Source organism: Salmo salar, chromosome 02 (genome assembly GCF_965601325.2).
Source record: "Salmo salar chromosome 02, fSalSal1, whole genome shotgun sequence".
Lineage (NCBI taxonomy): Eukaryota > Metazoa > Chordata > Actinopteri > Salmoniformes > Salmonidae > Salmo > Salmo salar.
In genome coordinates this window covers 70220359-70282723 of record NC_138292.1, presented here as the reverse complement: position 1 = coordinate 70282723, position 62365 = coordinate 70220359, and the positions used below count along the sequence as shown (strand labels likewise).

At 40.3% G+C, this 62365-nt stretch overlaps 3 protein-coding genes and 2 long non-coding RNA genes across 5 annotated transcripts in view; 2 read left to right on the top strand and 3 right to left on the bottom strand.

Annotated features, from left to right (window-relative positions):
* Window positions 1–3040: 3040 nt before the first annotated feature.
* On the bottom strand, window positions 3041–9136 carry LOC145862422 (uncharacterized). Its single transcript, XR_014381869.1, has 2 exons — window positions 8526–9136; window positions 3041–5311 (listed from the first exon to the last, which is right to left on the bottom strand). It is a non-coding gene; the product is annotated as an uncharacterized LOC145862422 (long non-coding RNA).
* A 550-nt stretch (window positions 9137–9686) lies between these two features.
* LOC123730799 (uncharacterized) lies at window positions 9687–19955 on the top strand. The gene is made up of 2 exons (XM_082966462.1): window positions 9687–10311; window positions 14796–19955. Exons 1-2 carry the CDS (start codon window positions 9909–9911, stop codon window positions 15752–15754), a joined length of 1362 nt encoding a protein of 453 aa, XP_082822588.1. The 5' UTR covers window positions 9687–9908; the 3' UTR covers window positions 15755–19955.
* An 11532-nt stretch (window positions 19956–31487) lies between these two features.
* On the top strand, window positions 31488–32318 carry LOC145862428 (uncharacterized). The gene is made up of 3 exons (XR_014381878.1): window positions 31488–31529; window positions 31641–31929; window positions 32061–32318. It is a non-coding gene; the product is annotated as an uncharacterized LOC145862428 (long non-coding RNA).
* A 16991-nt stretch (window positions 32319–49309) lies between these two features.
* LOC145862409 (uncharacterized) lies at window positions 49310–59334 on the bottom strand. Its single transcript, XM_082966415.1, has 2 exons — window positions 58744–59334; window positions 49310–53572 (listed from the first exon to the last, which is right to left on the bottom strand). Exons 1-2 carry the CDS (start codon window positions 59105–59107, stop codon window positions 53313–53315), a joined length of 624 nt encoding a protein of 207 aa, XP_082822541.1. The 5' UTR covers window positions 59108–59334; the 3' UTR covers window positions 49310–53312.
* A 2707-nt stretch (window positions 59335–62041) lies between these two features.
* LOC123730784 (uncharacterized) overlaps window positions 62042–62365 on the bottom strand; it is a 16549-nt gene continuing 16225 nt past the window's right edge. The window contains exon 2 of the mRNA XM_045708732.2: window positions 62042–62365. This exon is cut by the window's right edge and continues 1739 nt beyond it. The gene's annotated coding sequence lies outside the window, so the exon portion shown is untranslated.

Below are 62365 nucleotides of genomic sequence, written 5' to 3'. Positions count from 1 at the left end.
AAAACGTACCCGATTTAATCTGGTTACTACTCCTGCCCAGTAACTAGAATATGCATATAATTATTGGCTTTGGATAGAAAACACCCTAAAGTTTCTAAAACTGTTTGAATGGTGTCTGTGAGTATAACAGAACTCCTATGGCAGGCCAAAACCTGAGAAGATTTCAAGCAGGAAGTGGCCTGTCTGAGAAGTAGTGTTTCATCTTGGCTCTTTTTATTGAAGACTCAGGATCTGTGCAATAACGTGACACTTCCTACGTCTTCCATAGGGTCTCAGAGCCCGGGAAAAAGTTGAACGATATCGAGGCAGGCTCTGGCTGAAACACTTTATCGCTTTTGGCAAGTGGCCACTCAGAGTACTATGGGTTTAGGCGCGTGCCCGCTTCGACCGAATGCTTTCTTTTCCTTTGTCTGTTTATCTAAACGCAGATTCCCGGTCGGAATATTATCGCTTTTTTTATGAGAAAAATGGCATAAAAATGGATTTTAAACAGCGGTTGACATGCTTCGAAGTACGGTAATGGAATATTTAGAATTCTTTTGTCACGAATTGCGCCATGCTCGTCACCGTTATTTAGCCTTTAGGATAGTGTCTAGAACGCACGAACAAAACGCCGCTGTTTGGATATAACGATGGATTATTTTGGACCAAACCAAGATTTGTTATTGAAGTAGAAGTCCTGGGAGTGCATTCTGACGAAGACAACAAAGGTAATAACATTTTTCTTATAGTAAATCTGACTTTGATGAGTGCTAAACCTGCTGGGTGTCTAAATAGCTAGCCCTGTGATGCCGGGCTATCTACTGAGAATATTGCAAAATGTGCTTTCACCGAAAAGCTATTTTAAAATTGGACATATTGAGTGCATAGAGGAGTTCTGTATCTATAAATCTTAAAATAATTGTTATGCTTTTTGTGAACGTTTATCGTGAGTAATTTAGTAAATTCACCGGCAGTGTTTGGTGGGAATGCTAGTCACATGCTAGTCACATGCTAATGTAAAAAGCTGGTTTTTGATATAAATATGAACTTGATTGAACAAAACATGCATGTATTGTATAACATAATGTCCTAGGGTTGTCATCTGATGAAGATCATCAAAGGTTAGTGCTACATTTAGCTGTGGTTTGGGTTTATGTGACATTATATGCTAGCTTGAAAAATGGGTGTCTGATTATTTCTGGCTGGGTATTCTGCTGACATAATCTAATGTTTTGCTTTCGTTGTAAAGCCTTTTTGAAATCGGACAGTGTGGTTAGATTAACGAGAGTCTTATCTTTAAAATGGTGTAAAATAGTCATATTTTTTTAAAATTGAAGTAATAGCATATCTAAGGATTTGAATAACGCACCACAAGATTCAACTGGCTGTTGAGTAGCGTCCCACCTAGCCCATAGAGGTTAAATAATGTTGAATCATGTTTCACCAATAGTAGGTGTATATTCATGTGTGAGGGAAATGTTGTCTGAAGAGAGAGCTTTGAATTGTACATCTTGTCTCATACAATCATTGGTTCCTGTAGGTGCTGGGTAGAGATGTGAGGGGGAGACGGTCATGACCCCCTCAGACATTTTGACAGAACGTCCAGAATATGTTCTATAAGTTACATGCAGGAACCAAACGTTAATGATTAATGTTAATCACGCAAATATAACTTGTCTGTGTAAGCAGTATATAAGAGAACTAACGGGACTTCCCCGTCAGAGCTCCTGACGGACGTGTACTATGGTGCATTAAGTTTGTTGGAACCTTTCCAGCTTGCTGATAATAAGAAATGATTCATTTATGTTTGACTTTGAGTCCCTGGTGGTATTTTCCATGAAGTATTCAATACATAAATAAATGAAATCCATTATCTTATGTGAAGGAGATGTGTCGCACTGCATGAGGCAAATGGTGGTCACACCAGATACTGACTACCTTTTTTTTTAAGGTATCTGTGACCAACAGATGCATATCTGTATTCCCAGTCATGTGAAATCCATAGATTAGGGCCTAATTCATTTATAGCAATTGACTGATTTCTTTATATGAACTGTAACTCAGTAAAATTGTCACTTGTTCTGTTTATATTTTTGTTGAGTGCAATAATAATTGAAACAAATTGAATAAATGATTGGGCCTACTACTGTTTTAGGTGTTCTGGGTCAGAACTATTTCAACGTGATTTACACCCATCAGAGTATCTGTGCTGTGAAGGGCTCAACAGTGGAACTGCCCTGCACATATCAACATTCAAGTTATCATGTAGTCTCAGAACCAAACTGGTATCTCCAAGAGAAATATAATGAGGTGCCTAAAATCCTGAGCTCGGTCCAGATTATGCAGGTCGTGCTGAGTACCTTGCGACTAAAGAGAAGGACTCACCATGAGAATCACAGACCTGAGAGAGAGAGATTCAGCTGAGTACAAGTTCAGATTTAAAACACAGTATGCAGAATGGGTGTACAGCTTCCCTGGAACAACTCTGTCACAGGTAATATATAATATCTAATTATAATAATTCAGAGCTGCAGGTGAATGTGTCTTCTTCCAAAGAAGAAAAGAAGAGAACACTGACCTGTAGCACCACCTGACAACCCCAACCCCACCTACATCTGGTACAAGAGCGGACAACATCTCCATGACCCTCCTTCCCAACAATACTCTTGTAATACTCTAGTGGTCTGGTGTTACTCTGCAGACAGTTACTCCTGTGCCGTAAAAGACCATGAGGATTTTCTCACTCCTACACTGTGCGAGTCTGGACTCACCTATAATAATCATCTTAAGTATCAATCATTAAGGCCTGTGGACCAATAGTAGAACATGTGGGGAAAAACAGACAAATCTGTAACACTAGTAGAAATGATGCAGTATAATATAAAAGGTAGAAAATGGCCCCTTTTCAGACTTACAGGTGAAGGAGACTCCTGGCACAGAGGAAGGGACCTGTACCACCACCTGTACGCTAACTGACAACCCCAACCCCACCTACATCTGGTACAAGAACGGACAACTTCTGCTGTGGAATATTCTAATCAAGTGAGAAACTTAGTCATTTCTTCAAACAATCATCTTTATTCAATATCGATTAATTATTGCAATAATGAGGCTGGTCGACCCAACACCCTTGAGTGTTGGACCGAGTAACCCAACTGATAATGAGAAAACAGAAGTTATACAGGACTTCAATTCTTAGTCAGGCTGTTTCGACCCCTCCCCGGCTTAGTTTCCAGGATGCAGGCTCTCTCTATCTCATCTATAGAATGCAGGCTCAGTTAGACCAGAGACATATGTCTCACATGCACCACTAATGATAGAATGGAATGTGGCTGTTTTTTTTGTTGTTTTTTTTTAATCACCAAGACATCAATCAATTGTCTGATTCAAGCTATCTCTAGTAAAACCCATGTCCTCGACTAGCTGCAGGAAGAGTGGAGACCATAAATAACAGCATTAATAGGACAGAAATGTCTTACTATTGTTAGGTATATATTGTTAACTATTAATATCAAACAAATAAGGTAAATATGTAATTTTTATATCCCACTTCTCACCAACCCAATAACTACATACAATATGTTAGCCCTTGGCGCAGTCACAGCTCTCAGGCACCTGCGCGAGCACATGGAAACTCACTCAAACACTGTCCCAAGTACTCACAAGTTACAACAGGTACCCTAGTTAGCGAGCTTGGTGAAACTTGTTAACATAAATCTTTATATTGTCCACATTGTAACAAAACGTATGGTTGCATAACAGCACATTGTGTAACATTATCAAGGTTTTATATTGAACAATAGCAGAGCCAAGGACAACATACCTCGCTAAGCCGAAGGTCAGGCAACAGAGAACAATAAGGGGGTGTGGAAATACAGATAACCCGCTATGTTACATGAATTGTAAATATGAAATATCAAAAGCAAATGTACACCCCTTTGTTAATATGTATTGGCAATAATGAACTTAAGGGTGAGGCATTTCAATGATAAAAAATGTATATTTTGTCAGGCTGAATGTTTGAAATATGAGGTGAATTGAGACATGCTTCTTCCGTAGTGGAATAAAGCCAATTAGCACTTGGATGTTGTAAATAAATACTGGAGTGATGTAGGATTGTTAATCAAATTGATTATAGACCAATTTATTATACTGCATCCATGTGTATATGCTGCAAGTACGTTGAAATTAAGTTGTTTTCAAGTCATTGAAAAAAAACGACATCTTTTCAACTTTCACTTTCAACTAGAACGGAACATATATTGGACGTCGGGCATAGTCTTATTTTCAACGTCTTTTGAATTACATTTTGCTAAATGTCAATGTCAAAAAACAGTTCTAACGTGTTCAAATCAATATGCAGAAACAGTTTGGGATATATTGAAAACCTAAACATTTTTAGGTGTTGCGTTTTGATTCAAGTCGGTCACCAACGTGGTAAACAGCTAGCTACATTTTGAAGTGTTGCATTTTGATTCAAGTGGGTCACTAATGTGGAAAACAGTTAGCTACATTTTGAAGTGTTGCATTTTGATTCAAGTGGGTCACCAACGTGGTAAGTGTAACACAACTATTTTTGTGTTAGTCACTTTTTGTTAAATCTCATAAATAGTACTCTTTCAATTCAGAGCCTGGATTTTTCCCCAGAGGCTAATATCCATATCATGCTGAAATCAATTGAATGGGGCAAAACAATTAGGCTTCTACATTATGACATTATTAAAATACTCCTACTACAATGTTAAAACAGTCTATATTGTGACATTATTTCATTGATATCATGAAACAACTCCATGTATTTTCTGATGTTTAATCAGAGATCTTTTATCAGAGTATCTCTTCCCACATTGATTACAGCTAGGGGGTTTCTCTCCAGTGTGTATTCTCTGGTGTGATTTCAGAGTTTGTAGCCGAATAAAACTCTTCCCACAGTGATCACAGCCAAAAGGTTTCTGTCCTGTGTGAGTTCTCTGGTGTATAGTTTGATAGCTAGATGTAGTGAAACTCTTCCCACATTGATCACAGATATAAGGTTTCTCTCCTGGGTGTGCCCACTGGTGTACTATCAGGCTGCTTAGCTTAGTTAAACTCTTCCCACATTGATCACAGCTGTAAGGTTTCTCTCCAGTTTGAATTCTTTGATGTATTTTAAGGTCTGATGAAGTGTTGAATCTTTTCCAACAGTCAGAGCAGCAGTGAGATTCCTTCCCTGTGGGTATCTGCTGGTGTTTCTTGAGGAGTTCTGATCTGGAGAGACTTTTCTCTGCCTCATCAGCATCATGATGTTGTTGAGGCTCCCCAGAGGATCCACAATAGTCCTGTCTCTCTCCTGTGTGAACGACAAAGTCAGACAGGTGGTTAAAGGCCCAACACAGCAGAAATCCACTGTTTATTTGAGGTAAAAGGTGATGCCCAGAGCATACCCATGAAGTTGTACAGAAATTGACGTCTTAAATGTTACAATTAAGACAGTCAAGCTTGCAACAATAGTCATATTTTGTCTTGTTTTCACATTAGTAGTAACATCGATGATTGTAGGCTAGAAATAAGTTATTCAAGTTGTTGAAATCCTAAGCAGGGTGCCAGACGACTTTTGGTCTCCAATATAGGCCCCTTTCTGTGTTTGCTAAAATTGCAGCACGAGGGTGATGCACACGCAATTTGGTTGCAGAAACTCCTCCATGCTAATGAGGAAACCACTAGTTATGGATGTAGTTTATCTGCATTGAGCAAAAAATGGTGAGCGAAGATTTTAGTTTTTCACAATGTATTCTGAATATTACAGCTCAATATCAACGCAAGATCAGGAGTGCTACTCAAGGAAACTCACATTAAGCTCTGTGTTGCTATTCACTAATTCACCACCATGGGGGAAAATTCAGGGGAGTTCTCATAGGCTGACAGCAAAAATAGCCTCCATTTCCAGGTTGCTTATGAGTGCACTACTTTTGGATTATAATTGTAAGGCTCGTTTGAATGTCCTGTGTGTTATTGTGGCAAATAAACTGCTTTATACTTAAACAACACTTCAACCAGTAAAATGCTCTTTGGCTAGCTTTGCCATCAGCCTGACAATGAGTGTTTGAACACTAAGTGTTTACAAATTGGTCCATAACTTCACCTCACAATAACATAGACCTACTGTAGGACCCATAACTTCACCTAACAACAACATAGACCTAGGACTATAAATCATTTAATATTTCAGGTGAAACATGAAAACTAAAATGTCTTTGTCATGACATTTCATAACCTGATCACCAGATAATTTTGTGAATAATCCCACTAGGCTACTCTGTAATGTGTTGTCATTCGAAATGTCCTGAATAAAGGAAAATAGCTCTGTGTGTTGTACAATAGCCTATCCATCAAGGAACATTTCTCCACACTTTATGAGCTAAGTATCTCTGTGTGCAAACAGACTAACGAGACGCTACTGTAAATCAAGCAGATAACACATTATAAACATCAATTTGTTAGGGATGTTGGATCCAACGTGGAGCACGGCATAACTGTCTTTACCGGTGTAATGAATGAAGAAGCACTTTTGACTGGCATGCAGAAAATGATTTCCTGGATCAGCTGATGATAGTTGAACATGTGACGGTAACTAAACAGCTACAGTATTAAGTATTGTGTTATTATTATTGAAGAACCGCGTTAATGACAGTATCAATTTGGGTGTTGTGAATCAACTTAAGATGACTCTCAGTTAAAACCATTGGATTTAGCAAACTCTGAAATGATTTAGGATTTCTGTGCCCATGAAAACTGTTTTCCCAGCGTAACATAAGGAGACACTAAATGTTACGTAGTTAGAGAGCATTTCAGAGATCTGAATACAAAAAACTGTCCGACAGCAAGATCCAGTATTTAAGTTGAAGTTCATCATATGACAAGCGTGATGTTATGACAATAACTACTGTTCCCTGAAGGAGGGAAACTAGGCACAACATACTATTAAATCCACACGTTATGACTACAACTACTGTTCCCTGAAGGAGGGAAACAAGGTACAACATAGTATTAAATCCACACCCCGCCTTCCACAGGTGATGAGCGTGAGACTCGGATTTATTCCTTAAATTTAATACCGCACTTCACCGACCTAGGAAGTGGCGGGGCCAAACAGATGTTATACCTCAGTGGAAATGGTAAGATAAATTGGCACTCCAAATGGAAATGGAAAAAGTTTGCAGATTTTACCGGAATCTTCAGGAGCATAACGTCAGAATTTACAAAGGCCAGCAGCAGGTCGGGAATTGGTTATTTTCTTCTGGTTATATTGATTGCTGGCTTCCTTAAGTAATTTGTGTGTGTTAATTATTTAATCAAACGTTTGAAGCATCAGTTCAGTTCAAGTTCCGCACATACAGTTGATTTTATTAAACACATACCCCATGTGTTTAATAAAATCAACTGTATGTGCAGAACTTGTGTCTATATGAACAAATACACGTCATAACATTTCAACCAATCAATTGGTAGAAATACTGCTTTTAAAAAAAAATCTGGGACAGCCCTAGAACATAGTGCATTCAGACCCCTTCCCTTTTTATACATTTTGTCACGTTACAGCCTTATTCTGAAATGGATTACATTTTTTTTTAATGATCAATCTTCAGACAATACCTCATAATGACATCACAATAACCCATAATGATATCACAATACCCCATAAAAGTCAGAAAAAAGTTTAGAAATGCTTGCATACCAGTGGTTGTATCTCTGTAGGACATGCCAGTAGGCTACAGTAGGTTGTATCTCTCTAGGTCACGCCAGTAAGCTATAGTAGGTTGTAACTCTAGGTCATGCCAGTAGCCAGTAGGCTACAGTAAGTTGTATCCAAATGCAAACAATTATCAATGCAGTGTGGAAAATGTTGAATTTGGTCAACAACAAAATGAATGGCTTATTTGCTACGTGAGGTTTACTTGATCAAACTTAAGTTTCGTAATGATTAAGTTCTTATGTGGACACGTGACATACCGACAACTTTGATAAAAACACTATAGGAGTTGTCTCCAGATCGCTATGCATATTCATGCTAGTAGCTTAGCATCTCTCTCCATTGAATACAGGCGGTTGACGACAACAACCCGCATAGAATATAAACAACAGATTACAATAATACGATGAATCCACCAATCCAAAGACAGGATAGGCGGGAGCTAGACAACCCACAGTGCCGCTTTGTGGACAACGACTCCCCTTGTTAGGGCGGAGAGACATCTTGTCAGTATATCCATAATATTTGGTGTAACCAACCCAACTCTCACATGGCACTATTGGGGGGCACGGTGTGTAGTAAATCATCACTACATGCCGTGCCCCCCAGTCTGCGGTCAGCAGATAGACCCTTCTCAAATATATATGTTAAGTCACTTTTTGGAAACGGAACGGAGAAAACAAGGGTTAGCTTGCTTTCTACGTCGTCTGATTCTAGACATATCAGTCATCATCCTAGGGCCCTCCATTGAAGAGGTATTGACGAGCCAACTCCGGATATCCAAAATTAAAAACAAATTGAAGGCGGTACTTACTGGGATCTCCTATCTTCTCCTCTTCATCTTTCAATGTGACAGTAATCTCCCCTTCCTTTCTCACTCCAAAAACGGCATCCTCTTTTTCTTCCTGCTCTTCTTTCACGGTAACATACTCCTCCTATTTCACTCTGAACGTGTCTTCTTTCACTGTAACAGCCTCACCCCCAACTTATTTTTTTACTGTAACATCCTCCTCCTCTTTCACTCTGAACGAGTCTTCCTCTTCTTTCACTGAAACGTCTTTCTCTTCTTCTTTCACTGTAACAGCCTCACACTCTACTTCTTTTTTTTACTCTGATATCCTCCTCTTCCTTCTCCTCTTTCACAACAATGTTCAGCCCCAGACCTCTTATTTAACAGGAGGGGAGTAGTTTAGGGAGCTCATGTTCGGATATGTTAGCTAGTTAGCTATCATTAGCGACTAAGCTAGTGCTAACTTAACCAGCCAGCTACTACATGAAATAGGTTAACAAGTAGATACGATAGAAGTGTGTCTAAAACACAGTAGCTAATATACACCGAAAGCGTATAAACAGCTGGAATCGTTTGGCTATGTCGGCTAGCAAGCTACCGAGGTGGTTGACTTGCTGTTTTTGAACAACCGTCCACTAGATTATACGTCACGCTAGCAGCATCGCCTGAAAGACGCACGTCGCCGTCTGCTGACTGGAGTGGGAAACGCAGTTGAGGATCATATTTTATTTTCAGACAAAGATTATTTTAAATGGATTTAATTAAATAATACTATTATATTGAGACATACAAAGACAGGGATTTGTTGATTGATTATTGCGATTTTTTTTATTTATTACATCACATTTAAGGCAGTTTCATTGTCATACTACATCTAAATAAGTAGCTAGCTACTGTAGGTATATACTACTCCTACATGGTGTAACAATACATCATGTAGATGTCTATAATGAACAGACTAGGTCTATACTGCTCCTACATGGTGTAACAATACATCATGTAGATGTATATAATGAACAGACTAGGTCTATACTGCTCCTACATGGTGTAACAATACATTATGTAGATGTATATAATGAACAGACTAGGTCTGTACTGCTCCTACATGGTGTAACAATATATCATGTGGGGCTTTAAGGCAATGCTGCTAGTGTGACGTATAATCTAGTGGACGGAACGCTTCTTTCAACAGCAGTTAGTCAGCCACCTCGGTAGCTTGCTAGCCGAAATAGCCGAACCAATAAAGCTCTTTAGACGTTTTCGTTTATATTAGCCACTGTATTTTAACCCCACTTCTGTCGTCTAGTTAGTTATCTGTTTTCATTTCATATTTACGGTGTTGTTGTTATTAGTCAGGTAGCGGGCTGGTTAAGTTAGCATTAGCCAAGCTAGCTAACATACCCGACCATGAGCTCACTAAGCTACTCTCCTGCTAAAGAAGAGGAGGTATGCTGGACGGAGAAAGAGGGTCTGTGGCTGAACGTTGTCGTGAAAGAGGAGGAAGAGGATGTCACAATACAAAAAGAAGTAAAGGGTGAGGCTGTTACAGTGAAAGAAGAAGAGAAAGACGTTTCAGTTAAACAAGAGGAAGACGCGTTCAGAGTGAAAGAGGAGGAGGATCTTACTGTTAAAGAAGAGGAAGAGAAAGAGGAGGATGCTGTTTTGGGGGTGAAAGAGGAGGAGGGGGAGATGACTGTCACATTGGAAGAAGACGATGAAGAGGATGAAACTGGATATCTGGGCTCGGTTTCCCAAAGGCATGTTAAGGCATCCAATGGTTCTAACGATAAACGGGCCCAGAGTAACACTAGTAAGTACTGTCTTAAAAACAGAGGCACAAACTCTGCAGTTGTTGAACTGATGTGTGGTGTTAAAGGGGAAATATGCAATAGCTACATCCATATTTAGACTTTTTAAATGATTTATTTATAACCATTGATTCTTGAAGAATATAACACATGCCTCATGAGCTTAGTTCAACTATTTACCCCGTCAGAACCCCAAATAAGCTTTTTTACTCCAATTTTTAGAAATTATAAATGATAAACAAACACTCAAAACATGTTTAAAACTATATTGTTGATATCATGGATGGTCAGTCCTTGCATCCGTAGATCCGTCTATGAATTTGAGAGTAGTTACATTTCCAGCCCCATCATCATCTTATAACCAAACTAGTGGTGGAATGACAGCTTTGTTATTGTATGAACTGCAGATTGGTTGATAGATGTGCGGCTATTTTATAGGGGTAACCTAGGATTTAAATAGCAAAAAATTGTCAGCCCTGAGACTTGGTTTGGTAAACAGCTGAGGGATTGGGGCTGGAGAAATGTAACCACTCTCAAATTCATAGAGAAAGCTATTGTAGCAAACGTAACCCAAAACCTAGCGACCTCGTTAAGAAGTTCAGACTTCTTGACAGTTGCTGGACCCAGGTTTGAGGCCAGCTCAGGACTACCCACTGTTTTGACTACACTATAAATACAAGGACTGGCAATCCATAAGGTCAAAATTATAGTTTTAAACATGATTTCAAGGCATACTAACAGTGGCGTTATACAAGCTTATGTTTTGGTTTCTGGTGGGTTAATACAATTGAAACATTTGAGGCGTTTATATGTTATATTCTTCAAGAATCAATGGTTATATAGTAAATGGGTCTTTCTATAACTGCCAGTGAAGATTTCCTGTGGGGGTAAATTTTTTAGAGCTGTTGATAAGTAATTAGCTGTGTTCGAATACTCATACTAACCGTACTATTTGTGACAGGAATTGAGTATATAGTATGCTTATTGGTCATAGTATGATGTAGTTAAGTATGGCAAAAGTTTCCGGATGTCGTACTAAATTCGCCAAAATATGACGTATACATGCAGTACTTTAGGGCCCATAATGCAATTCTTCAGGAAATGGGCGTGTCTTCACAGTGTTTTCAGATTTGAAGAAAATGGCGGAAAATACGCAACCGAAGTCCAACGAGAACCGATACAAATTCATTGCTTTAACGGATTATGGCAAATGTTAAACTGTTGAACAATGTAATGACTTTTAAAATAAGTTACCGTACACAATATTTTGGCTGACAATTTGCTAGCATGTTATTACAGCAGTATGTACCAGTATGTGAACTAACGTACGTTGGCTACTTATACTTCAAACTTGCCAGTATATTAACTATATTCTATCTAACTAACTACCCAACGTTTATTGACTTGATTATTCCCGTCATTCTTAGTTTAGCTAAACGGTATAGTCGTTGTGCTTTCTCAATGGACATTCGGGTGCTTTCATAAATTCGCTCTGGCTATCTACTCCGATTTCAGAGCACTCTCGTCTGAGTGTCCCAGAGTGCAGAATAATGAATTTACTAGCGCTCAACACCCGTTGAATATGTCCAGGTGTCAGTAACGTAGGCAAAAAAAGCGTCATTTAAATGTTTTCCAGCAGCACAGTCACTCTGGATAACATGAAAACTGCCTAACCAGCTCTGCTAGGGCGAGTAAAATGGTCAGAGTGGTCTGGAAGTAGCTAGCAAGCTAAGGTCAGAACGGTCAAATCAACCCAACTCCTCGGCCGGAGCGTTCAGTGCGCTCCGAGAGCGAAACGGGCTAAATTTACAAATGGACAATCTTACAACGCTCTGAATTTATGAAACACTCTGGTATTCAAGATTGAATTTAAAACACACCTGAAGTCGTAAAATGTCTAACTAGTAATGTGTTATGCTAACTAGCTAGCTAGCAAGAGGTTGCATCGCAACAACAAAAACTTCCGGTAGATATTAGAAGAGCGCTCAACTGAATGGAAACGGTTCGGTTACAGTTTACTACAATCAACTAATAGTATGTTGTATATACTCATTAAGTATGTAGTTACAATATACTACAATTAACTAATAGTATGTAGTATATACTCATTAAGTACAGTGAGGGAAAAAAGTATTTGATCCCCTGCTGATTTTGTATGTTTGCCCACTGACAAAGAAATTATCAGTCTATAATTTTAATGGTAGGTTTATTTGGTTTAGTGAGAGACAGAATAACAACAAAAAAATCCAGAAAAACGCACGTCAAAAATTTTATAAATTGATTTGCATTTTAATGAGGGAAATAAGTATTTGACCCCCTCTCAATCAGAAAGATTTCTGGCTCCCAGGTGTCTTTTATACAGGTAACGAGCTGAGATTAGGAGCACACTCTTAAAGGGAGTGCTCCTAATCTCAGTTTGTTACCTGTATAAAAGACACCTGTCCATAGAAGCAATCAATCAGATTCCAAACTCTCCACCATGGCCAAGACCAAAGAGGTCTCCATTGATGTCAGGGACAAGATTGTAGACCTACACAAGGCTGGAATGGGTTACAAGACCATTGCCAAGCAGCTTGGTGAGAAGGTGACAACAGTTGGTGCGATTATTCGCAAATGGAAGAAACACAAAAGAACTGTCAATCTCCCTCGGCCTGGGGCTCCATGCAAGATCTCACCTCGTGGAGTTGCAATGATCATGAGAACGGGGAGGAATCAGCCCAGAACTACACGGGAGGATCTTGTCAATGATCTCAAGGCAGCTGGAACCATAGTCACCAAGAAAACAATTGGTAACACACTACGCTGTGAAGGACTGAAATCCTGCAGTGCCCGCAAGGTCCGCCTGCTCAAGAAAGCACATATACATGCCTGTCTGAAGTTTGCCAATGAACATCTGAATGATTCAGAGGACAACTGGGTGAAAGTGTTGTGGTCAGATGAGACCAAAATGGAGCTCTTTGGCTTCAACTCAACTCGCCGTGTTTGGAGGAGGAGGAATGCTGCCTATGACTCCAAGAACACCATCCCCACCATCAAACATGGAGGTGGAAACATTATGCTTTGGTAGTGTTTTTCTGCTAAGGGGACAGGACAACTTCACCGCATCAAAGGGACGATGGACGGGGCCATGTACCGTCAAATCTTGGGTGAGAACCTCCTTCCCTCAGCCAGGGCATTGAAAATGGGTTGTGGATGGGTATTCCAGCATGACAATGACCCAAAACACACGGCCAAGGCAACAAAGGAGTGGCTCAAGAAGCACATTAAGGTCCTGGAGTGGGCTAGCCAGTCTCCAGACCTTAATCCCATAGAAAATCTGTGGAGGGAGCTGAAGGTTCGAGATGCCAAACGTCAGCCTCGAAACCTTAATGACTTGGAGAAGATCTGCAAAGAGGAGTGGGACAAAATCCCTCCTGAGATTTGTGCAAACCTGGTGGCCAACTACAAGAAACATCTGACCTCTGATTGCCAACAAGGGTTTTGCCACCAAGTACTAAGTCATGTTTTGCAGTGGGGTCAAATACTTATTTCTCTCATTAAAATGCAAATCAATTTATAACATTTTTTAAATGCGTTTTTCTGGATTTTTTTGTTATTCTGTCTCTCACTGTTCAAATAAACCTACCATTAAAACTTTGGACTGATCATTTCTTTGTCAGTGGGCAAACGTACAAATTCAGCAGGGGATCAAATACTTTTTTCCCTCACTGTATGTAGTTATAGTATACTAAAATTAAATAATAAATAAAATGAACTAATAGTATATACTCATTAAGTATGTAGTTACAGTATACTAAAATTAACTGATAGTATGTAGTATGTACTCATTAAGTATGTAGTATACAGTATGTTAGTATAGGTATTGAAACACAACTATTCGCCTTTTTTTCCATTTATTTTCAATGCCATTACATTAAAGGCAAAACCTACCAACATTCAATAACATTTATGAATTGTTTGAAACCTTTGTTTTAAACCCTTCTTAAAGTTGGTGCCTTGACGGATTTGTGATTTAAAAAAAATCATAAAGCACTACTTAACTTTCCTTGTATTTATGGCAGTGTAGTTCCCTTAAGGGTCAGTCAGCTTTGGTACAACATACTATGGGGAGTCGCAACTTCGGTTCAAGGATTAGCAGGGAGGAGTTTCTGCAACCAAATTGTGTGTGCTTTACCCTCGTGCCACAATTTTAGCAAACACAGAAAGTGGCCTATATTGGAGACCAAAAGTCATCTGGCACAGTGCCTAGGATTTCAACAACTTGAATAATTTATTTCTAGCCTACAATTTTACTACTAATGTGAAAACAAGACAACATATGACTATTGTTGCTCACTTGACTGTCTTAATTGTCAAATTTAACAGAGGTCAATTGTTGTACAACTTCATGGGTATGCTCTGGGCATCACCTTTTACCTCAAATAAACAGCGGATTTCTGCTGTTGTGGGCCTTTAACCATCTGTCTAACTTTTGTCGTTCACACAGGAGAGAGACGGGACTATTGTGGATCCTCTGGGGAGCCTCAACAACATCATGATGCTAACGAGGCAGAGAAGAGTCTCTTCAGATCAGAACTCCTCAAGAAACACCAGCAGAGACCCACAGGGAAGAAATCTCACTGCTGCTCTGACTGTGGGAAAAGATTCAACTCTTCAGTAAAACTTAAAATACATCAAAGAATTCACACTGGAGAGAAACCATATAGCTGTATTCAATGTGGGAAGGGTTTTTCTACATCTCGCTATCTAACTATACACCAGAGAACACACACAGGAGAGAAACCATACAGCTGTAATCAATGTGGGAAGAGTTTTATTCGGCAACAAACCCTGAAATCACACCAGAGAATACACACTGGAGAGAAACCTTATAGCTGTAGTCAATGTGGAAAGAGTTTTTCTACATCTAGCTATGTAACTATTCACCAGAGAACACACACAGGAGAGAAACCTTATAGCTGTAATCAATGTGGGAAGAGTTTTACTTGGCCAGACAGCCTGATAGTACACCAGAGAACACACACAGGAGCGAATTCTTATAGCTGTAGTCAATGTGGGAAGAGTTTTACTCGGCCAGACAGCCTGATAGTACACCAGAGAACACACACAGGAGAGAAATCTTATAGCTGTAGTCAATGTGGGAAGAGTTTTACTCGGCCATACAACCTGATAGTACATCAGAGAACACACACAGGAGAGAAACCTTATAGCTGTGATCAATGTGGGAAGAGTTTTACTACATCTAGCCAGCTGACTTTGCACCAGAGAACACACACAGGAGAGAAATTGTATAGCTGTAATCAATGTGGGAAGAGTTTTACTAGATCTAGCTATCTAACTGTACACCAGAGAACACACACAGGAACGAATCCTTGCTGTGATCAATGTGGGAAGAGATACTCTGATAAAAGATCTCTGATCAAACATCAGAAAATACATACATGAAGGAGTTGTTTCCTGACATCAATGAAATGATGTCACAATGTAGAATGTTTAAACATTGTAGCAGCATTATTTTAGTGATGTCAGAATGTAGAACCCTAAACGTTTGCCCCCTGTTCTGTTGATATTAGCCTCTGGGGAAAGATCCAGGCTCTGAATTGAATTTAATGAAAAGTGACTAACAAAAGAAGAATTGTGTTACACTTACCACGTTGGTGACCCACTTGAATCAAAATGCAACACCTCAAAATGTAGCTAGCTGTTTTCTACAGATTGTCCTCTAACCAGTGATGTACACATTATTCCCAGATTCCGTGTGGTCTTTGAGCTGTACAGTCGTGGCCAAAAGTTTTGATAATGACACAAATATTAGTTTTCACAAAGTTTGCTGCTTCAGTGTCTTTAGATATTTTTGTCAGATGTTACTATCGAATACTGAAGTATAATTGCAAGCATTTCATAAGTGTCAAAGACTTTTATTGACAATTACATGAAGTTGATGCAAAGAGTCAATATTTGCAGTGTTGACCCTTCTTTTTCAAGACCTCTGCAATCCGCCCTGGTATGCTGTCAATTAACTTCTGGGCCACATCCTGACTGATGACAGCCCATTCTTGCATAATCAATGCTTGGAGTTTGTCAGAATTTGTGGGGTTTTGTTTGTCCACCCGCCTCTTGAGGATTGACCACAAGTTCTCAATGGGATTAAGGTCTGGGGAGTTTCCTGGTCCTGGACCCAAAATATCAATGTTTTGTTCCCCGAGCCACTTAGTTATCACTTTTGCCTTATGGCAAGGTGCTCCATCATGCTGGAAAAGGCATTGTTCGTCACCAAACTGTTCCTGGATGGTTGGGAGAAGTTGCTCTCGGAGGATGTGTTGGTACAGTTCTTTACTCATGGCTGTGTTCTTTAGGCATAATTGTGAGTGAGCCCACTCCCTTTTCTGAGAAGCAACCCCACACATGAATGGTCTCAGGATGCTTTACTGTTGGCATGACACAGGACTGATGGTAGCGCTCACCTTGTCTTCTCCGGACAAGCTTTTTTCCGGATGCCCCAAACAATCGGAAAGGGGATTCATCAGAGAAAATGACTTTACCCCAGTCCTCAGCAGTCCAATAACTGTACCTTTTGCAGAATATCAGTCTGTCCCTGATGTTTTTCCTGGAGAGAAGTGGCTTCTTTGTTGCCCTTCTTGACACCAGGCCATCCTCCAAAAGTCTTCGCCTCACTGTGCGTGCAGATGCACTCACACCTGCCTGCTGCCATTCCTGAGCAAGCTCTGTATTGGTGGTGCCCCGATCCCGCAGCTGAATCAACTTTAGTAGATGGTCCTGGCGCTTGCTGGACTTTCTTGGGCGCCCTGAAGCCTTCTTCACAACAATTGAACCGCTCTCCTTGAAGTTCTTGATGATTCGATAAATGGTTGATTTAGGTTCAATCTTACTGGCAGCAATATCCTTGCCTGTGAAGCCCTTTTTGTGCAAAGCAATGATGACGGCATGTGTTTCCTTGCAGGTAACCATGGTTGACAGAGGAAGAACTATGAGTTCGAATAACAGACTGGAAGCTTCAAAAGGAGGGTGGTGCTTGGAATCAATCAGCATGACAGAGTGATCTCCAGCCTTGTCCTCATCAACACTCACACCTGTGTTAACGAGAGAATCACTGACATGATGTCAGCTGGTCCTTTTGTGGCAGGGCTGAAATGCAGTGGAAATGTTTTTGGGGGATTCAGGTCATTTGCATGGCAAAGAGGGACTTTGCAATTTATCTGATCACTCTTCATAACATTCTGGAGTATATGCAATTTGCCATCATACAAACTGAGCCAGCAGACTTTGTGAAAATTAATATTTGTGTCATTCTCAAAACTTTTGGTCACGACTGTACACGTTATTCCAAGATTCCGTGTGGTTTTTGAGCTGTTAGTTTTAACAGGACGTGCAACCTCATCTCCCTCCTCTCGCACAATTGATTTCAACATGATATCGATGAGTGATGACAAATAAGTGTTCTGTTCCTTTGTTTTTGTTCCCCTAAATTTAAATGCATCACTCCAACCGACTGTCTTCTGCAGGTTGTCCTCTAACCAGTGAGGTAAAACATATCTTCCATTTCCATGTGTTTGTTTTAGTTGTGTTTGTTTTCAACAGCACGTACAACCTGATTTCCCCCCTAATCGATATCAGTGATTTATTGCTGCTTGTGCAGTTTACAAGGTGCTTGTTTAAAAAAATACAAGTAATATGATTATTTTGGCCGATATTTGTGTATATAGCACATTTTATGTTTAGGTTTTCAATATATCACAAACGGTTTCTGCATATTGGTTATTGATTTGGACACGTTAAAACTGTGTTTTGACATTGGGGCTAACCCACCCAGCAAAATGTAATTGAAAAGATGTTGAAAAGAAGACTATGCCCGACGTCCAATACACGTTCAATTACAATTCATGTAACATTTAGCAATCATAATTATTTATGCAACCATCTGACAATTTTATCACGTTTCAAACATCTAGCCTGACAAAAGATACATGTTTTATTATTCCATGCCTCACCATTGTGAATTGCCAATACATATTAACAAAGGGGTGTACATTTGCTTTTGATATTTCATATTTACAATTCATGTAACATTTAGTAATCATAATTATTTACTCAACCAGCTGACAATTTTTGGGTATAATTATATTGACATTGTTGCCCTTCTTTTAGAATATCAGGATTCATTCTAACATGTGCCAAACCAAATGTACATGACATTGGGGACTGGGCCCCGATCCAACAACATGCCTATCTAGTGAACCCTGAAAAGAGAGAGAAGCTCTGTAGTGAGGTGGAAAGTTACTACGGATATTGCAGGAGTTTCCTCTTGAAATCAGACATGTCTGTGGTAAGGACAACTTAGTTGCTGATTGTCTCAGGGGTGGGCAGTCAAAATGTTTTGCGTTTAGCCAGTGCGTTGCCATGGATCACAATTTGTATTGACTGCATGTTTTTCCGTATTGGAGATGAGTTGTGTTCGGCTCGTTCCAAGGGGACGAGAGTTCTAGAAGCGAGTGAGTTTTCAAAAAATAAGATTGTAGAAAAATAATATATTTACAAATGTTTTTTCCTGTTTTTAATTGTTGACAGCCAGTAAACCATATTTATATTGTAGAAGGTGAAGCATTGTAGTTGATTTATAATGTGAAATGGAAGTTTTCTCTTGGTGGTGAGCAAACTTATAGGATATATTTGTTGTCTTAACGGGGAAGGTGTTACAGGCTTTGGTGTTTCCATTTATGTTTTGAGGTTGGACTTTAGCACGTATAGCTTGTTAGCACGTAGGGCGCACTGATTGGTGTCACCTCGTTAGTCACCTGTGCTGGCTTGTCCATCTCATTAGTGGGAAGGTGTTTCACCTGAGCTGGCCCAGGTATCTATTTAAGTGTCTGGCCCAGTGCTCCAGTTGTTTTGATAGATGTGTAAAGCCAACACCTTTAGTTGCTCCACCTTTTGGTTTACTTCCTGTCTTTAAGTTTGGTGTGGGTTTTTCTTTTGTTTGCCTCTTCTTGGGCAGATTTAGTGGGTCTCATGGTGGGTGTCTTATGTCCCAGTTGTTGTTACTAGTTAACTTTCAGTGGACACCCCCATAGTGTCTATCAGAACCCCTCCTAAAACCCCACCTGTTTAGTTGTTGTCAGTGACTCTTTGTTAGTTCCATCTTCTATTTAAGGGACTTTTCAGATTTTCTTGCTGGGGAACGAAACAACAAACAATGGAGTTAAACAAGCTTATATTCTGGGTTGGATGATGCATCCAATTCTTAGTATTTTAATCAATGGATTTTCCTTAGAATGTTTTAGTCTTTCAGTTAATCTTTTTTATCTTATGTTTGTTGTGGTAAATATTTGTTTATTTTCATTGTTTTATTTGTTTTTTCCTGTGAAGCCATTGTGTTGCATCCATGTCTGAAATGTGCTGTATAAATAAAGCTTGATTTGATTTAAACATATTGCAAAACAAATGAACCCGATGACTGACCAATCAAGACTCTTGCAAAAGCAACACATATCTTGGTCCATCTTAGTATGAAAAACAGTATAAATTCAGTATATCTACTGTATGGTATGTATGTTTCATCTCACTTTTTTTTTAAATCAACAATACGTCGAAGGATTCAACTATTAAAAACAAACAAAATTATCAAACAGCTCTGCTTATGTCATGTTCTGTGGCCTTGTTCCATTTCTTGACTGTCCCTGCAACACAGAATGAAACACATTTAGTCATATTATGTAAAACACTCAAAGTAATGGATATGGAGCATCTATGGCCTCAGTTACACCTGGCACCTAAATGTGACTTCTGTCATCCGATTCCTCCAAGCTGCATTAGGTTCAGATCTACCAGGATGGGCCTTTGACATATTCTGGACGCAGTCAGGCCACCAAATATGCATCAGCAATGTAAAGAGATGAGGTGAATGAGTGGGGAAAAGTAAATTTGACACAAATGACCTTCATAATATCAAACAACAAATGTGTGTCTGAGGGGAAATTAACTTTCATACAGCCAAAAGGGGTGAGAAATTACACCAATATCAGTGGATAATTTGCACTAATGTAAATAAACATGGATGATGGAACATATTCCCGTTTGCTGACGTGATGAACCGCTAAGGGAACATAAATATTTACCATCTAAACCATGTGTGACCTCTCTGGCTGTAGAAGTGTTCTTCCTTACCAGTCCCTCAACAGCTCTCTGACTGAGCTCCACCCTCAATGGGTCTTCAGAGGAGAGGAAGGCTGAGGAGGGATGGAAGGATGAATGGATCAGTCAGTCAATAAAGTGTAGAGCTGCTGTCTATGCTGTCTGACAAAATCACTATTTTAGTAGTTCATTAAAGTAAATAAGGCTTTATGACTGCTGAATACTAACTATCAATCACTTAGATCATGTATTTTCAGGTAGAGATACATCCTTGAGACGTCCCTAGCCCGTTGAAGTTGACATTTAAAATGGTTAAGGTAGGGTTTAGGGTAGGGATGTCCCAAGGATCCCGGATAGCATTGACCATTGTGCATTCTTCTGTCTCTTTTACATAGCAGGTGATGAGTTCTGACTTATGTACTTTTAAATATGAAATTGAATGAAACAATAATGTATGTTGATGCTAATATGATGTACAATATTCCATGATGTTTCTATATGATAACAATAGAGTAAAATATTTAATATGCCATATACAATTTTTTTAACAGTTTCACTAATTAATTTTAATTAACTTAATCATTATGACACAGCCCTCACTATTGTCATTGGTTACACTAATTGCACTGTTTGTCTACGTAACCTAATTCAATTATTAATGACATTAACCTGAGGAAGGCACAGTGATGCCAAAACATTGGTAAATACCCATTAAATTGCTGGGAGTTTATACATGGAGAGTGCGACTTTCTTTATTTTGATAGTCTATAGTTTATTCGCCGTTAGTCAGCACCTCCACACAAACTATTTTTCTGGGTGTGCGCCAGCTCATGTTTTTAAGGGTAAGTAACAACACAACTGATCACCAACAACGAGGAGACAGCCTATAGGGAGGAGGTCAGAGACCTGGCTGTGTGGTGCCAGGAAAACAACCTCTCCCTCAACGTGATCAAGACAAAGGAGATGATTGTGGACTACAGGAAAAGAAGACCGAGCACACCCCCATTCTCATCGACGGGCTGTAGTGGAGCAGGTTGAGACCTTCAAGTTCCTTGGCGTCCACATCACTAACGAACCACCATGGTCTAAGCACACCAAGACAGTTGTGAAGAGTGCACAACAAAACCTATTCCCCCTCAGAAGACTGAAAATATTTAGTATGGGTCCTCAGATCCTCAAACGGTTCTACAGCTGCATAATCGAGAGCATCCTGACTGGTTGCATCCCTGCCTGGTATGGCAACTGCTCTGTCTCCGACCGCAAGGCACTACAGAGGGTAGTGCACACAGCCCAGTACATCACTGGGGCCAAGCTTCCTGCTATCCAGGACCTCTATACCAGGCGGTGTCAGAGGAAGCCCCCGCCCCACTTTCTGTTATCATCTATGTATAGTCACTTTAATAACTCTACCTACATGTACATACTACCTCAATTACCTCGACTAACCGGTGCCCCAGCACATTGACTCTATACCAATACCTCCTGTATATAGTCTAGCTATTGTTATTTAACTTCTGCTCTTTAATTACTAGTTCCTTTTATTTCTTATTCTTATTTGTACTTTCTAAAACTGTATTGTTGGTTAGGGGCTTGTAAGTAAGCATTTCACTTTAAGGTCTACACCTGTTGTATTCGGCGCATGTGACTAATACAATTTGATTTGATAGACTCATAGTACAGAATGAATGACTGACTGCCCGGTTCAACACCAGTTCACCATCTCACCTCATACTGTATTGGAGCAGCAGCAGCTGACTTGATCGTTGATGCTAATCAGCATTTTTTAATCTGAGAGTAAATAGAGCCGACTACACTCTAAAAATGAACGGTTCAACTGGAGTTGTTTTCAGATCCCCTAAGAACCGTAGGGTTGTTGGTCAATGAAAAACAGCACTAAAAGGTTCTTCAAAGAACTTGTTAGAAGGTGGGTTCATCGAGGAACCTCTGCTGTTGCTGGACTTCTTCCGGGAACTTCGCAATTACAATTGAAAACTCTGGTGAAGTTTGGATGCGACAACAGTTAAAAAGGTAAGTTTGGGTTGTTTGGCTCTGAATATGTATCGAAATAATTTATAGAATAATATAACATACTAATGAATAACAAAGACAATTATGGTTTTCTGTGAATAGCTTCCATAACGTTACTATAGCTAATTAACGTAAATATTAGAAAGCCGGGTTTGACCGTCGGCGTTGTATGAGCTACAGTACAGTACTGTTAGCTAGCTAGCTAACGTTATGTCCTAACTAGGTTTGGATTATTTCCTGAACTAAATTCTTTCCCATATATTGTATATAGTTTCCATAAAGCCAACATTGCTTTACACTCATTAACGCAAGTTTCCATACTAGAGCAGTTCTCACTTTTGTGAGAATGAACTAGCTAACGTTAGCTTCGTTAACTGACTAACTAACTAACTAACTAACTAACTAACTAACTAACTAACTAAGGACGGTGACCTGTCCAGATGAGATGTTACAACGACCTGAATCGTCAATGGAGGCTTCCTCTTTATATCGCCTGCTACAGCATGCAATACTATTAACTCACAAGGGGGCATAACGTTACATGTACAATACTATCCCATTTTGGAAACGTTACATGTACAATGCTATCCCATTTTTGGAAACGTTACATGTACAATGCTATCCCATTTTGGAAACGTTACATGTACAATACTATCCCATTTTGGAAACGTTACATGTACAATACTATCCCATTTTGGAAACGTTACATGTCAGCCCCCTTGTGGAGGGAAATTAATACCTTAGATGGTAGCTGTAGATGGGATTCAAATGCATAATGGTATTAATACAGTGTCTAGACTACCTCTTTTGTATAAATGCCCTTCAGAATCCAAACACAGTATTGCCACGCAGCAAAATGTTGCGTATAATCTTTCAAGTCAGCCTGATAAAATATTGAACAATTTGTGTACAAAGACATCTTGAAATGTGATATTAGGCCTGTATGGCAGTACTGTTACTGTATGGCAGTACTGTATTGGCTAGTGCTTTCTCCTATATGTTCTTCTATTTTGCATTCAATTGTATGTCGATGCCATTTATCTTTAAATATTTATTTAGTATATATGTTACGGATACAGGTAGTGTGTATCCTGTATTTGTATTTCTTTTCTCTCCTTCTCCCCTCACAGGTGACAATCATCATTCCCCCAATCAGTCATCAATCAGTCCCCAATCAGAAGACACCTGTTCCTTTTCCCTCAGCCAATCACAGCCCCTTTCCCTTGTTTTAAAAACCCCAGTCAGTTGCTCTCTCTCTAGCTGCTTCTCACTCTCTGTGTTCAATCTCTCTCTGTGAGCTCAAGCTCGCTGTAGCTGCTTCTCACTCTCTGTGGTCAATCTCTCTCTGTGAGATCAATCTCTCTGTAGCTCATTCTCACTCTCTGTGTTCATTCTCTCTCAAGCTCTCACTGTATCTATCTCTCTCTCTCTTTGTGTATTGATCTCTTTTGTTTTTGCAACTACATGTCACTTTGTCCATCCCACCTGTGAGTATTGTTTGTTTGTTTGGTGGGAAAAGGGGGTACCAAGACAAGTCGCCCATGGGCATACATTACCCGTAGGAATACTTTGTTTAAGTACCTTAGTTAGAACTAGGCGGACCACCCACTGTATTTTTGGTTAGTTAGCTAGCTGTTCTTGAGGTAGGCTTGTCACTATTCTAATTTGCATGATTTATGTTACGGGTCTCGTATCCATCCCCCCCCTAGACTGCAGGGCCAAAAAGGGATTCGTAACATAAGTGGGGGCTCGTCCGGGATCTGTCATTACTGACGCCCATACCGCTCATGCAGATTGTGATAGTGGTTAGTTCAGTGTTGAGCGTCAAAGCATTAGTGTTTGTGTTTGGTGTAGTAGTTTAAGATGGCTACTTTTGATGTGCAATCCTTTTGGATAACCTGTCGTGGGAGGTGTTTGATAAATGTCGTAAGATTGATTTAATGACCTTGGCAGACCATTATTCATTGTCTTTTTCGCACAGTTTCGTTAAGGCAGAGGTTAAGAAACTAGTGTTAAATATTTTGTTAAAAGAGCAGGTGCTTGTGTTACTGCTGCCTGAGCCTACTACCCCTGTTAGGGATGTTGTGGCTCCGGTAAGCCCCTCGGTGTCTGAGACTGAGGGTGAGGCTAAAGCTCCAGCAACTTTGCCCCGTTTTGATCCCCTCTCCCCACTGTCAACCAGTGATGCCAGGAGGGATGTCCGATCGATACAATTCCAACTGGAGGCGGAAGAGAGCCCAAATTAGGCGAGAGAATCTCCAGTTGGAGATGTGTAAAATAGAGGCAGAAAGAGAACAGCGGCAGATGGATTTCAAAATGCGCCAGATGGAACTGGAGGCAGAGACAGCGAGGCTAGCCTTCGTTCCTGCTGTGCCTGTTAGTGAGGCGTCCTCACCAGCTTCCAACACGTTTGACATTAGTAGGCAGATTGCCTTGGTACCTTTTGTTTAGAGAGTCAGAGGTTGACTCCTATTTTTTTGTGTTGAACGTGTAGCCTTGAAATGGCCTGAAGAGGTGTGGTGTTTATTACTTCAGTGTAAACTAACTGGTAAAGCCCAAGAGGTTTTGTCAGCGCTACCTTTGGAAGACAGTTTGAACTATGACGTGGTCAAAGATACTGTTCTTCGTGCTTATGAGCTTGTGCCTGAGGCATACCGACAGAGATTTAGGTCTCATAGAAAGTCTTCTAATAAGACTTATGTGGAATTTGCTAGAGACAAGGGAAATCTGTTTGATAAATGGCATGCTGCTAGTAAGGTAACTGATTTCAACTCTCTCCGGGAGTTAATCTTGTTGGAAGAGTTTAAAAATTGCTTACCCGAACGCATTGTAGTTTACCTAAATGAACAGAAGGTATCCTCCCTGTCAGAAGCATCTGTGTTGGCAGACGAGTTTGTGTTGACGCACGAGCGTGTTTTCGGCTCATACTGAGAGTAGAGCCACTGAGTTGCCTACTTTTAGTCCTAGTCGGCCAGCAGTATATCAAGCACGCCAGAAAAATGAGCGTCCCTGTTTCTATTGTCATAAAGTGGGACATATGATTAATGATTGCTTCCTACTAAAACGCAAACAGGGGATGCCTATTCGTGCCAAGCCGCCAACAGGTGTTGGGCTAATTCGTACGGTTGCGAGGTCTGAAACAAAACAGGTGCCTCAGGGTAAATGTAGTTTGAAAGTCTCAGTACCCGACCGCAGTTACGAACCGTTCATTTTCGAGGGGTTTGTGTCCATAACGAATGACGAAGCGTCTCAGCGCCCGGTTAAAATCCTTAGAGATACCGGGGCGGCGCAGTCATTTATATTGTCTGTGTTGCCCTTATCCGACAATACATACTGTGGTTCCAGTGTGTTAGCTCAGGGTATTGAAATGGGTTTTGTCCCAGTGCCATTGCACTTTGAATGTACACTCTGAGTTAATCAGTGGAATATTCAGAGTGGGGGTACGTCCTATGTTGCCAGTAAAAGGTGTGACCTTTATAATGGGTAACGATATTGCCAGAGGAAAGGTAGTTCCCGTATTGGAAGTGATGGATAAAAGTGACCACTCTCTCTCCAATGAGTTGGCACAGAGTTATCCCCATGTGTTCCCCGCTTGTGTTGTCACTCGTGCTCAGGCAAGACAAATGGGTGACGTGATAGATTTGTCGAACACTGTTCTGTTCAAAGAAGATGATCAAGAGGATGGGTTGTGTGCTACCTCTGAGAAGCTGATCACCTCTGACAAACAGCCAAGGGAAGAGTCGAAGTATGTTGAACTTATTGCTGAGGCAATACATTTACCAGTCACTCGTGAGCAGCTGATTGCTAACCAGAAGGTTGACAACAAGCTTGCTAAATGTTTTTCTAGTGTTGTCTCAGTGGAAGAGGTAAAGAAGAAGAACGTGGCTTACTTCCTTGATGGTAATCTCCTCATGCGTAAATGGACAGCCCATGTTGACGCAGACAGAGATTGGAATGCTGTTTACCAAATAATGATTCCTACAGCCTTTCGACACAATGTGTTATCCCTTGCTCATGATCACCAGTGGTCTGGTCATTTAGGAATCACAAAGACTTATGATCGGATCCTTCAACATTTCTTTTGGCCAGGTTTAAAACAAGATGTGGCTCAGTTCTGTCGGACATGCCACACATAACAGGAAAACCAAATCAGGTTATTCCTCCCGCTCCTCTTTGTCCTATACCTGTCATAGGTGAACCATTTCAACATGTGGTGGTTGATTGTGTTGGACCGTTACCGAAGACAAAATCGGGTAACCAGTTTCTGTTAACGATAATGTGTATGGCAACAAGATATCCGAAGCCATTCCTCTGAGAAGGATTACAGCTCCGGTGGTGAGTAAAGCCTTAATTAAGTTCTTCACGACATTCGGGTTACCTAAGGTGGTACAAACTGATCAAGGTACACATTTTCTGTCAAAGCTCTTCAAGCAGGTGTTAAAATCCTTGTCAGTTACGCACCGTGGGTCAAGCGCATATCACCCAGAGTCTCAGGGTGCACTTGAACGATGGCATCAGACACTGAAGTCTATGCTACGTAAATATTGTTTGGAATCTGAGAAAGATTGGGATGAGGGAGTTCCTCTAGTTTTGTTTGCTGCTCGTGAAACTGTACAGGAGTCCCTAGGGTTCAGCCCGGCTGAACTAGTGTTTGGTCACACCGTGAGAGGACCAATGAAAGTCCTTAAAGAACAATTGTTGTCCCAAGAGTTGTGTACAGGAGAAGAGAATGTGTTGGACTATGTTAGTCGCTTTCGTGAGTGCCTACACCAAGCCTGTGCACTCGCTAAGGAAGCTCTGTCTTCCTCACAGACGAGTATGAAAAGACACTATGATAAACAAGCTGCTTCTCGTCCACTACAGCCAGGTGACCAAGTACTGGTGTTATTGCCTGTTCCAAGATCTTCACTGTCAGCTCGTTTCTCTGGTCCTTATTTGATTGAAAAGAAGTTAAGTGAAACTGATTATGTGCTTCAAACTCCTGATGGGAAATGCCAATCTCGTGTGTGCCACATTAACATGTTGAAAGCATACCACACCCGACCCATTACCCAGGTAGATAGTTCAACCACAGCGGAAGATACTGCTGTCTCTTCTGCTTCTACTGCTATGATAGTGGACTGTCATATTGATGCTGTTGATGGAGATGGATTAGAGTTGCGCAATACTCAGCAGCAGTGTGTGAGATTGCCCAACTCAGAAATGCTGATGTCTCTCCAGTCAGGTCTGGTTCATTTAACGGACGGACAGGCCGAAGATATTGAGGCTACTCCACAGTTTTCCATGTCTCTTTAATGACATTCCTACTCGGCCTAATGTGTTGGAACATGACATTAATGTTGGAAATGCTGCCCCTATCAAGCAACACCCATATCGTGTCAATGCTTCTAAAAGGAAGATAATGAGGGATGAAGTGAAATATTTGTTGGAAAATGACCTGGCTACGCCAAGTTCAAGCCCTTGGAGTTCTCCTTGCATTCTGGTTCCTAAACCTGATGGTACGTCCAGGTTATGTACGGATTATCGAAAGGTAAATTCTGTCACACTGCCAGATTCGTTCCCGTTACCCAGACTGGACGACTGTATCGGCACTGTTGGCGCTGCTACTTATCTAACTAAGTTGGACCTCTTAAAAGGTTACTGGCAGGTTTCGTTAACCTCCCGTGCTTCTGAGATTTCTGCCTTTGTGACCCCAGACAACTTCCTACAATACTCTGTCATGGCTTTTGGGATGCGAAATGCACCAGCCACTTTTTAACGACTGGTTAAGACCGTATTAGCTGTCGTTCCCAATTGTAGTGCATATCTTGATGATCTAGTGATTTATTCATCTGCGTGGTCAGATCATGTTAGCTCTCTAAGGGTAGTATGTAAATGTTTGGCAGCTGCTTCTCTAACCCTGAACTTGGCAAAGTGCGAGTTTGGGAAGGCCACTGTTACCTATCTCGGCAAAGAGGTCAGCCATGGACAGGTGCGCCCTGTTGATGATAAGGTCTTGGCTATCACTGCATTCCCTGCACCTACCACCAGACGAGAGCTATGCTGCTTTTTGGGGATGGTTGGCTACTACCGTAGCTTCTGTAAACTTCTCTGCGGTAGTTGCTCCATTGACCGATTTGCTCAGTCCGGCTAGATCGTTTGTGGTCCCCGGATTGTAAGGTAGCTTTTGAGACTGCTAAAGCACTTATGTAATACCCCTGTACTTGCTGCTCCGGATTTAGAACAACCAGTTAAACTTGAAGTAGATGCTAGTGCCAGAGGTGCTGGTGCTGTTCTACTGCAGCAGGACAAGAGTGGACTGGATCATCCTGTGTGTTATTTTTCCAGAAAATGTAACAAATGCCCCCATCGAGCAAGAAGCCCTAGCGTTGTTGTTAGCTCTGCAATATTTTGAAGTGTATATTGGGTCTAGTGCCCTACCTGTGATTGTATATACGGACCATAACCCCTTAGTGTTTCTCCACTGTATGTACAACCAGCGCCTTATGCGTTGGGCCCTTATTGTGCAGAATTATAATTTGGAGATCTGCCACAAAAAGGGTTCAGATAATGTGTTCGCAGATGCTTTGTCTCGTGTGTAAAAATAATTGTTGTATGTTTTGCAAGGTTGCCTTTGTTTATTGACATTGTGGGTAAACTTTGTACATACTTTTGGTTGCAATCCCCCCTAGGGTTGCCCTTTTAAGGGTGGGAGTGTTACGGATACAGGTAGTGTGTATCCTGTATTTCTTTTCTCCCCTTCTCCCCTAACAGGTGACGATCATCATTCCCCCAATCAGTCATCAATCAGTCCCCAATCAGAAGACACCTGTTCCTTTTCCCTCAACCAATCACAGCCCCTTTCCCTTGTTTTAAAAACCCCAGTCAGTTGCTCTCTCTCTAGCTGATTCTCACTCTCTGTGTTCAATCTCTCTGTGAGATCAATCTCTCTGTAGCTCATTCTCACTCTGTGTTCATTCTCTCTCAAGCTCTCACTATATCTCTCTCTTTGTGTATTGATGTCGTTTGTTTTTGCAACTACATGTCACTTTGTCCATCCCACCTGTGAGTATTGTTTGACTGTTTGTTTGTTTGGTGGGAAAAGGGGGTACCAAAACTCATCGCCCATGGGCATACATTACCCGTAGGAATACTTTGTTTAAGTACCTTAGTTAGAACTGGGCGGACCACCCACTGTATTTTTGGTTAGTTAGCTGTTCTTGAGGTAGGCTAGTCTAGCTTAGGGGTGTTTTGGATTATTGTTTCTTTGCTTGGGTCCAGCTCAGCCCCTTTTCTCACACCCCATTACTGTGTGTTTAGCAATAAACCTTTATAGTTTGACGGTAGATTTCAGTTGTCTGTGGTTTTTGTTCTCACTGTTACTTGTCACTATTCTAATTTGCATGATTTAAGATACGGTCTCGTATCCATCCCCCCTAGACTGCAGGGCCAAAAAGGGATTCATAACATATATATTACTGCTCAAAGAAATAAAGGGAACACTTAAACAACACAATGTAACTCCAAGTCAATCACACTTCTGTGAAATCAAACTGTCCACTTAGGAAGCAACACTGATTGACAATAAATTTCACATGCTGTTGTGCAAATGGAATAGACAACAGGTGGAAATTATAGGCAATTAGCAAGACACCCCCAATAAAGGAGTGGTTCTGCAGGTGGAGACCACTTCTCAGTTCCTATGCTTCCTGGCTGATGTTTTGGTCACTTTTGAATGCTAGCGGTGCTTTCACTCTAGTGGTAGCATAAGACGGAGTCTACAACCCACACAAGTGGCTCAGGTAGTGCAGCTCATCCAGGATGGCACATCAATGCGAGCTGGTGGCAAGAAGGTTTGCTGTGTCTGTCAGCGTAGTGTCCAGAGCATGGAGGCGCTACCAGGAGACAGGCCAGTACATCAGGAGACGTGGAGGAGGCCGTAGGAGGGCAACAACCCAGCAGCAGGACCGCTACCTCCGCCTTTGTGCAAGGAGGAGCAGAAGGAGCACTGCCAGAGCCCTGCAAAATGACCTCCAGCAGGCCACAAATGTGCATGTGTCTGCTCAAACGGTCAAAAACAGACTCCATGAGGGCCCGACGTCCACAGGTGGGGGTTGTGCTTACAGCCCAACACCGTGCAGGACGTTTGGCATTTGCCAGAGAACACCAAGATTGGCAAATTCGCCACTGGCGCCCTGTGCTCTTCACAGATGAAAGCAGGTTCACACTGAGCACTTGTGACAGAGTCTGGAGACGCCGTGGAGAAAGTTCTGCTGCCTCCAACATCCTCCAGCATGATCGGTTTGGCGGTGGGTCAGTCATGGTGTGGGGTGGCATTTCTTTGGCCCTGGGTTCCTCCTAATGCAAGACAATGCTAGACCTCATGTGGCTGGAGTGTGTCAGCAGTTCCTGCAAGAGGAAGGCATTGATGGTATGGACTGGCCCGCCCGTTCCCCAGATCTGAATCCAATTGAGCACATCTGGGACATCATGTCTCGCTCCATCCACCAACACCACGTTGCACCACAGACTGTCCAGGAGTTGGCGGATGCTTTAGTCCAGGTCTGGGAGGAGATCCCTCAGGAGACCATCCGCCACCTCATCAGGAGCATGCCCAGGCGTTGTAGGGAGGTCATACAGGCACGTGGAGGCCACACACACTACTGAGCCTCATTTTGACTTGTTTTAAGGACATTACATCAAAGTTGGAACAGCCTGTAGTGTGGTTTTCCACTTTAATTTTGAGTGTGACTCCAAATCCAGACCTCTATGGGTTGATAAATTGGATTTCCATTGATTTATTTTTGTGTGATTTTGTTGTCAGCACATTCAACTATGTAAAGAGTATTTAATACGATTATTTCTTTCATTCAGATCTAGGATGTGTTGTTTGTGTTCCCTTTTTTTGAGCAGTGTGTGTGTGTATATGTATATATGTGTGTCTGTGTATATATGTATATGTATATGTGTGTGCTTGTAAGACTATTCTTTGACACATTTTCTCTTCCTTTGAAATTCTTATAGGACAGAACATGGACACAATGCTATTGGGATCAAGAAGAAGGTACAGATATGTTGTAGGACAGCTGCATTTGAAGTGTACATTTAACCTACATAGCAGTCAATACAAACTGAAAACTATTAGGATACAAATGTGTGCAAATGATCTTTTCAGAGCTTCTCAGAAATGAATCAAGTCCATGGAATGGATATAGACAAAGATAATTCAAGGACTAGCAGAGGTAGGGGGGTGAGGACATCATCCTGCTATTTTGACAGTCCCTGAAAGACAATACAGAAGATGTATTTGCTGTTATTCCTTCCCTTTCTCTAATGTATTTTGTAATAAAATTAGCAAGTGTAGTACGATGCTTTACTTTACTAGGACTGGAGACCACAGTAGCGATCCCGCTCTTGCCCTACCTCTTCAATGAGGACCCGAGTGGCCTTATGTCTGTGACAAGGTATGCCTTTACACAAATCATCTGTTTCTTCATAAACATAGGTGTGCATGCTTATATAAAACTACAGCTGAACATTTATGTTCTTTGTTAATGGTTTGTGTATTAATCTTGTCTTACTTTTGTTGACACAGATTTCACTGCTCTTTACTCCTTTACTGCACATCGGTGGAAATCCATTTCACCATGAGAGTGAAATCCCGCTGGCCTTTGATGGGGAGAACATCTACGCCCTCGAGGACGTCCCCATGGGACTTGGGGCTCTGCTACGGCTGTATTTTTTTTTTTATTTTCCCTTAAATTTCCCAAAAATGTCAGAAAAACACTTGTTCTTATGTTAGTGTTCTGGGGATAAGAGAAGTTGGGGTGAAGTTACCAGGGCCGGGCATAAAGATGGCAAACTTCCTAACATAACTAAGTGAATATGATATACACACTAAAGATGAAAAATCTGTATTTAGCATCAAGTCTACAATATTGCTAATTCATATTTGTGGTGTCAGTAAATAAACATTATTTAAATCAATATTGTCAATGTTGTTATTAAAATATTTTTTTATAATGCAGGGAGGGTGGACCGGGAGTTTAAAAAATGAACGCCAAAAGGTTCTTTGAGGAACGATGATAAGGGGTTCTTTGGAGAACTTATAGGGGTTCCCACAAAAGGTTTGTCAAATAACTTTTAGGGGTTCCCCCCACAGTTTAAATTTGAAAAACCCCTAAAGGATACTCCAGGAACCTTTAGTTTTTAGAGTGTATATTGATAAAAGTCACCTTGTCCTAGAGACATTTACATAGTTATACACAGCCCAATTTGGGATGACTATTTTTGGGTGACATAGCGGCCACAACAAACAGACCTGATATTGCCCATAATTCGATGTCACGTGCTGAGTGGGTATGACCAAAGTTATTCTATTTAGCTACACTTTGTAGTACATTTTTACACAAATATTTCTGATGCCACATCGCCCGTTTTCAAAGGGAGTCGTTGGTTGTTAGGGGCAGTCGCTTTTTGTTTGAAAGTATTTTCTCAACTGCGATACCAACTCCAGATGGCGATGTGCGTCTTTCAGGTGATTCTGCCACTGTGATGGCTAATCTAGTGGACGGGACACTTCTTCAACAGCTAGTCAGCCATCTAGGTTCACTCTAACTTGGTTCAAAAAGGTTTATTCAATAAATATAGCAACTCCTCTCATATTGGGAAGAACCCCCCCCCGAATTTTCAGGCCTTAAGGGCAGTTTTATTTCAAATGTAGTACCCGGACGGAGAAAATCCAATAAGCGTTTTACAGTTACATCGTTAGGGTAACTTACCCTAAAGTGGACACACTCCCACCAGTTTGAGACAACTGCCCAGACTTTGAGACTGTTTAATAATGCTTAAACCTCATCTTTATCAAATGATTCATTAAAGATACCAACTCAAAACCTACGTTCGTCTACATATGGGTTGTTTAAATTGTATCTAATTATATTCCCAGTATTACTTTATCAAATCTCTAGTAATCGATTATACACACACAATTTATCATATCAAAACGTAAGAAATTCACGACAAACATTCCATTTGCTTTTTCAAGGACTCTCCGCAGCTACGAAGCAGCTCTCCAAACATACTCCCAGCGAACCAAAAACATATGTTTGTTTCCCGGACAACGACCGGATTGTCAACGGTTCTCTAACCTTCCACTGCTTCCTAAACTATCATCCCGCTCTCAATACCACCCTGTGATGGGCAGTGAAGGAACGGAACCCCAAGATAACATTATAATAAAACTTATCCAAATGTCAATCATCTGATTAAGCATATTTCTATGTGAGGAACTATAGATCTCTGTTACTATCCAAACTTCATATTAAGACAGTCACACAACTCTCATATCACAGTCACACAATGCAATTCCCAAACATACCTAATCAATTAGTAGTTTTTCAACAATATTTTAACCTGCAGGAATATTTTCTAATTTCTATCTCATAGTTAGTTCCTAGGATAATGTAACTCATACATTTACATCTTTCAATACTTCTAAAATGGGGTCCAGGTTTAAAACAATTACAGGTGCACCTTACTAGCTTATACTATATAAATGGTCATAACTAGTTTGCACATATTCCAGATCTTTTAAAGTTAAATGGTCAAAACTAGTTCACCAAGATTCTAGATATTTAACGCTAAATGACCAAACCCAGGGCATACCTGGCCAGCACATTTAAAATAATTGGAATTCACCACTTCTGAGGGTAACACAGACACTTTTCAGAATGAGGTCCTTCTTCCAATAGGGTTTCACCAGGTACCGTGTTTCACACAGAACCCACAGTCACCCTGGCCCCTACAAACCGCATCAATCCCCACTGGATCAATTAGGTGTCAGGATGGCTCTAGGTTGCCCGCAACCGACCAATGATAGGTGTCTTTGAGTTGATTAACTCTCAGATCATCCTCCACTGACTCGGCCCTGTTTACACCTCCAAGGTGCCCCCCTCACACAGGAATACACTCAGAACCTACTGCCTCAGCCCTGTTTACATCTCCCAGGTGCCCTCCTCACACAGGAATACACACTCAGAGCCTACCAGGCTTTATAAAAACTCCACTTTGCGTGTTTCGCTCTCCTCTTTTAAAAAAAAATACGTTTCGAGATGTGGTATCCACTCGGCTCGCTGCCTCTCAGATCAAAGGTGGGTCCATCTTCTCCATTCCTAAAGTGTGGTTTCCCTGAGATTCCAAGTTTGAGGGATCCCTCGTGCACGATTTACCCTGGTCCTCAGGAGCGGTCACCAAGTCAAGATTCAGAACCCCATCGCCAAATGTGGTGGTTAAATTCTTTAATATCAAATGAGGAGAGACAAACTTATCACACAAGTCAGAGTTATTCTTAAACTAAATCTTTAATCACTTAATAATGGAGCAGGTCAAGACAACGCACAAATATAAAGTGAATTAATTGAGTCATCTACGATAATGATGGCTGGTCGACGAATCACCCCCAGATGATTTGTTGAGAGCCAAGATACAAAAGTACAAAGGTCTTTTACAGTCAAGATACACCCCTTTCAACCTACATGACGAACAACAGATGTATAGAACAGGTCACAAGGTTAAGATTTGTATGAAAGATAGTTATAATTCACAGCAGACAGTATCTGCTGTAAAAACAGTACTCTTTGTGTAGAGACCAGGGTCTGGCCCTGGGGTAATCTCTCCCTGGTATCATATAGAACAGAAACATTAACTCATGTTCTGGAATGCGGTCTCTTTAGGTTTTATCACCCAAAAGACATTGTAAATCTCCTGTCAGTGTTATCTCCCAGAGGCCCATCAGTAGAACACACAGACATAATAGTTCTAAGAACCCTCTATTCTGTTGCATAAAACAACCATTTGATGCAATAAAAGTATTATAACATAATGTTGCAATTTTTCTCTCAGACACTATGGGGGTGTTCACTGAAAGTTGACTAGTAACAACAACTGGGACATCAATGTCACCCACCATGAGACCCACTAACTCTGCCCAAGAAAAGGCAAACAAAACAAAAGAAAAACCCACACCAAACTTAAAGACAGGAAGCAAACCAAAAAGGTACCGCAACTAAAGGTGTTGACTCTCCACATCTATCAAGACAACTGGAGCACTGGGCCAGACACTCTTAAATAGAACCTGGACCAGCTCAGATGAAACACCTTCCCACTAATGAGATGGACAAGCCAGCACAGGTGTAACACATACTGACTAACGAGGTGACACCAATCAGTGCGCCCTACGTGCTAACGAGCTATATGTGCTAAAGTCCAACCTCAAAATATAAATGGGAAAACCAAAGACTGTAACACCTTAAGAGAATGCTTACCACCAACAGAAAACAACTTCCATTTCACATTATAATCAACTACAATGCTTCACCTTCACCAATATAAACATGGTGTCTACTGGCCGTCAACTATTAAAAACAAGAAAAAAAACATTTTTTCCCCACTAGCTTCTAGAACATTAGTCTTTCTAAAAGTCACAAGCTTCTAGAACTCTCATCCCCTTGGAACGAGCCCAAACAAAACTCATCTCCAATAGGAAAAACGTGCAGTCAAAATAGATTGTGATCCGTGGCAACTCACTGGCTAAACACAAAACACAAAACTTTTTGACTGCCCACCCTTGAGACAATCAGCAAACAAGTTGTCCTTACCACAGACATGTCTGATTTCAAGAGGAAACTCCTGCAATATTATCATTAAAATCGTTAAATCATTAAAATACACCTACAACAATGTTAACATTCTACATTGTGACATTAATTCATTGATATCACGAAACAACTTGTCAAAGGAATTATTCTATCCCAATGATAATAATTAACAATCAATAAGCCTTGACTAATTCCCAAGGTTTGTAAGACAATGGGTTAGTAATTAGGCAAGGACTCAGCTTTCTGCAAAAGGTTCGTACAGTTTATTCAGAGAACGTTCTGCCCAACATTAACCTGTTGGTACTAGGGGGCAATATTTGCACGGCCGGATAAAAAACGTACCCGATTTAAACTGGTTACTACTCTTGCCCAGAAACGAGAATATGCATATAATTAGTATATTTGGATAGAAAACCCTCTAAAGTTTATAAAACTGTTTGAATGGTGTCTGTGAGTATAACAGAACTCATATGGCAGGCCAAAACCTGAGAAGATTCCATACAGGAAGTGCCCTGTCTGACAATTTATTGTCCTTCTGTAGCCTCTCTATCGAAAATACAGCATCTGTGCTGTAACATGACATTTTCTAAGGCTTCCATTGGCTCTCAGAAGGCGCCAGAAAGTGTAATGAGATGTCTGCAGTCTCTGGGCTAAGTACAGCAGCTCTGTTTGTTACTGGCCTGCCTGGGGACAGTGACACTGGAGATGCGCGTTCATGTGAATTCTCCATTTTGTTCTTTCAGTCTTTGAATGAATACAATGTCACCCGGTTGGAATATTGTCGCTATATTACGAGAAAAATCGCATAAAAATTGATTTTAAACAGCGTTTGACATGCTTCGAAGTACGGTAATGGAATATTTTGAAATGTTTTGTCACGAAATGCGCTCGCGCGTCACCCTTCGGATAGTGACCTGAACGCACTAGCAAAACGGAGCTATTTCAATATAACTATGGATTATTTCGAACCAAAACAACATTTGTTGTTGAAGTAGAAGTCCTGGGAGTGCATTCTGACGAAGAACAGCAAAGGTAATCCAATTTTTCTTATAGTAAATCTGAGTTTGGTGAGGGCCAAACTTGGTGGGTGTCAAATTAGCTAGCCGTGATGGCCGGGCTATCTACTCAGAATATTGCAAAATGTGCTTTCGCCGAAAAGCTATTTTTAAATCTGACACCGCGATTGCATAAAGGAGTTCTGTATCTATAATTATTAAAATAATTGTTATGTATTTTGTGAACGTTTTATGCTGAGTAATTAAGTAAATTCACCGGAAGTTTGCGGTGTGTATGCTAGTTGCTAGTTCTGAACATCACATGCTAATGTAAAAAGCTGGTTTTTGATATAAATATGAACTTGATTGAACAAAACATGCATGTATTGTATAACATAATGTCCTAGGAGTGTCATCTGATGAAGATCATCAAAGGTTAGTGCTGCATTTAGCTGTGTTTTTGGTTTTTGTGACATATGCTTGCTTGAAAAATGGCTGTGTGGTTATTTCTGGCTATGTACTCTCCTAACATAATCTAATGTTTTGCTTTCACTGTAAAGCCTTTTTGAAATCGGACAATGTGGTTAGATTAACGAGAGTCTTGTCTTTCAAATGGTGTAAAATAGTCCTCTGTTTGAGAACTTTGAATTATGACATTTTGTGGTTTTAAATTTGGCGCTCTGATGTGTCACTGGCTGTTGAATAGTGCGGGACGATTTCGTCCCAGCTACCCTAGAGAAGTTAACCTCTTATGGACAGGCGTTCCGCTAGCGAAATACGAAAAACCTTAAAAATGCTATAATTTCAATTTCTCAAACATGACTATTTTACACCATTTCAAAGATAAGACTCTCCTTTATCTAACCACATTGTCCGATTTCAAAAAGGCTTTACAGCGAAAGCAAAACATTAGATTATGTCAGGAGAGTACCCAGACAGAAATAATCACACACCCATTTTTCAAGCAAGCATATATGTCACAAAAACCAAAACCACAGCTAAATGTACCACTAACCTTTGATGATCTTCATCAGATGACACTCCTAGGACATTATGTTATACAATACATGCATGTTTTGTTCAATCAAGTTCATATTTATATCAAAAAACAGCTTTTTACATTAGCATGTTTTGTTCAGAACTAGCATACCCACCGAAAACTTCCAGTGAATTTACTAAATTACTCACGATAAACGTTCACAAAAAACATAACAATTATTTTAAGAATTATAGATACAGAACTCCTTTATGCAATCGCGGTGTCCCATTTTAAAATAGCTTTTCGGTGAAAGCACATTTTGCAATATTCTGAGTACATAGCCCGGCCATCACGGCTAGCTATTTTGACACCCACCAAGTTTGGCACTCACCAAACTCAGATTTACTATAAGAAAAATTGGATTACCTTTGCTGTTCTTCGTCAGAATGCACTCCCAGGACTTCTACTTCAACAACCAATGTTGTTTTGGTTCGAAATAATCCATAGTTATATCCAAATAGCTCCATTTTGTTTGTGCGTTCAAGTCACTATCCGAAGGGTGACGCGCCGGCGCGTTTCGTGACAAAAAAATTCAAAATATTCCATTACCGTACTTCGAAGTATGTCAAACGCTGTTTAAAATCAATTTTCATGTGATTTTTCTCGTGAAATAGCGATAATATTCCAACCGGGAGACGTTGTATCTGTTCAAACACTGAAAGAAAAACATGGAGTCGTCACATGCATGCGCGCGCCAGTGTCATTGTCCTCAGAAGGACCACTCTCCAAAACCCCTGCTGTTTTTCGCCCAGAGACTGCAGAGATATCATTCCACATTCTGGCGCCTTCCTAGAGCCAATGAAAGCCTTAGAAAATGTCACGTTACAGTACAAAGGCTGTATTTTCAACAGAGAGGCTATAGAAGGACAAGAAATGGTCAGACAGGGCACTTCCCATATAGAATCTTCTCAGGTTTTGGCCTGCCATATGAGTTCTGTTATACTCACAGACACCATTCAAACAGTTTTAGAAACTTTAGGGTGTTTCTATCCAAATCTACTAATTATATGCATATTCTAGTTTCTGGGCAGGAGTAATAACCAGATGAAATCGGGTACGTTTTTTATCCGGCCGTGAAAATACTGCCCCCTATCCCAAACAGGTTAACAAAGAAGTTCATTTTATCCACTCTCTCCACTTACGCACACACCTCCACACCAAAAGTAGATAACCTACGCACACACATACACACACACATACACACAAACAGTAGGTGAACAGTATCTCTCCCTTGACTTCCCACCACTGTTAAATCACTATCCAGCGCTGCCTGTTCCTTTCCCCCGAGATTAGGAGAACCTTGAAGGCTACTCCCATATTTCCTCCAAAGCATCTCAAAGTTGCTAGGTCAGGTAGAACAAATGTCTACTGTTCTCTTAGGTCCTCTAATACACACACACATTTCTCTCCCTCTCCAGCCTCTACTAGACCTTTATGGGACTAACGTTCAGTACTTTAATTATTCATTATACATGCTACATCAACTACTAATTAGATACGTTTCAGAGTGGATTCTATATTCATTTACTTATAATCATTCATTTCACTTATCGCAACTCCATGTATTTTCTGATATTTGATCAGAGATCTTTTAACAGATTATCTCTGGTCACAGCTATGAGGTGTCTTTCCTGTGTGTGTTCTCTGGTGTACTGTCAGATTGCCAGATTGAACAAAACTCTTCCCACACTGATCACAGCTAAAGTGTTTCTCTCCTGTGTGTATTCTCCAGTGCACTGTCAGATCCCCAGATTGACCAAAACTCTTCCCACATTGATCACAGCTATACGGTTTCTCTCCTGTGTGTGTTCTCTGGTGTACTGTCAGACCACTAGATTAAACAAAACTCTTCCCACATTGATCACAGCTATACGGGTTCTCTCCTGTGTGTGTTCTCTGGTGTACTGTCAGACCGCTAGATGAAACAAAACTCTTCCCACATTGATCACAGCTAAAAGACTTCTCTCCTGTGTGTGTTCTCTGGTGTACTGTCAGATTGCCAGATTGAACAAAACTCTTCCCACATTGATCACAGCTATATGATTTCTCTCCTGTGTATCTTCAGATGGCTAGATGTATTAAAAATCTTCCCACATTCATCACAGCTATAAGGTGTCTCTCCTGTGTGTGTTCTCTGGTGTATCTTCAGATGGCTAGATGTAGTAAAAATCTTCCCACATTCATCACAGCTATACGATTTCTCTCCTGTGTGTGTTCTCTGGTGTGATATCAGGCTGGTTGAATGAGTAAAACTCTTCCCACATTGATCACAGCTAAAAGACTTCTCTCCTGTGTGTGTTCTCTGGTGTACTGTCAGATTGCCAGATTGAACAAAACTCTTCCCACATTGATCACAGCTATATGATTTCTCTCTGGTGTATCTTCAGATGGCTAGATGTCATAAAACTCTTCCCACATTCATCACAGCTATACAATTTCTCTCCTGTGTGTGTTCTCTGGTGTCTCTTCAGATGGCTAGATGTAGTAAAAATCTTCCCACATTCATCACAGCTATACGGTTTCTCTCCTGTGTGTGTTCTCTGGTGTGATATCAGGCTGGTTGAATGAGTAAAACTCTTCCCACATTGAGTACAGCTATAAGAATTCTCTCCTGTGTGTATTCTCTGGTGTACAGTCAGAAGGCCAGATGAATGTGGGAAGAGTTTTGTTTCATCACAGCTACAGGATTTCTCTCCTGTGTGTGTTCTCTGGTGTGATATTAATTGTCCTGAGAAAACAAAACTTTTTCCACAGTCAGAGCAGCTAAAAGATTTCTCTCCTGTGTGTGTTCTCTGGTGTGATAGCAGGCTGGTTGACCGAGTAAAACTCTTCCCACATTGAGTACAGCTAAAAGATTTCTCTCCTGTGTGGATTCTCTGATGAATTTTAATGCCTGCTGAGGAGGTGAATCTCTTCCCACAATCAGAGCAGCAGTGAGTTCTCTTCCCTGTGGATCTCCGTGGGTGTTTCTTGAGGTGTTCTAACGTGGAGAGACTCTTCTCTGCCTTGTCAGCATCATGTTGTTGTTGAGGCTCCCCAGGGGACCCATGGTAGTCACATCTCTCTCCTGTGTGAACAAGAAAGTCAGACAGATGGTTAAAGGCCCACAACAGCGGAAATACACTGTAAAAGGTAATGCCAACAGAGTAGCCATGATGTTGTACAACAATTGACGTCTGTAATGAATGTTAACCTGTTGAGAACAGATGTTCCGCCTGCGGAACCCCGTTCCGCCTGCGGAACCCCGTTCCGCCTGCGGAACCTCTACCCAACAGCCAATGGCATTGCACGGCGCGAAATACAAAACCAACTAAAATACCACAATTCAATTTTCTCAAACAATCAACTATTTTACACCATTTTAAAGACAAGACTCTCGTTAATCTAACCACATTGTCCGATTTCAAAAAGGCTTTACAGCGTAAGCAAAACATTAGATTATGTTAGGAGAGTACATAGACAAAAATAATCACACAGCTATTTTCCAAGCAAGCATATATGTCACATAAACCCAAACCACAGCTAAATGCAGCACTAACCTTTGATGATCTTCATCAGATGACACTCCTAAGACATTATGTTATACAATACATGCATGTTTTGTTCAATCAAGTTCATATTTATATCCAAAAACAGCTTTTTACATTGGCATGTGATGTTCAGAACATGCATTCCCACCCAAAACTTCCAGTGAATTTACTAAATTACTCATCATAAATGTTGACAAAATACATAATTATTTTAAGAATTCTAGATACAGAACTCTTTTATGCAATCGCGGTGTCAGATTTTAAAATAGCTTTTCGGCGAAAGCACATTTTGCAATATTCTGAGTACATAGCTTAGCCATCACGGCTAGCTATTTTGACACCCACCAAGTTTGGGACAACCTAAACTCAGAATTACTATTAGAAAATTGGATTACCTTTGCTGTTCTTCGTCAGAATGCACTCCCAGGACTTCTACTTCAACAACAAATGTTGTTTTGGTTCCAAATAATCCATAGTTATATTCAAATAGCTCCATTTTGTTTGTGCGTTCAGGTCACTATCTGAAGGGTGACACGCGAGCGCATTTCGTGACAAAAAAATTCAAAATATTCCATTACCGTACTTAGAAGCATGTCAAACGCTGTTTAAAATCAATGTTTATGCTATTTTGCTCGTAAAATAGCGATAATATTCCAACCGGGCAACGTTGTATTCATTCAAAGGTTGAAAGAAAAAAATGGAGTAGTCTCGTGACCGCGCATCTCCAGTGTCACTGTCCCCAGGCTGACCACTCACAAATTCTGCTGCTGTTCTTTGCCCAGAGACAGCAGACACCCCATTCCACTTTCTGGCGGCTTTAGAGAGCCAATGGAAGCCTTAGAAAATGTCACGTTACAGCACAGAGGCTGTATTTTCGATAGAGATGCAACAGAAGGACAACAAATTGTCAGAAAGGGCACTTCCTGTATGGAATCTTCTCAGGTTTTGGCCTGCCATATGAGTTCTGTTATACTCACAGACACCATTCAAACAGTTTTAGAAACTTTAGAGTGTTTTCTATCCAAATCTACTAATTATATGCATATTCTAGTTTCTGGGCAGGAGTAGTAACCAGATTAAATCGGGTACGTTTTTTATCCGGCCGTGAAAATACTGCCCCCTATCCCAAAGAAGTTAAAATTATTTGACAATTGTCTTAAAATGAGCAAGAAAAGTCATATTTTGTCTTGTTTTCACATTAGTATTAACATCGATGATTGTAGGCTAGAAATAAGTTATTCATGTTGTTGAAACTCTAAGCAGTGTGCCAGACTGGCTCCAGGTCATCTACAAGTCTCTGCTAGGTAAAGCCCGCCTTATCTCAGCTCGCTGGTCACCATAGCAGCACCCACAGATCACTGCACCTATACATAGCCCATCTGTAAATAGCCCATCCAACTACCTCATCCCCATACTGTATTTATTTATCTTGCTCCTTTGCACCCCAGTATCTCTACATCTTCTGCACATCTACCATTCCAGTGTTTAATTGCTATAATGTAATTACTTCGCCACCATAGCCTATTTATTGCCTTACCTCCCTTATCCTACCTCATTTGCACACACTGTATATAGACTTTTTCTACTGTATTATTGACTGTATGTTTGTTTATTCCATGTGTAACTCTGTGTTGTTGTATGTGTTGAACTGCTTTGCTTTATCTTGGCCAGGTCGCAGTTGTAAATGAGAACTTGTTCTCAACTAGCCTACCTGGTTAAATAAAAGTGAATTTTTTAAAATATATTTTCTGCCATTTTCTTCAAATCTGAAAACGATGTGAAGCCACGCCCAATTTCTGAAGAATATCGGTGATGTTGTACCCACGGCAACTATTAAAACCTTCCCCAACCAGAAACCGTGGATTGATGGCAGCATTCGCACAAAACTGAAAGCGCGGACCACTGCTTTTAATCAGGGCAAGGCGACCAGAAACATGACCGAATACAAACAGTATAGCTATTCCCTCCGCAAGGCAATCAAACAAGCTAAGCATCAGTATAGAGACAAAGTAGAGTCGCAATTTAACGGCTCAGACACCAGAGGTATGTGGCAGGGCCTACAGTGAATCATGGACTACAAAAAGAAAACCAGCCCCGTCGCGGACCACGATGTCTTGCTCCCAGACAAACTAAACAACTTCTTTGCTCACTTTGAGGACAATACAGTGCCACCGACACGGCCCGCTACCAAAACCTGCGGACTCTCCTTCACCGCAGCCAATGTGAGTAAAACATTTAAACGTGTTAACCCTCGCAAGGCTGCCGGCCCAGACGGCATCCCTAGCCGCGTCGTCAGAGCATGTGCAGACCAGCTGGCTGGTGTGTTTACGGACATATTCAATCAATCCCTATCCCAGTCTGCTGTTCCCACATGCTTCAAGAGGGCCACCATTGTTCCTGTTCCCAAGAAAGCTAAGGTAACTGAGCTAAACGACAATCGCCCCGTAGCACTCACTTCCGTCATCATGAAGTGCTTTGAGAGACTAGCCAAGGATCATATCACCTCCACCCTACCTGACACCCTAGACCCACTCCAATTTGCTTACTGCCCCAATAGGTTCATAGACGATGCAATTGCAATCGCACTGCCCTAACCCATCTGGACAAGAGGAATACCTATGTAAGAATGCAGTTCATCGACTACAGCTCAGCATTCAACACCATAGTACGCTCCAAACTCGTCATTAAGCTCGAGACCCTGGGTCTCAACCCCGCCCTATGCAACTGGGTCCTGGACTTTCTGACGGTCCGCCCCCAGGTGGTGAGGGTAGGAAACAACATCTCCACCCCGCTGATCCTCAACACTGGGGCCCCACAAGGGTGCATTCTCAGCCCTCTCCTGAACTCCCTGTTCACTCATGACTGCGTGGCCATGCACGCCTCCAACCCAATCATCAAGTTTGCAGACGACACTACAGTGGTAGGCTTGATTACCAACAATGATGAGACGACCTACAGGGAGGAGGTGAGGGCCCTCGGAGTGTGGTGTCATGAAAATAACCTCACACTCAATGTCAACAAAACAAAGGAGATGATCGTGGACTTCAGGAAACAGCAGAGAGAGCATCCCCCTTATCCACATCGACGGGACAGTAGTGGAGAAGGTGGAAAGTTATAAGTTCCTCGGCGTACACATCACGGACAAACTGAAATGGTCCACCCACACAGACAGCATGGTGAAGAAGGCGCAACATCGCCTCTTCAACCTCAGGAGGCTGAAGAAATTTGGCTTGTCACCAAAAACACTCACAAACTTTTACAGATGCAAAATCAAGAGCATCCTGCCGGGCTGTATCACCACCTGGTACGGCAACTGCTCCACCCACAACCGCAAGGCTCTCCAGAGGGTAGTGAGGTCTGCACAACGCATCACCGGGGGCAAACTACCTGCGCTCCAGGAAGCTACACCACCCGATGTCACAGGAAGGCCAAAAAGATCATCAAGGACAACAACCACCCGAGCCACTGCCTGTTCACCCCACTATCATCCAGAAGGCGAGGTCAGTACAGGTGCATCAAGCTGGGACCGAGAGACTGAAAAACAGCTTCTGTCTCAAGGCCATCAGACTGTTAAACAGCCATCACTAACATTGAGTGGCTGCTGTCAACATACTGACTCAAATCTCTAGCCACTTTAATAATTAAAAATTGGATGTGATAAATGTATCACTAGTCACTTTAAACAATGCCACTTTATGTAATGTTTACATACCCTACATTACTCATCTCATATGTATATACTGTACTTTATACCATCTACTGCATCTTGCCTATGCCGTTTGGCCATCGCTCATCCATATATTTATATGTACATATTCTTATTCATTCCTTTACACTTGTGTGTATTAGGTAGTTTTGTGAAATTGTTAGATTACTTGTTAGATATTACTGCATGGTCGGAACTAGAAGCACAAGCATTTCGCTATGCTCGCATTAACATCTGCTAGCCATGTGTATGTGACCAATAACATTTTATTTTATTTGGTACACTCAGACGAGTGCTCTGAAATCGGAGTAGATAGCCAGAGCGAATTTATGAAAGCACCCGAATGTCCATTTAGAAAGCACAACGACTATACCGTTTAGCTAAGCTAAGAATGACGGGAATAATCAAGTCAATAAACGTTGGGTAGTTAGTTAGATAGAATATAGTTAATATACTGGCAAGTTTGATGTATAAGTAGCCAACTAATGTTAGGTAGCTAGTTAACATACCGGTACATACTGCTGTAATAACATGCTAACAAATTCTCAGCCAAAATAACGTGTAAGATAACCTATTTGAAAAGTCATTACTTTATTACATTGCTCAACATTTTCTTAACATTTGTCATAATTAGTTAAAGCAATGAATTTGTATCGGCTTTCGTTGGACTTCGGCTGCATATATAAATTGGCTGAATATTATACAATGATTTATCAATAGCTGTAACAATTTGACCCCCACAGGGAATCTTCACTGGCAATTATATAAAATACCCATTTACTATATAACCATTGATTCTTGAAGAATATAACTTAGAAATGCCTCAAATGTTTCAACTGTATTACCCCACCAGAAACCAAAACATAAGCTTGTATAATGCCACTGTTTGTAAACAAGCACTGTAAAGCCTTGAAATCTTGTTAAAAACTATAATTTTGACCTTATGGATGGCCAGTCTTTGTATTTATAGTGTAGTCAATTCAGACCTGGGTCCAGCAACTGTCAAGCCAACATCTTATAACTGTTACGCCAAGATGTCTGAACTTCTTGACGAGGTCGCTAGGTTTTGGGTTATGTTTGCTACAATAGCGTTCTCTATGAATTTGAGAGTGGTTACATTTCTCCAGCCCCAATCCCTCAGCTGTTTACCAAACCAAGTCTCAGGGCTGACAATTTTTTGCTATTTAAATCCTAGGTTACCCCTATAAAATAGCCGCACATCTATCAACCAATCTGCAGTTCATACAATAACAAAGCTGTCATTCCACCACTAGTTTGGTTATAAGATGATGATGTGGCTGGAAATGTAACTACTCTCAAATTCATAGACGGATCTACGGATGCAAGGACTGACCATCCATGATATCAACAATATAGTTTTAAACATGTTTTGAGTGTTTACAGTGTTTGTTTATCATTTATCATTTCTAAACATTGGAGTAAAAAAAAGCTTATTTGGGGTTCTGACGGGGTAAACAGTTGAACTAAGCTCATGAGGCATGTGTTATATTCTCCAATAATCAATGGCTATAAATAAATAATTTAAAAGTCCAAATATGGATGAAGCAATTGCTGAATTCCCCTTTAACACCACACATCAGTTCAAGAACTGCAGAGTTTGTGCCTCTGTATTTAAGACAGTACTTACTAGTGTTAATCAGGGCCCGTTTATCGTTAGAACCATTGGATGCCTTAACATGCCTTTGGGAAACCGAGCCCAGATATCCAGTTTCATCCTCGTCTTCTTCTAATGTGATAGTCATCTCCCCCTCCTCCTCTTTCACCCCCAAAACAGCATCCTCCTCTTTCTCTTCCTCTTCTTTAACAGTAAGATCCTCCTCTTTCACTCTGAACGCGTCTTCCTCTTGTTTAACTGAAACGTCTTTCTCTTCTTCTTTCACTGTAACAGCCTCACCCTTTACTTGTTTTTGTATTGTGACATCCTCCTCTTTCACGACAACGTTCAGCCACAGACCCTCTTTCTCCGTCCAGCATACCTCCTCTTCTTTAACAGGAGGAGAGTAGTTTAGTGAGCTCATGGTCGGAGATGTTAGCTAGCTAGGCTAATGCTAACTTAACCAGCCCGCAAGCTGACTAATAACAACAAAAACGTAAATATGAAATGAAATCGGATAACTAACTAGACGACAGAAGTAGGTTTAAAACACAGTGGCTAATATACACGAAACTGCATGGTTGAACTGCATGGTTGGTTAAGGGCTTGTAAGTCAGCATTTCATTTTAAGGTCTACACCTGTTGTATTCAGCGAATGTGACAAATAACATTTGATTTGATTGGTTTGGTATTGGGCTTGTTCGACATTGCGCCGACAGTGCAGGCGACTGCCGACTGACTGATCTATAAATCACCTTGCATCATAAATAGCTACTCATTATTATTTATAAATCAGTCAGCCAGTCACCATTTACACCATTTACCCACAATGCAGCATGGATTTGATGCTCTCGAACACGGCCGGTGGTTTAGTAGATTACATAAAGACTACGCTGTGCACGTTAGGGCGTGTTGGACGTCATCTATTAAAATGTGGCTGTTCTAAATTATGTTTTGCTCATAGCCTTGAGTAATGAACCTATTTTGACACAATTGGCTGGAAAGCCTCAATGCTTCTGGAAGTTTTTTTCCCCCATCACTACTTTTCAGCACATTCTCTGTGACTACGGGAGTTTTGTAACCTTTTCCACCTTGGCTTTGGCAATGCAACTTGGAGTGATCAGATGACAGAAGTGACATTCAGGTGCCAGGTGTAACTGAGACCTGTCACAAGAGGTCCTTTCAGTCCCCATGTCCAGAACAGACTATGGGAGGCACACAGTTCTACATAGAGCCACGACTACATGTGGAACTCTATTCCACATCAAGTAACTGATGCAAGCAGCAAAATTAGATAAAAAAAAAACAGATAAAAAAAACACCTTTTGGAACAGCGGGGACTGTGAAGCAACACAAACATTGGCACAGACATGCATACACACACACACACGATAAAATACACACTATATTAGCTACTCTTCCTGGGGTCCAGCAAAATTAAGGCAGTTTATGCAATTTTAAAAACATTACAATACATTCACAGATTTCACAACACACTGTGTGCCCTCAGGCCCCAACATCCATGTGTATGTAAATATAGTGTGTATTTTATCGTGTTATTATGAATGGGGATCCATAATAACCCCCAGGAAGAGTAGCTGCTGCCTTGACAGGAACTAATGGGGATCCATAATAAACCCCAGGAAGAGTAGCTGCTGCTTTGACAGGAACTAATGGGGATCCATAATAAACCGCAGAAAGAGTAGCTGCTGCCTTGACAGGAACTAATGGGGATCCATAATTAACCCCAGGAAGAGTAACTGATGGCTTGACAGGAACTAATGGGGATCCATAATAAATACAAATACAAAACTGAGGCCATAGATGCTCCATATCCATTACTCTGAGTGTGTTATATAATATGACTAAATATGTTTCTTTCGGTGTTGCAGGGGCAGTCAAGAAATGGAACAGGAAGGCAAAAGAACATGACATAAGCAGAGCTGTGAGAGACCACCTCAAGCCCCTGGTAGAGCCGGGGGTGGTGTTTACCACGCCACCACGCCTTCAGCAGGCTGGAAAAGTGGGATTGATCTGTTTGATCCATTTGTTTGTTTCAGTTTTCTGTAGTTGAATCCTTAAACATATTGTTGATTTCAACATTTTTCATCTTCAACAAATGCACTGGGTTGGTTGAAAAGTGATACTAAACTTAGATACCACAGTGGAAGATATACTGAATTTATACTGTTTTTCATACTAAGATGGACAAAGATATGTGTTGCTTTTGCACATATTTGTTCATTGGTTTGACAAGAGTCTTGATTGGTCAGTCATTGGGTTCATTTGTTTTACAATATGTTCAAATCAAATCAAGCTTTATTTATACAGCACATTTCAGACATGGATGCAACACAATGGCTTCACAGGAAAAAACAAATAAACAATGAAAATAAACAAATATTTACCACAACAAACATAAGAGGATAAAAAACAGAAGACTAACAACTGAAAGACTAATGAACATTCTAAGGAAAATCCATTGATTAAAATATGAACAACTGGATGCAACATCCAACCCAAAATATAATCTTGTTTTACTACAGTTTGTTGTTACGTTCCCCATCAAGAAAACATAAATGGAAAAACCAAAGCTTGTAACGCCTTCCCCCTTAATAAGGCTAGGCGTCCCGCTAGCGGGACACCAGTCGACAACATCCGGTGAAATTGGAGGGCGCGCAATTCAAATAAATAATCGTAATATTAAACATTTATGAACATACAAGTATCTTATATCGTTTAAAAGCTTAAATTATTGTTAATCTAACTGCATTGGCCGATTTACACTAGCTATTACAATAACACAAACATATTAAGCAGGAGATTCAAGCGAGCCTTACAATTATAATCCAAAAGTAATGTGTTAATCTAACTGCATTGATTTACAATAGGCTTTACAGCGAAACCATGCGATTGTTTGAGGACGGCGCCCCACAACCTATTTTTCAACCAGCACAGGCTTCATAAAAATCACATATAGCGATTAAATATCCACTTACTTTTGACAATCTTCCTCTGTTTGCAATCCCAAGGGTGCCAGCTACAACATGAATGGTCGTTTTGTTAAATAAAATCCTTCTTTATATCCCAAAAAGTCAGTTTAGTTGGCGCCATCGATTTCAGTAACCACTCATTCAACATGTAGACCAAGGAGTCCAAAAAGCTACCGCTAACTTAGTTCAAACAAGTCAAACTATGTTTCTATTTAATCCTCAGGTATCCTAAAATGTAAATAAACTATAATATTTCATACGGAAGGAAGTATAGAAAAGTAAAATTAGCAAGCGCGTGTCCTCTTCATTGCGCGCCAACAGACTGATATTGTACCGGGACTCTTTGTACAAAAACTTCAAATTCTTGCTAGCTTTTGAAGAAACAAACCTGAAACAATGAACAAAAACTGTTGACATCTAGTGGAGCCATAGGAATTGCAATCTGGGAGCTGGAATTACATAGATACATAGAACCCATAGCTTTCCATTATAAGAGCCTAGGAGCTCCCAAATAATTCTAGGAGCTCCCAATAATTCTGGTTGGTTTTTCTTTGGACTTTCGCCTGCTATATCAATTGTGTTATAGTCTCATACATTATTTTAACATTTCTACCAACTTCAAAGAGTTACCTATCCAATGCTACCAGTTATATGCATATCCTGGCTGGGCCTGAGTAACAGGCAGTTTACTTTGGGCACATCAGTCAGGTGGAGAAAAATTTAGAAAAATAGACCCTATCCCTAACTTAAGACAACAAATATATCCTATATTTTTTCCCCCACTAGCTTCTAGAACTCTCGTCTTCCTAAAACTCACTAGCTTCTACAACTCTCATCCCATTGGAACGAGCCCAAACAAAACAAAACTAATCTCCAATACAGAAAAACGTTAGGTCAAAATAAATTGTGATCCACTGGCTAAATGCAAAACTTGTTGACTGCCCACCCTTGAGACAATCAGCAACCAACTCCGTAGTAACTTTCCACCTCACAGAGGAGCTTCTCTCTCTTTTCAGGGTTCACTCGATAGGCATGTTGTTGGATCGGGGCCCAGTCCCAATGTCATGCTCTAGTACATTTGGGTTGGCACATCTGAGAATGAACCCTGATATTCTAAAAGCAGGGCAACAATGTCAATATAATTGTACCATAAAAATTGTCAGTTGGTAGCATAAATAATTATTACTAAATGTTACATGAATTGAAAACATGAAATATCAAAACCAAATGTACTTTTTGGGATATAAAGAAGGATTTTATCTAATAAAACGACACTACATGTTATAGCTGGGACCCTTTGGATGACAAATCAGAGGAAGATTTTCAAAAAGTAAATGAATATTTAATCGTTAATTGTGAATGTATGAAACCTGTGTCGGTGGAAAAATATTTTGATGTGGGGCGTCGTCCTCAAACAATCGCATTGCATCGTTTTGCTGTAATAGCTACTGTAAATCGGACAGTGCGGTTAGATTAACAAGAATTTCAGCTTTCAGCCGATATAAGACACTTGTATAAGACACATAAATGATTAAAATCCATAATATTTCTGATTATTTATTTCAACAGGAAGTTGTCCTGCTAGCGGAGCCGTTATTACCATGACTACCGGGACTCCTATCCCTAAAACTGATTATAGACTCAATTTAATATACTGCGTCCATGTGTATAGGCTGCAAGTACGTTGAAATTAAATTGTTTTCTTTTCAAGTTTCACTTTCAACTAAAACCAAACTTATATTGGACATTGGGCAGAGTCTTATTTTCAACAACATTTTGCTAGGTGGGATATCCCCGATGTCACAGTTTAAACGTGTCCAAATCAATAGTCCAAATGCAGAAACATTTTGTGATAAATTGAAAACCTAAACATAAAATGTACTATATAAACAAACATCTGCCAAAATAATCATATTACTTGGATTTTTTTTTAAATCAAGCACCTTATTAACTGCACAAGCACCAAAAACGCTGTTGTTTTGACAAGTAGCGATAAATCCCTGATATCGATTAGGGGGTTAAATCAGGTTGAAACTAACACAACAAAAAAAACACATGGAAATGGGAGCTATCTTTTACCTCACTGGTCAGAGGACAACCTGCAGAAGACAGTCAGCTACATTTGGAGTGATGCATTTAAATTTAGGGGTCTCTAAACAAAGGAACACAACACTTACTTGTCATCACTCATCGATATCATGTTGTGTGAGAGTGGGGAGATGAGGTTTCATATCCTTTTAAAACTAACAGCTCAAAAACCACACGGAATCTGGGAATAATGTGTATATCACTGGTTAGAGGAACCTTTGTAGAAAACAGATCGCTACATTTTGAAGTGTTGCATTTTGATTCAAGTGGGTTGCCAACGCGGAAAGTGTAACACAACTCTTTTTTTGTTAGTCACTTTTTGTTAAATCACATAAATAGTACTCTTCCATTTCAGAGCCTGGATTTTCCACCTGAGGCTAATATCCATATCATGTTGAAATCAATAGAACAGGGGGCAAACGTTTAGGCTTCTACATTGTGACATCATTAAAATACTCCTACTACAATGTTAAAACATTCTACATTGTGACATTAAAGCAAATCCTCCATCTATGTATTTTCTGATGTTTGATCAGAGATCTTTTATCAAAGTATCTCTTGTCACATTGATCACAGCTATAAGGGTTCTCTCCTGTGTGTATTCTCTGGTGCAATTTTAAATCACTTAAGCTAACAAACCTCTTTTCGCAGTCAGAGCAGTGTTAATATTTCTCTCCTGTGTGCGTTCTCAGGTGTACTTTCAGGCAGCTTGCCTGAATAAAACTCTTCCCACATTGAGTACAACTATACGATTTCTCTCCTGTGTGTGTCACTCCTCATGCATGAAATGAAATGTATGAAATGTATGCATTCACTACTGTAAGTCGCTCTGGATAAGAGCGTCTGCTAAATGACTAAAATGTAAATGTAAAAAATGTGTCCGCTGTTGTAATATCAGTCCATTTGGCTGAGTAAAACTCTTCCCACATTGATTATGGTTTCTCTCCTGTGTGTATTCTCTGGTGCATTACCAAGGAGCTTGACCGAGTAAATCTCTTCCCACATTGAGTACAGCTACATGGTTTATCTCCTGTGTGTGTTCTCTGGTGTAAAGTCAGATAGCTAGATGTAACATAACTCTTCCCACATTGATCACAGCTATAAGGTTTCTCTGTTGTGTGTGTTTTCTGTTAAGTCAGAATGGAAGATGTAGTAAAAGTCTTCCCACATTGAGTACAGCTATAAGATTTCTCTCCTGTGTGAATTAGCAGGTGTGTTTTCAATTAATATGCTCTAGAGAAACTCATTCCACAATGAGAGCATTGGTACGGCTTTTCTCCTGTGTGGATTCGCCGGTGTATTTCAAGTTCTGATTTAGATTTGCAGTTCTTCTCACAGTCAGAGCAGCAGTAAGGATTATTCAATGTGGGTCTCTGCTGGTGTTTCTTGAGGTGTTCTGATCTGGAGAGACTCTTCTCTGACTCTTTAGCATCATGATGTTGTTGAGACTCCCCAGAGGACCCAGGATAGTCACATCTCTCTCCTGTGTGAACGACAAAGTTAAACAGATGGTTAAAGTCCCACAACAGCAGAAATCCACTGTTTATTTGAGTTAAAGGTGATGCCCAGAGTGTACCCATGAAGTTGTACAACAATTGACGTCTGTTAAATTATGACAATTGTCTTAATACAGTCAAGTGAGCAACAATAGTCATATTTTGTCTTGTTTTCACATTAGTAGTAACATCAATAACTACTGGAAGATCCTAACAGTAACACACGCCTACTGTAGGACCCATAACTTCACCTAACAACAACATAGACCTACTGTAGGACCCATAACTTCACCTAACAACAACATAGACCTAATAACATAGACTCTAACAGTAACACACGCCTACTGTAGGACCCATAACTTCACATAACAACAACATAGACCTACTGTAGGACCCATAACTTCACCTAACAACAACATAGACCTAATAACATAGACTCTAACAGTAACACACGCCTACTGTAGGAACCATAACTTCACCTAACAACAACATAGACCTACTGTAGGACCCATAACTTCACCTAACAACAACATAGACCTAATAACATAGACTCTAAAGGAGAGTCTCATTCTTGAATCAAAAGAATTTGCAAAAAACAATTTGACAGGAGAAGGGGTACAAAAATCTAAAAATGAACTCTCTTTTATAGATTTTATGCATTTCTATCAAATCAAAACTGGATTTTTTATTCACAGCAAATGTAAAAGTATGCTAGACATTTATAGAATAAATCATACCTAGTTTGATGTTTTTGTGACAATCAATGAATTAGTTATTGATTTTTACAATTTTAAATGGCTTTTGGCCAATGTCTGTTGAATATCTGAATGTGTGAATATAAACCCAACTTTACCTCAGTCTGAACTTTCATTGTCTAGGTCTCATTTTTAGCCATCTTACTCATTGCTATAGCCAGGGTCAGTTTAGTTGGCGCAACGTAAAACAGTCTCGTGTTCCAATTGTTTGTTTTAGTAGCATGAATTTTTCCTGTTCACACCGAGGTGAAGAGCAGAATAATTGAAGGAATGAATCCGAGCCTAACGCTCATCACCTGTGGAAGGCGGGACTTCCAGCCAGACGCGGATTTCATTAGCCTTTTCAGGTGTGATTTTAAATCCTTCAACCGAAGTCAACCGAAGTCGCAACTTGTACCAAAGTTGACTGACCAACCTGTTTGGGATAGGGGGCCGTATTTTCACGGCCGGATAAAAAAACGTACCCGATTTAATCTGGTTACTACTCCTGCCCAGAAACTAGAATATGCATATAATTAGTAGATTTGGATAGAAAACACTCTAAAGTTTCGAAAACTGTTTGAATGGTGTCTGTGAGTATAACAGAACTCATATGGCAGGCCAAAACCTGAGAAGATTCCATACAGGAAGTGCCCTGTCTGACAATTTGTTCTCCTTCTGTGGCCTCTATCGAAAATACAGCATCTCTGCTGTAACGTGACATTTTCTAAGGCTTCCATTGGCTCTCAGAAGGCGCCAGAAAGTGGAATAACGTCTCTGCAGTCTCTGGGCAAAAAACAGCAGGAGTTTTTGTGAGTGGTCAGGCAGGGAACAATGACAATGGAGATGCGCGTCCACGAGACGACACCATGTTTTTCTTTCAGTCTTTGAATGAATACAACGTCGCCCGGTTGGAATATTATTGCTATTTTACGAGAAAAATAGCATAAAAATTGATTTTAAACAGCGTTTGACATGCTTCGAAGTACGGTAATGGAATATTTTGAATTTTTTTGTCACGAAATGCGCTCGCGCGTCACCCTTCGGATAGTGACTTGAACGCACGAACAAAACAGAGGTATTTCAATATAACTATGGATTATTTGGAACCAAAACAACATTTGTTGTTGAAGTCCTGGGAGTGCATTCTGACGAAGAACAGCAAAGGTAATCCAATTTTTCTTATAGTAAATCTGAGTTTGGTGAGGGCCAAACTTGGTGGGTGTCAAATTAGCTAGCCATGATGGCCGGGCTATGTACTCAGAATATTGCAAAATGTGCTTTCACCGAAAAGCTATTTTAAAATCTGACACCGCGATTGCATAAAGGAGTTCTGTATCTATAATTCTTAAAATAATTATGTTTTTTGTGAACTTTTATCGTGAGTAGTATGTAGTAAATTTAGTAAATTCACCGGAGGTTTGCGGTGGGTATGCTAGTTCTGAACATCACATGCTAATGTAAAAAGCTGGTTTTTGATATAAATATGAACTTGATTGAACAAAACATGCATGTATTGTATAACATAATATCCTAGGAGTGTCATCTGATGAAGATCATCAAAGGTTAGTGCTGCATTTAGCTGTGGTTTTGGTTTTTGTGACATATATGCTTGCTTTGAAAATGGCAGTGTGATTATTTTTGGCAGGGTACTCTCCTGACATAATCTAATGTTTTGCTTTCGCTGTAAAGCCTTTTTGAAATCGGACAATGTGGTTAGATTAAGGAGAGTCTTGTCTTTAAAATGGTGTAAAATAGTCATATGTTTGAGAAATTGAAGTTATAGCATTTTTGAGGTATTTGTATTTCGCGCCACGCTCTACCATTGGATATTGGTGAGGCGTTCCGCTAGCGGAACGTCTGTCCCTAACAGGTTTTAAGGGAACTACACTGCCATAAATACAAGGAACGTCAAGTAGTGTTTTATTTAAAGAATATATATACAAATCCGGCAAGGCACCAACTTTGAGAAGGGTTTAAAACAAAGGTTTCAAACAATTTATAAATGTTATGGAATGTAGGTATGTTTCGCCTTTAATGTAATGGCATTGAAAAAAGGCGAATATCTGTGTTTGAATACCCATACTAACATACTGTATACTACATACTTAATGAGTACATACTATTAGTTAATTTTAGTATACTGTAACTACATAATATTAGTTAATTGTAGTATACTGTAACTACACACTCAATGAGTATATGCTACATACTATTAGTTCATTTTAGTATACTGTATACTACATACTATTAGTTAATTGTATTATACTGTAACTACATACTTAATGAGTATATACTACATACTATTAGTTAATTGTAGTATACTGTAACTACATACTTAATGAGTATATACTATGTACTATTAGTTAATTGTAGTATACTGTAACTACATACTTAATGAGTATATACTACATACTATTAGTTGATTGTAGTAAATTGTAACCGAACCGTATCCTTTCAGTTGAGCGCTCTTCTCCTGTCTACCGGAAGATTATACTGTTGCTATGCAACCTCTTGCTAGCTAGTTAGCATAACACATTACTAGTTAGACATTTTACGACTTCGGGTGTGTTTTTAAATTCAATCTTGAGTACCAGAGTGCTTCATAAATTCAGACCGTTTCGCTCTCGGAGCCACTGGACGCTCTGGCTGAGGAGTTGGGTTGATTTGACTGTTCTGACCTTAGCTTACTAGCTACTTCCAGCCACAAATGAGACCACTCTGACCTAGCAGAGCTGGTTAGGCAGTTTTCATGTTATCCAGAGCGTTGGTGACTAACTGTACTGCTGGAAAACATTTCTTTGCTCCTTTTTGCCTACATTTATTGACACCTGGACATATTCAACGGGTGTTGAGCGCTAGTAAATTCATTATTCTGCACTCTGGTACACTCAGACGAGAGTGCTCTGAAATCGGAGTAGATAGCCAGAGCGAATTTATGAAAGCACCCGAATGTCCATTGATAACGCAAAACGACTATACCATTTAGCTAAGAATGACGGGAATAATCAAGTCAATAAACGTTCGGTAGTTAGTTAGATAGAATATAGTTCATATACTGGCAAGTTTGATGTATAAGTAGCCAACTAACGTTAGGTAGCTAGTTAACATACCAGTAATAACATGCTAACAAATTGTCAGCCAAAATAACGTGTAAGGTAACTTATTTGAAAAGTCATTACTTTATTACATTGCTCAACATTTGTCATAATCAGTTAAAGCAATGAATTTGTATCGGCTCTTGTTGGACTTCGGCTGCATATTTTCCTCAATTTTCTTCAAATCTTAAAACAATGTGAAGCCACGCCCATTTCCGGAAGAATTGCATTATGGGCCCTAAAGTACTGCGTGTATACGTCATCCGGGAACTTTGGCATACTAACTACATCATACTATGACCAATAAGCATACTATATACTCAAATCACGTCACAAATAGTACAGTTAGTATGAGTATTCAAACACAGCTAATGACTTATCAACAGCTCTAACAATTTGACCCCCACAGGAAATCTACACTGGCAGTTATAGAAAGACCCATTTACTGTATAACCATTGATCCTTGAAGAATATAACATATAAACGCTTCAAATGTTTCAATTGTATTAACCCACCAGAAACCAAAACATATGCTCGTATAACGCCACTGTTTGAGAAACAAGCACTGTATAGCCTTGAAATCTGGTTAAAACTATCATTTCGACCTTATGGATGGCTAGTCCTTGTATTCATAGTGTAGTCAATTCAGGAGGTAGCCCTGAGCTGGACTCAGGTCCAGCGACTGTCAAGCCAACACCTTATAACTGTTATGCCAAGATGTCTGAACTTCTTGACGAGGTCGCTAGGTTTTGGGTTACGGTTGCTACAATAATTTTCTCTATGAGTGTGAGAGTGGTTACATTTCTCCGTCCCCCATCCCTCAGCTGTTTACCAAACCAAGTCTTCAGGGCTGACATTTTGTTGCTGTTTAAATACTGGGTTGCCCCTTTAAAAAAGCCACACAATCAACCAACCAACCTGCAGTTCAAACAATAACAAAGCTGTAATTCCACCACTGTTTGGGTAAAAAGATGATGGATGGGGCTGGAGAAATGTAACTACTCTCAAATTCATAGACAGACCTATGGATGCAAGGACTGACTATCCATGATAAACATTATAGTTTTAACCATGTTGAGGCTATACAGTGTTGATTTATATTGTTTCTGAACATTGGAGTAAATAAATATTATTTGGGGATCTGATGGGGTACAACAGTTGAACTAAGCTCATGAGGCATGTGTTATATTCTTCAAGAATCAATGGCTATAAATAAACACATTTAAAAAGTCTAAATATGGATGTAGCTATTGCATATTTCCCCTTTATCACCACACATCAACAACTGCAGAGTTTATATGCCTCTGTTTTTAAGACAGTACTTACTAGTGTTAATCAGGGCCCGTTCATCGTTAGAACCATTGGATGCTTTAACATGCCTTTGGGAAACCGAGCCCAGATCTCCAGTTTCCTCCTCTTCATCCTCCTCTTCTTTAAATGTGACAGTCATCTCCCCCTCCTCCTCTCCAAAACACGCCTCCTCCTCTTTCACTCTGAATGAGTATTCCTCTTCTTTAACTGTAACGTCTTTCTCTTCTTCTTTCACTGTAACAGCCTCACCCTCTACTTGTTTTTGTATTGTGACATCCTCCTCTTCCTCTTTCACGACAACGTTTAGCCACAGACCCTCTTTCTCCATCCAGCAGACCTCCTCTTCTTTAGCAGGAGGAGAGTAGCTTAGTGAGCTCATGGTCGGGAATGTTAGCTAGCTAGGCTAATGCTAACTTAACCAGCCCGCTAGCTGACTAATAACAACAAAACCGTAAATATGAAATTAAATCGGATAACAAACTAGACGACAGAAGTGGTTTTAAAACACAGTGGCTAATATACACTAAAGCGTCTAAAGAGCTTTATTGGTTCGGCTATTGTCTAGCAACCTACCGAGGTGGCTGACTAACTGTTGCTGCTGTTGAAAGAAGCGTTCCGTCCACTAGATTATACGTCACACTAGCAGCATCGCCTTAAAATCGCACATCGCCATCTGCTGACTGGAGTGGGTAACGCAGTTGAGTAAAATGTATATTTAAATTATTTGACTGAAAGTTAAAGGGTAGGAAGCATGAGTTTTTACTCACCAGTGTAACAACAAAGTGTTGTTAAAAACTTAGTAACTGAGTTGTATTCACGATCTGGTTACCTATAAGTACAAACAGTTATGTTTTTGCTTTATTACATATTTCTTAACTTATTTCCGGATATCTTCTAAACTACTAATGCACTATTTCTCAACGTCATCTGGAGGATCTACTCTGTGCTACCGAGTTTGTATGCTAGCTTGGTATCTTGCTCAAGCTTGTTAATGTTGGCCACACCTCATGCAGCGTGTGATTGTGTTATCTAGTGGGAACCCATTAGCATGGTAGAGCTTCTGGACATCAGAACAACGATTAGTCACCTCGAACACGACAAATATTTTTTCTTTAACGATTCTGACGCGAAGTATATACTGCTTTCAGCAGACCAGGCCCAAATCCCCGTCATTCACGTGAAGAAAATGTGGAGACGAGCTGCCAGGCGAGCTAAATGCCTTTTATGCTCGCTTTGAGGCAAGCAACTCTGAAGCACGATTGAGAGCCCCAGCTGTTCCGGACGACTGTGTGATCACACTCTCCGTAGCCGATGTGAGCAAGACCTTTAAACAGGTCAACATTCACCACGCCGCGGGGACAGACGGATTATCAGGGCGTGTACCCAGAGCATGCGCAGACCAACTGGCAAGTGTTTTCACTGACATTTTAAACCTTTCCCTGACAGCCTATAGGGAGGAGGTCAGAGACCTGGCAGTGTGGTGCAGGACAGAGGAGATGATCGTGGACTACAGGAAAAGGAGGGCCAAACAGGCCTCCATTAACATCAACGGGGCTGTAGTGGAGCGAGTCGAGAGTTTCAAGTTCCTTGGTGTCCACCTCAAAACATAAATGGAAAAACCAAATATTGTAACACCTTTCCCCCTAAGAGAATGCTTACCACCAACAGACAACTTCAATTACACATTATAATCAACTACAATGCTTCACCTTCACCAATATAAACATGGCGTCTACTGGCTGTCAACAATTAAAAACAAGAAAAAAACTATAATTTTTTCCCCCACTAGCTTCTAGAACTCTCATCTTCCTTAAACTCACCAGCTTCTAGAACTCTCGCCCTCTTGGAACGAGCCCAAAAACTCATCTCCAATACAGAAAAACATGCAGTCAAAATACATTTTGATCCATGGCAACGCACTGGCTAAATGCAAAACTTGTTGAATGCCCACCCCTGAGACAATCAGCAACCAAGTTGTCCTTACCACGGACGTGTGATTTCAAGAGGAAACTCCTGGAATTTCCGAAGTAACTTTCCACCTCACTGCAAAGCTTCTCTCTTTTCAGGGTTCACTCGACAGGCATGTTGTTGGATCGCAACCCAGTCCCCAATGTCATGCTCTAGTACATTTGGGTTGGCCCATCTGAGAATGAACCCTGATATTCTAAAAGCAGTGTTAATGTCAATATAATTGTACCCAAAAATGGTCAGTTAGTTGCATAAATAATTATGATTACTAAATGTTACATGAATTGTAAATATGAAATATTTGGTTGCATAGTCTTATTTTCAACAACTTTTCAATGACATTTTGCTAGGTGGGATAGCCCAATGTCAAAACACAGTTTTAACGTGTCTAAATCAATAACCAATATGCAGAAACAGTTTGTGATATATTGAAAATTGTCAGTTGATTGCATAAATAATTTAGATGACTAAATGTTACATGAAATGTAAATATGAAATATCAAAAGCAAATGTGAAATAAAGACAATTAGCACTTGAATCTTGTAAATAAATACTGGAGTGATTATAAAAATTATTAATCAAATAGATTATAGACAAATTAATTACACTGCGTCGATGTATATAAGCTTCAAGTACATCGAAAGTAAGTTGTTTTCTTTTCAACTTTCACTTTCAACTTAAACCGAACCTATATTGGACGTCGGGCATAGTCTTATTTTCAACGTCTTTTCAATAACATTTTGCTAGGTGGGATAGCCCCAATGTCAAAACACAGTTGTGTTCAAATCAATAACCAATATGCAGAAACCGTTTGTGATATATTAAAAACCTAAACAGAAAATGTGCAATGTACACAAACATCTGCCACAATAGTAATCATATAAACTGCACAATCACTGATATCAATTGGGTGGGTGGGTGGGGGGGGGGGGGGTCCAGGTTGTACGTGCTGTTGAAACTAACACAACTAAAAGGACTAAAAGGACTAAGAGGACAACCTGCACGAGACAGTCAGCTACATTTTGGAGGGATGCATTTAAATGTAGTGGTCGCTAAACAAAGGAACACAACACTTATTTGTCATCAGTCATCGATATCATGCTAAAATCATTTGCATGAGAGGGGGGAGATGAGTTTGCACGTCCTGTTAAAAATAACAGCTAAAAAAAACACACGGAATCTGGGAATAATGTGTATATCACTGGTTAGAGGACAACTTGTAGAAAACAGCTAGCTACATTTTGGAGTGTTGCATTTTGATTCAAGTGGGTCGTGTTATGGAAATTCAGTACTTCGAGAGACTTCAAAGACTTCAGAGATTTCTTCAAACAATCATCTTTATTTAACATTTATTAATTATTGCAATAATGAAACCATCAGCCCAACAGTCTTAACTGACTGTTAGTCTGAGAGCCTACCCTTTACAGACAACGCACAGTTTATATAGCTAATACCCAGAATGCTTGGTTCCACCCCTCCCATGTAGATTGGGGGGCACCATAAGCCACTTTGGGCTCATCCTGTCTTCATCTGCACCTGGTGTTATATTAAACCCCGGACCCTTGTCTAATTTCCCAGATGCCAGGATGTATAAGGACCATTGAGGCCTTTGTTCTACTCCTCTCTATCCCAGCTAAACATACACCATATCTTGTCTATGGAATGCTGG

Excerpts from the sequence above, each read along its gene's own strand:
- LOC123730799 (XM_082966462.1), top strand. The coding sequence starts at position 9,909 with ATGAGCTCACTAAGCTACTCTCCTGCTAAAGAAGAGGAGGTATGCTGG. Across the intron at positions 10,312-14,795 it reads ACGGGCCCAGAGTAACACTA|GAGAGAGACGGGACTATTGT; the intron begins GTAAGTACTGTC and ends TCGTTCACACAG.
- LOC145862409 (XM_082966415.1), bottom strand. The coding sequence starts at position 59,107 with ATGAGCTCACTAAGCTACTCTCCTCCTGCTAAAGAAGAGGAGGTCTGC. Across the intron at positions 53,573-58,743 it reads ACGGGCCCTGATTAACACTA|GAGAGAGATGTGACTATCCT; the intron begins GTAAGTACTGTC and ends TCGTTCACACAG.